The sequence below is a fragment of the Lonchura striata genome, chromosome 3, assembly GCF_046129695.1.
Source record: "Lonchura striata isolate bLonStr1 chromosome 3, bLonStr1.mat, whole genome shotgun sequence".
Classification (NCBI taxonomy): Eukaryota; Metazoa; Chordata; class Aves; order Passeriformes; family Estrildidae; genus Lonchura; species Lonchura striata.
The window spans coordinates 43,627,334-43,693,054 of NC_134605.1; the positions used below are offsets into that span (position 1 = coordinate 43,627,334).

At 41.6% G+C, this 65,721-nt stretch overlaps 1 protein-coding gene across 1 annotated transcript; it reads right to left on the bottom strand.

Annotated features, from left to right (window-relative positions):
* Nucleotides 1-3,217: 3,217 nt before the first annotated feature.
* Nucleotides 3,218-37,260, bottom strand: EGLN1 (egl-9 family hypoxia inducible factor 1). The gene is made up of 5 exons (XM_021527127.2): nucleotides 36,216-37,260; nucleotides 11,409-11,528; nucleotides 9,111-9,247; nucleotides 7,702-7,769; nucleotides 3,218-5,912 (listed from the first exon to the last, which is right to left on the bottom strand). Exons 1-5 carry the CDS (start codon nucleotides 37,128-37,130, stop codon nucleotides 5,848-5,850), a joined length of 1,305 nt encoding a protein of 434 aa, XP_021382802.1. The 5' UTR covers nucleotides 37,131-37,260; the 3' UTR covers nucleotides 3,218-5,847.
* Nucleotides 37,261-65,721: the final 28,461 nt, after the last annotated feature.

A 65,721-nucleotide genomic window follows, 5' to 3' on the forward strand; every position in this document is an offset into this window, starting at 1 on the left:
TTGTCAGATCTAGGGGTGGTGGCATTTAGTTTGTTTCTATAGAGGTTAGTTGATTCACTCCTATCTTACTTCATGAAAACAATTCTCAGGATTCCAACAGCCATTAATCCAGCCCCAAAATTCTAGTCTCCTTCTGTTCCTTAGAGCTGCCACCATGTCTTCTGCTATAATGCAATCTTTTTAAACAGATTTATAAAGCTTGCTTACATTCAGTAACGTAAGCAAGACACATTTACAACCAAAATGACTTGGCTTCAGATAGTTTTGAGAGGTTTTTATTCTTGGCTTTTTGGTTGACCCTTCCTTTCTTTAGGTAGCAAAATACGACTCACAACCCAACATGATACTCAGGCATTAGGCTTTTCATTTGTGAGGAGTCAAATCTCTACACTTTAGTTATGATGGCTGCATCTTTTTGCTTTTAAATAAAATAAAATAGATCAGCCCTTGAAACAAACCCAGGAAAGGAACTGGTTTCACCCTTGTAAACCATATTGACACAGACAGACAAGCCTACAAGGAGCACTGGATATTCAGAATATTCAGAGGTGAAATTTTACTTCCTGTCTCCAACAGTATTTTAAAGAAATAATGGGTTTCAGTTCAGACACTGCCCTGAAGCATGTGCCTTTTATGACAGCTTGCCTGGGTGTGATCCTGGTTAAGTTGTTAGCCCATCTCTTTGTTTTACATCCCTTCCACTCTGATCTATGCCCTGCAAACTTTTAGCCATATGGAAAGGACAGTACTAGGCTTAGAGGCTAAATGAGCCAGTCGCCACTTCCAGCATTTATCGCCACATTATATACAAAGGTAGTTACAATAATTTCTCCAGAAGACCCCATAAACCATTACCATTAGGAGTTTAATCCCAAGCTGCATATTTAATAACAGGAAAGTCCAACAACTTACTTTTGGAATACAGACAAGGAAACCAGTTCCTACTTTCAAGTTATGAATTTCACATCTTCAGAGATAAAAATATGCTTGTTTGCAACACACATGCATGATGGATGGGGTGCATCAACTTTTCTGAGACAAACATATTGTGCATTCTTTTGCCCCACACTTCATATTCCTTTCAAAGCAGACACCTATAGTATATTTTAAATTGGACTGTCCCATATTCCTCATACCCACCCAACATGTTGTATCTTGGTCTCATGTACCAGTCTCTTCACATCCTACTTCACCATTTCTGTTCAGCTCATTACTTCCTCCTCCCTCTCCTGCTGAAGAGTTGAGACTATCCCCTATGGGCTGGCAAGTTACATCTCATGTGTCCCTTCTACTTTTAGAGCCAACTCATTTGGGAGCTGTGAGTTTGGGATTCTTTTTTCATATTTCAGGAAAGGAATAAATGCTCTGTATATTCACTCAACTTCAAAACCATCAAGAAAACCTTGATGAAACTCAGTAAGCGGTAGTAAAAGTCAACAAAAGTTCTCTGGAACTGGTTTTGTCTGGTAGGAGAGAGGACCTTGAAACCTGCTTCTGTCAGCTGCAATCCACCCCTAACAGACAGGGTCAAGCAACTCGGATGCAGCAGATGTTTCAGCATGAACACAGCTCCTGTACAAAAAGACTTCAGTACATGTGCAGCAATTACTTACATTCAAGCTTTACATGTAAAAAAAGAAAAAAAAAAAAAAGCTGACAATGGGAGACCCAGAGTTCCATAATTTGACCCCCATCCCCTCCAAACAGCAGGTGAGATCCAAATCCAGCTAAGACCCATGAATTTCTTCAAAGTCTTTGCTGTTCAGTACTCATAAATTCCTACTAAGTATTTGCAAGAGCATGCAGCTATCTGCATGCCTGCAGGCAAGGTACAAATGTGAGACTCCTGAAGTTTTGTGACTTTGAATTTGCTCTTGTCACTTGGCTTTCTCCTCTCTTCTTCAAAGCATTCAGCATACACAAAAATCACACTTTTCAGTCTGGCCATACTTACCAGTATGATGGAGATGTGATTTTTCCACTCCTGACCTTGAAGTGGTCAGCAAAGCCAGATGTTTTACATATTATACAGGCTGTCAGCTCTCAAATCTGCAAATGTTTTTTCTGAGAAACACCAAAGAGAAACACCTCATTTTCCTTAGTGCAGTGTTTGAATTTACTATGCAAAACAATCCCCCTGCATATTGTGCTCAACAATGTGGTAATTTAAAAAACAAAACAAAACTCAAACCAGGTCTACACAGGATGGTTGCAAGAAAGGCTTCTTCCTTGTTCAATGTAAAACTAGGATGGGGAAGATGTACTTTCATGAAAACTTGTAAGAAGTTATACAGCACTGAACATGGAAAAAGCTTCAAAGCACTTTACCGTCAGTTCGGTGCTGGTACACTTGTGTTTCAACCTAAAATATGCCAAGAACCATCACCTTTGAGCAGAAATGAGCACAACTGGCACTCAAGTGCTGTGAAAGGTGCACTAATGCTGGAAACTCATTTAAAGTTGCAGGAAGCTCTTTCTGAACTAGCTGAAGACAGACAAACAACATGCAGGGGGCTTCACAAAAGCTACAGTGATGTCAGAAGCACAGCCAGACACAGTTTCCTTGATAACCACACAGTCACTACAAAGCTTGCCAAAAGAGCAGGAATATTGTGTGCCATCTCTTACAGTTTTGTACCTGCAGACTCTACCATTCTTCCGGCCTCTCTCAAGGGCCCATAATTCATCGGAAGCCATCTAAAACTGGGGACATCCCATTAAACCTTACAAATCCTGTTTGAATGTGACTCATTCTGTACCTCACATACCTGTCAGAAGTGGTGAAAAAACTAGAGCTGACTCTGCATCATAACCACTCTTCAGAAAGCCTAAAAAGGGTCCTGTTCTTGAGGGAGGAAATAATCAGGAAAATGGTGACCACACCCAGGTAACTGTAGGTAATCTACAGAAAAAAAAATCCCAGATCCTTCTCCAGAGCAGAAACAGCTCTGGTTAAAAAAAAAAAAAAACCAACCAGAAAACACCAAACCAAAACACACCACCAAAAATGAAAACCAAAAAAACCCACAAAAAACACAGGAACAACAACAACAACGAAAAAGCCCCAAATACAAACAAATATCCCAATCAAACACCCACAACAAAGCAACCAAAATTCCACATATCCCCTTTATCAGGAGGCATTCATAACTTAGTTGCTACAGAGTAGTTTTAAAAGTTACAAAGATTACAAATAACCACATAGTTTTCAAGAACCTTTATACATCATCTTTTTTAATTAGATTAGCTTTACAAGCAACTTGAGGAGCTCTTTCATAATGAACACTGCTTTTGAAATTACACAACTTTATAGGCAACCTGTAAATGAATCCTGAATTTCTTTGCCTGCTATAGATAAAGGTCTCATATTTCACAGCCAGCTAACATCATGAATAAAAATAGCATTATGAAGCTTTATTTTTAACCAGGACTAGACACATACAGATCATAAGACAGTTTAAAAAATAGTTTTAAAACAAGGACCTGCTTGGTGATGCTCAAGACTGAATATTCAACCGACATGAAATGAACAGTTTCTAAAGGACATGGAAGAAATGGCTGACCTGATTTGTTGACCCTGTTGTAATGACTTACATGGAGTGAAAAATTAAGCACTTTTTAAACCTGTCTGGCAAGCACAAACCTACAATGTGATTAGAATTTGATACGCTGTTTAACTGCAGCGGTTTGAATTACAGAGGGACTGAAATGACTTTAAAGGCTTATGCTTACATTTCTAAAACAAAACCAAACCTCTGTTAAAGGAGAACTAATGAAGATGAAGTCGAAGAGGTGACTTTTTTGCTTGTTTCACTGGTAGCCTAAAAGCACTGCAGACCAGACAGTAATGAAGATTTGCACTCCTTGGCCAGGTTGGCAGAGGCACTTACAGTAAAGGTATCCTGTCTGTTTTACTGGGAAAAAAAGAGGAAAGAGGAAGAGAACTGTACAGGGCAAGAACTTACTAAAAAAAGGAAAAGTGAAGTCAAAACAAAACTGGGATTTCTGTTGGTTCTCCTAAATTATATACCAATACTGAATTTTTCTCCCCTTCTGTCAGTTTGTTACTAAACAATTAGATTTTTCATGTTTTACATGAACAATAGTAATGTTTTTAATAAAAAATTACTGAGCTTTCCATAGAAAGGGTCTTTAATTGAATACAAACTATACAGATGCTAAAATTGTCACAAGTTGTAATATATACAGAAATATTTCTGTACACTCACATTGTTTTGGTTAAGTAAGGAAATAAGGGACAGAGAGAAAACTGCAGTGGGTAAGGTGAACAACCCCCAAACTCCTGTAAATGTGAATGCTGTCTTTGATAAGTTTGCTTTGTTTTCTCAAGCTTTTAAAGCTCAGGGAAAAAAAGGAAAGAAGAAAAAAAAATCTGTGTCCAAAACATCCATTTCTTAAAAATAAGAAGATCACAGTTTCTGCACATCTCACTTTTATTCTGTGATATCCCATCTTCTGGATAAAATAAAAACAATGTAAAAGAAAGCAAATGTTTCCTTACTAAATATATACCTCAGTATTGATCAAAAGGCCTTTTTTGGGGAAATCTTTCAGCAACAGTGAAAATTTAAAGATGTATTATTGCACAAGGAGCCTACAGAGTGATGCACTTCAGCTTCAGTGTGCTGACTACCTCCTTGATACTATATAATAGATCAAGGTGTCAACTTACAGTCTGCATGGGACACCAACATTTGAAAAAGAAATTTTAAAAAGTGAATTTTAGATATTCTATTAACTTATATACAAAGGAAAGGGGGGTGGCAAGTATCTTTTAGAAAAGGGAGAAAGCTCAAAAGTTTCTGTCAAGTAAGTAAGGAGGTTCTGGGTACCTCTAATAGCCTAGGAAAGCCCTTGTATATTCTTGTAACTTGATGGCATTTACTAGGTCCCCAAAGCCAATGACAACAACCGATAGTGTCACGTTCACTTAGTGCCAGTCACTTAAAAAATAAAAAAAACCAACTAAACATCCCCCCCTCCAAAAATAAAAAGAAAGAAACCAAGAAAAAAGAAGAGACAGAAACTTCCCCTCCGTGGATTCAACATACAAAACCACAAACTGAATGTTACTAATAGCAAGATACTGATTTGCTTTTGTTAATAAGGTTCAAGAGAACATAGTCAAAAAAAAAAAATACAGCAGCAATCTTTAAAGTTAAGATTAGTGTGAGATATGATATAAAACAATCAGATTTTTAGCTGGTAATTAAAGTGCTCCTTTTCTGAATTAAGTTGTAAAAAAAAATTAAAGTGATTATCAGTTACTGGCAACCCTTACATTAAATTAGGTCTTTCATGGCAGAGGAGAACAGTATGAACAGTTTTACAAAAATAGATCCATGTTCTATTGGAGAATACTGTAATTTTTTTCCTTTTTATCAGTTTTTCTTTTTTTTTTTTTAAGACTCAATTTTGATAAACTGTACCTGGTCATACAAAAATTACCCAAAATTCAAACTTTTACCATATAAAAAAAGGGAGAGATGAAATGGATTCAGCTGGATGACAGGTCTGGCAAAATATAAGGATGGACAAATTCTATGTAGGGCACTTATTTATGTCCAGATGCATATGGTGTTTCTTACTGATTGCTTATCTTCTTCACATAAGCAGTCACAGGCCTGGAGTCACAATCACATAGTACAATGCTTCAGCAGTCAAAGAACCTTCTTTTTGATGCAACATTGAAACACTGTTTGCTTCCATATTAAGATGTTGGTTTGTTGTTGATTTTCCTTTATCTTGTTATTCACATTCAAAAGTTAATAGATAGCATCAAGATTTATCAGGGCGAACAGCAAGGGGAGTTGCTAAATCAAAGGCTTATAAAACATCTTTCCCAACTGAGTCAGAAGGTTTATTAAGTTCAACCCTCACACCTTTTTCACCTGCAGAAATATGAAAAGGAAAATGGTATTTTTCAGCATTTATTGAAGTACAGTCTAACAGTCTATATCACTTTCCAGAATAAAGTTTTACTTTATCAAAACACAATATCCCATAAGCAAGAAAAACTCATAATATTCTGCATGGCTTTATTTAGACTGACACTTATCCAAAAAAATGAATAGGTTTCTATTTTATGACATTTTTTTCTGTAATTTCATGTATTCTTGTCAGCAGAAAATAAATTGCATCTGGCACAATTCTTGCTGCAGATACAGAGCAAAGAATGCAATTATAATTGTAAATGAAAACTGAAACCACAACAACATGGTAATTTAAACCCATTACAGAGAAAGCCAATACTGAAGGAGGAAGAACTTATTCACAGAAAGGGTGATTAAACATTAGAAGAAGCTGCACAAGGAGGTGGTGGAGTCATCATCTCTGGCAGCACCATCTCAGTGCCATTTGTGTCTCATGTCTACTTGCTAGGGTGGTGTTCAGTCATAGGCTGGATTTGATGACCTCAGAGGTCCTATCCAACCTAACTGGTCCTGTGATTCTGTGAAATATAAACAACCCAGCCTTCCTTCCTTAAATGCCTGCAGTTCAGGGGGACCCTGGAAAGGGAGGCGGGCAGAAGGGGGAGCACTTTCCCTTCAGGCTTGAGCACCCCCCAACCATTTCTTCACAGTCCCTTTGAAAGGGCAGCAGCTGAAGCAGTGCAGAGGCAACAAAACAGCTCTGATCCAGCAAGGCTGACTCCAGGAGCTGCAGAGTTGCACACCTGTGACATGAAGGCCAGCTCAGAGACAGACAGGCTTCCCGTGGAGGCCCAGCAGGCTGACTGGGAGGTCAACTGTTCCTTGCCAGGCATGTGCCACCAAGCAGCGGGACAGCCTGCCCAGCTGGAGCTAAGGGGCTTCCTTTGAAAGCCAGGCAGGAGCTGCACTGCTCCTGCCACTCCCAAAATGCATGGTCACTGAGAGCACCAAGAGGGGCTGGACTGAACTGGATGCAGCTCTGGGCTGTTTAGGAGCTCCAGACAGCAATGAATGAAGTCTCAGCTGGAAATGACTGGCACACATATTCAACATCATTGGTTTCAGAGCTCTTGACAAAGCCGTGTTCATGTGTGTGTGCACTTGTTCTACACCTGATTTTGGTTTATTTTTAAACTGTTGTAACAAACAAAAAAGTGCAATTACAAGCATGACAGAAGTCCTAGGCCATTTCTCTTTATAATGCTAATTTGAACAGGAAAATTAGATCAACTTCCTCTTGGGGAAGAAGCCAGAGAAGGAAAACAGATGCTAGATGGGTGAAATTGGAAATGAAGGAAGTCCATTCTTTGATTACAGATTTTAATTTTAGGCTTCTGTTTTTCCAATATAAAAATTCTAGTCAAGTGAAGTTGTATTCACTTGTTGAATCCCTATATTCGATCAAAAGTATTTCAATAGCTCTCAGTTCTGCAGTGCCTTACAGTCTTTGGTGTATTTATCCTCCACATATATTAGGGAGACAAGAGTAGCGAGAAACTGTATTCCCCACATAAAAATACTGAGCAGCCTCAGGTCTCAGAGGAAGTATAAGCAGGACAGGCATTGACCTGGATTTCATTAATCACTGCCCAGGAGTTCAATCCCTGGGTCACCTCCCCTGTAAAACCTAACTTGAGTTATGCCACTTTCTCCATCTTTTTGTGTAGAGTGGTCCAAGGAGATAAGGCTAGACTTCCCTACTCTTCCACAAAAAAAAAAAAAAAAAACTATATTAGGAAGAGCTTACCTGTTAGATATTTCACTTTAGCTCGTGCTCTTTCATCTGCATCAAAATACCACACTGTTATTGCGTACCTAGGGAAACAGAAGAAAAAAGAACTCCTGAACTATGAAGCAAAATACCATTGAAACACTTGACATGAAACACAACCTAAATTAGATGATACTTCCACAGTCTGACAGAGGAAAGTTTTCATAAAGCAAGCAGTGGGTTTGGGTTCTTTTCCTACTAGTAGCTATTATCTGAAAAGTCACTGAAAGGGTGACACTGATGCTCTAAGTTTACATTCTTTTCCTCTGTGAGTTGCTATTTATGGCTCTTGTCCAGAATAAAGTCTCTGCCCACACCACCTTGCCCTGTGACCTCATCTTTTACTAGGTCAAGTTCATCACTGAGTCACACTGCAGCATCATCTTTTTTTGGATATTTGCCACAAGGGACAATTAATTACCCCTTCTTACATGGCTCCTATGGTTTTCCACCGCCCGTAGAGGATTTAAATACAAAATGCCAGCTATTGAGAAAAGACTTTAAGGAGCTTTAGTAAATGGCATTTCACCATGACTCTTCTGGGAGTAGAATGCCGTACAGCTTCTGGAAAAGCTGCAAGAGGATATGCTGAAGGTAGTTTCAAGTTACTTCTTGCAAATGTAGTTGTGTTATCTCACAGCTCCAGTCAATGTTCAATGCTTTGGCCATCCATCTAAACATGTTAAAATATGAGCAACAGGAAGTCTGGATCAAATTATTTTCTGATTATCACTATCTGTAAATGTCACTTATCATAGGGGGTGGGGGGGGGCAGTCAATGTGGGTACCTTTAGCATCAACCACTACCCTGCACTGAAGGACAAAAGAGAGATCAACTTCCCCCTGTGTGTTGGACTGGGAACAATTCCTCTAATACTCCATAAAAATATTTGTGTATTGGTGGTTGTTTCGGTTCCACAGCCCTCACCTAATTCCCAAATTAGAATATGGTAGCTTAGCCTGAAAATTACTATTTTCTGACAGCTCTTCCCCCAACAAGAGAGAACATTAAACTGAAGTACCCAGTTAATCTTCCAGTTACACACTGGGGTGGTAAGGACAAAGGCAAGTCAGAAGGGTGTAAAGCCACTACAGAGAAATAATGAAGATGACATCCTTTAGCTAAGCTGGGGCCTGCTTATGGTTCAATGTGCTCCCACCGAGTTCTGCCAAGCACACACTCAGAAACTTCCCACCTACACATCAGGAGGTTTTCTCCAAAATAAGAGATCAGGCAACACTACAAACTCAGCAACACAGTGGAAGCCTTATCATCCATTAGCAGAAACCACTCTCCTTTTTGTCAGGTCATAATTCACAGTGTGACTAATTTCTCATTTCTTGCTAAGATAGGCACCATGCAGTAGAGAGTCCATCACTCCTACCTTGTAGCAAATGCTGGCTGTACTTCATGAGGGTTGCGGCGATCAGACCAGAAGAATAGCAGTCTATCAAATTTGGGTTCAATATCAGCAAATTGGGCTTTACCTTCTGGAAATATCCGAAGGATGCCTCCACTTACCTACAAATGAAATATTTTCAAACAATGCTTGAGAGCCATGTCTCATTGTATTTAAAAATTCTGAATATCACATTTGAAAATATTTCAGACATTTGGAACTGAAACAAAACCCTTTATCAGGAGCTATAGAAATTATGAATCTTTTATGTCAATACATTTCATTTAACAAAATGTTTAACACATTTTTCACAGAGTGATTTCAGAATGCTAAGTGCATTCATGTTTAAGTAAAAGCTGTGGGCCAGATGGGGGAATTGATACATAACTACTAGCAAAACAAAAACGGACAAGACTGACTGATATTACACAGGTGGCTAAAAACACCCTGATATAGATGGGAGAAATATTTTATTTCACATCTAAGTTCCACCTTTCCCCATTAAAGAGATCATTTCATTTAACTGTGGCACAAGTTTATGTGTAATTAAAATAAGGAAAAACTAGGAAACTTCAAACTAAAGCTTCAATCTGTACTACTCATGGTCAATTTAGATCTCTTCGAGGTTTTGTAAACAGTTGAACCTACCTGTGTATGTCTAGAAATAAGCACAAGTAGGTAGGGTTAAATATATTTAAGTCACATTAACTTCTTCCTACTGATGGTGTTGATGTTGTTGAATCTAACTATAGATGGCTATCATAGACCTTTGTGCCATAACAGACATAACAATGCAAGTACTAACAAGGCAATTTGATATAAATGACAGGGGCACAGGAGCATCTGTGATCTAAGTCAGAAAAAAAAGTGACAATTTAGATCCATTTCTTCTTCTAAAGAACGTTTGAGATTCTTTTTTCAATAAACAATATATTTGGTAGTACAATAATTTGCAATTTAAAATAGTTTTTGAAGGAAATAAATGCCTTTGTTCATAAATTAAATATCCAGCTAATAAATTTTTCACAATTATTGTGAAAATGCAATTTGCTGGACTTCTACACTCTGGTATGTATTCTTTTTTCCCCCAAGAGAGAAACCATAAATCAACTAAAAATGCCCCAAAGCTGCACTTTAAAATGCTTAGTACAATCAGTACATTTACATGCAAAGATGCTATCATGGCAAAAAAAAAATTATTTTCTAATTGTAGGATTCCATTTGATGAGTCAAAGAGCACATCAGAAAGCCTGAAGTGCATTCATCTGACTCAGCTTTCTGATCTACCAATTTTATGCAAGTATGTTGTAAGGGAAAAAAGAAAAGTAACAAAACTCATCTGCAATTTGTGTTGTCTGTATCTGGTGCATGCAATGCACCGAATCTGAGTGCTCCTACATACTCTTCCACATGCTACTCTCTTAGCATGATGAAGCATCAGTAGTTTTGTTTCTTTTCCCCATACACTTTGAAAATAAACTTCTCCATCATTAATGGCAGAGAAATCAAAGAATTAGGAAAGCTGTGTTTGCATTACTCTTTCATGCTCCCAATGCTGCCATTTAGCTACATCTGTTCTTGAAACCTACCTAGTCCCATTGAATCGCTAGGAAAATCCTTATTAAAAATTCACTTTATCATAGCCACTAGTAGTAAATTCTTAGACTACTTGAACTGTGGTATAAATCAGTTCTACAACCTGTACCTACAGTGATACAAGACTGTACTGATGTAGCAATGACTGTAACACTTGGCTTATCTGAAAATGCTTCCAAGCTATATATTCTTTCTTTTTATAAGCATACTCAAAAAAGCAACCTAGTTCCACAAACAGCAAACTCAAGATTCAACAGGAATATAAGGAAAAATTAATTTAAGAATATATGAAGTTGCCTTTAATTTCTCTTTGTGTACAGGGAGGCATTTACTACTTTCCTTCAATTTTACTGTCAAGAAGGTCCTGCTAACATCATGCAAAACCTTGAAAATAAATGCTTCATCTCCATCTGCTCTCACTAAAAACAGAATTAGGAGGCAAAGGACAACCACAGTTAACACAAGGACACAAGGTAAAATCACAACTAAGGCACAGAAATAAGGGCATGAACAAAAACCTCAAGCAAAAGTGCAGTAACAAGTGTGTGTGTGTATGTATATGTATGTATATATATATATTATATATATTTATTATATATAAATAAATATATATACACATATATGTGTATATATATACAGGTATATATATGGGCATAAAAAACATTTTAGAATGAAATTATTGCATACCTTGGCATCCCAGTCCTTATTAAGATAGTATATACATGTAACACATCTTCCATCTCCATTTGGATTATCAACGTGGAGCACATATCCAGTTCCGTTGCCTGGATAACAAGCCACCATAGCCTGGAGTCAAAGAATCAAATACAAGAATTATTTTTATCTCTGTGTGTGGGAAAAGTCTACATTTAATCTACATTACTTCTTAAGTAATTAATACATAAGCAATAGAAAAATTAAACCAGAAATAATGTGCAAAGAAATTTTTTAGCTGTGTTTTCTTTCTAGATAAAAACTGGTTTAGAACACAAACAGACATTGACAACAAAGGCATGACAGACACTGAGAGGAACACTTAATTATGGCATGAAAGGTGGGGCTACCCTCATGTTGTGACTAATCATTCACTTCCCTCCCCTGAATGACATGGAAGAGAGGAAGAATGTATTGTGTGTAATTTAATAGCTTCTCCTTGTGATAAGAAATCTTCCAGACTCAAGTTCAGACAGCTATCTTTTCATCTTTTTTTTCACCCTGTGTTTCCAATGCAAAGAATTCCTTCTCAAAAAATGTTGTCAAACTTCTATTTTTAGGAGACTTTTAGACAAAACCAGTAGCCCATGTTACTCCATCACTCCAAGAGCATTCCTGGGCTTGTGCTTTGTCCTGTACATAGGAGGTCTTTGAACCTTTGTTGAAACAAACCTACATGTACAACAAAAACATCCTTTTTAGTCAAGAAGTGAGAAATGGAAACGAGACACTGAGCAGTAATCTGCAATAACCTTCTGACATCAAACGACTCCCAGTACAGAAGTGTATTAAACTTCCCATGCTGCACTTTGCTCAGCTGACTTGAAAGACCCCTGGAAGGCGATTTCTGAGTCTTCAGACACGCGGATGTGCGTGTGAAACAAACTGGCCATTGCTCCCAGATGGCCTTATTAGCTTGCTTAGCTATCAGAGCACACGGCTGGTTTACTGCACAGCACATCCCTGTATCTCTATGCCTTTGCTAGAAATAATAATTTCACTTTTTTGAAAGAGATCAGAACAAAGTTTTCCAAGTCAAGTTACCCACTGTCACCACAGTACTCAGATGTCTGCAGTGATAATATCCTACCTGCAAGAAATCACAGCATGAATTTTAAAAAAAAAGAAAAAACAAACAAACCAAAAACCAACCAAAAGGTGAGTTTCTACCAACAAACCAACATACTGCTAATCTCAATGACTGCCTGCTGTATGAAAAAAAAGAGAAAAAGAAAAAAATTATATAAACAAACATTCCTATCCAGATTCAGCCTGGTTAAGTCAGAACTCTAAGTCAGACCCTTGCACTGCAAACTCTTTCACCTCTAATGTAATACTCAAAAAATATTTTCCTAATAGTGATTTTTTTTGCTTTATACTGGTAATTTTAATTTCCTTCCCCACTTTTATATTGTACAAATAAAGCTTTCCAGAGTTTGTATTACTTGCAAGCATTAAGGAATACATTCAGTGCAGGTAGCTGGATAAACTGCTTTGTGCAAATCGAGAAACAATTTAAAGTACTTGCAGTTCAATCCATAAAATATTTGCATATCACATATAAGCAGAATGGATTTTGCAATAGCAGCAACCTTTTAAAAATCTTTATTTCCATATATACTCTACTAATGGAGACAGCAGTTTTTAGTAGCTATGTCTACAAAAAATCAGAACACATTATTTGCCAAGTTGTAAGCCAAATTTAGGATTCTTTAAAGAATCTTAAAAATAAAGCCCAACTTCATTCACATCATTTGGAAGTAACTACACTGCATGAAAGGTACTTTAAAATATAAAATCAAAATATACTTCTCATTTTCATTAGGCACTTCAGTTTCTCAGCCTCTTTACTGTAATCATGATGCTTTTATCATTACAGGCCTCGTGTTATGAAAATGTTACACATATCAAGAATGTGATCTAATTTGGCAAAGTTGTGACTTACCAGTTTTGCTTCAGGAAGATAAACCCACAGAAATCAAAACAGTGAGTTAAAGATACCAAATAATGTAATAGGGTTCTGTAATTTCCTTTCTTACAGAAAAAAAAGGGAAGAAAACAAAAGCTGGGCTGGAAGAGGAAGATATTTGGTTTCCACTGAAAGCCAAAACTCTTGACAAAAAAGTCCCATGTACCACATAAATTGTACCGAGCTCTCATGGAACATGAACAGTGCTGAAAGCAGATCCAAGTCCAACTCTAGCACAGCATTCCTAATAGGAGGAAAGTTTTAATTTAAGGGGCTTTGCTGAGACATATCATGCAAATTAAACCCTGACACTAACTGTTGCCCACCATCTGTGTGAAAACAGCTACTAAAACTCTCTCAGAATAAGGAGAACTTTGAGATCAAGCAGCTAGAGCAATGCCAATTCTCACTTTAATCATGAGGAATTAGACTCCAAGGCAACAAAACAGTATTTCACTCCACACTGCTTACAAAAGAGGACCAGCAACACTTTTTGGAATGTCTGGGGAAACACCATCTTCACATAAAGAGCAGCCATATTCATTTCATACAATCATTTGAGTCTAAAATACTTTCAGTGTTTAAAAAGACCTCTTGTTTTTCACTTCGGAGTCTGAAACTTCTCCTATCATCAACTCCAAGTGACGAGAAACAGTTTTGCAGTGATAACTTATCTAATATGTATTTGTTATAACACTGAGAATGACTCAGCCCCTAACAGCAAATTGGAAAGCAAAATAGCAACTCGGTTGCTGTAGCATAATATACATTGCCTCTGCTGTGTCCTCAGTTAACCCATGATAAGGAATGGTACAAAATGTAACAATTTATCAGACATGGGAAATATATTGCTTTGTGCAACACTATGAAGCGAGTTCATGCCAAACTGTCATGTAGCGCAAGATTACCCACATGGACAGGACAAAGAAGTGATCCACATAAATAACAAAGCCTTTGATGTTGTTTTAACATTTTACAGTATAAATAAGCAAGTAAAGACATGTATATCAAGAACTGAGAAAAACTGGTGTCTGTGGCAATTTTTTCCCCAAACACTGTTAGTGGCAGTCAGTACAGCCAGGCATTTGAGACCTGAAAGTCCAAGATTCCCTAACATTTTGAGCTATGAACAATAAAGTTGCTAGCTTTCCAAAACAAAGAGCCATCTGCCTCGTCAGCTGTCCCATGAATGTAATCAGTTAATTCAACTCAAGGTATTACTTGTAGTTTCTTAACAGAAAAGGAGCCTCTTCCTTTGTCCTTCTTGGGCATTATTATTTCTAAGCATTCAGTAAACTTACTTTCTGCAAAAAATGTATTTAAGTCATACACTGGATTTGTTCACTCACAGGATTCCTGTGCCAAAACTTTTAATATTAACTGTCTTTAACCCAAGAGCATTCTGTTTTAGGCTGAGCACTCGTGTCTAGCACATGAGCACTGTCCTAAGATAACCCCTGGAATTCATGAGTAATCAAGAAAGCATGAAAGTGCCCTCCCCACACTGATACCTGCTCAACTTGTGTCTATCCAGTCTGAAATACTCACACACTAAAGCTCATGTTGATCCCTATTTGCATACAGATGTTCTGTGTGCAAATGTTTTAAGTCCAGAAAATAAGGCCATCAGCAACAGTAAGTTAACAGAAGAACTAATTGAAACCACAGATTTTTTTCTAAGAATAGGCATCCTTAGTGTGTCAGGCATTACTCTAATTAACAATAAAATGCACAAAGGTAGCATCAGAGAGAATAAACTATAGTCCATACAGTTTTTTTACTATGTAAAGACACATCAGCTAAGACTCAGCCCTGGGAGGCACAGCACAACAGTGCAGCTGAAAACATGATTTCATTTGGGACTAATCTCAGCCTCCTTTCACACAGAAGCATGACAGCCTCTTCCATCTATAAAGAAGGAAGACTTTATAAAGTAAACTAACTGAAGCTTTTTCTTCTATCCTCCTCCATTCTTCTCATTGCTGGATGCCTGAAAGCTTAGGTAATGCTCCTTAAAAAAAAAAAAAAAAAAAAAAAAAAGGAAACATCAAAGCGAACTCTTAGGAAAGAGAGGAGAATACCAGTAACATGATAACAGAGAATTCTATAAGGGGGGAAGACCCCCCCAAACCCACAAACATATAATGGAGAGGTTGTGTGTTCTACCAATTTATTAAATAAATAATTAATATTTAAACTTTATTGTTAAACTCAGATTAAAACTGCATCAGTCAAGATGTCATTTTTGCTGTTGCTGAAGGAACTGCAAATCTCAGCGAGCAAAACAAGATGTCTAAATGCAAGACCGATGACTTCCTACCAAAATTTATCAGATGTGCTCACAAAAACTTCACTGGAAATCCTTGGCATTGGACATCTGACAGATTATTCAAAGAAAAAAAAGAAAAAAACTCACACACCACTGCATTGAATAATCAAAGAAAAACAAAATAAAATTTAAAAATGACCCAAGCCTGTTTGGTCTGTGATGTATTTCTATTTAAAAAATTTATTCATCCCTGACAAACAAGAGTCCTGAGGAAATACATTTCATTTTAAGCACACATCAGGCTATGATTTTTTACAAGATGGACAAAGTAATAGTCAAATCCAAGGAACAAAAGACTGGTTTAGTATCACCTTCATTGAGCAGTATCAAGATTACTGACTTACACATGCTAGCATGGTACAACTTGGCTTGGATTCATAAGTGCCCTGGTTTAGGGCAAATTTGGGAGAGAAATCCTTCACAAGCACAGAAAGAAATTTGCAACAGAAAGAAAATTTCAACAGGAAGAAACTCCTGTCAGCCTCACCCAAAGCAGAGCAATCTAAAAAATGGTAAAATAAATCTGAGACACAGCTAATCTAAGTATTTCTATACTAACTTCCACATTAGTAAAATTTCCTGCTGTTATCCTCCATGGTTTAGTAAGCAAGGCTAGAGACTCACGTTTTCACTCATGTCAACAATGTGAAACTAGAAAAGCTGGAGAGAAATACCAGGCCCTGAAAAGATTTCTTCTTAAAAATTCATGCCTTGTAGTCATCATCAACTGGAGAACATGCAAGGGAAAAGTAAACTGCTACTTAGCAGCTTAAAAATTAATCAAGGCATTACACATCCTCAAGAGAAGAGAGGAATCTCTAAGTTAGAAACTAAAATAAAGAAAAAACTGACATGTTGCAGCAGCTTTGAATCACCGATCTTCAAGCCCTTTCTCCTAATATTAAATTACCACTACAGGCATTCGATTTGTCCATTAGCAAAGGAGTTAGGAACCATTATTTTCTTTTGCATTTTTCTCTACAGATACAGTAAACACCCAGCTGCAGAGTGAAGGAAAGAAAACCCCAAATACCAAAACAGAAACCAACAATTCCCCACCACCCAAACTAATAAACCAAATAGCATACACCTGCTATTTTGTGCCATCTTTCTTTAAATAAGAGTAATCTGCTCTTTCAGGATAAAAAACAAGAAGCTGAAGGCAAGGATGACAAACACAGGTCACCCTCTCTTGTATCTTGCCAGGTTTTAACAGCAAAGTTGGAAAGCTTGGCAAAGTGAAGGCAAACTGAACTAAGAACAGAGATGAAAAATTAACTTAGGAAGGGAGAGAGGAAAAACTGAGAGTTGACATAGCTGCTTACACTATTAATAGAATCAGCACACAGCTATGTACATGGATTACATCTTCCATGACCTTCTAGGGAGTTCAGTAACCTGACCTACCTCCCTCCTTCCCAGGCTTTTCAATGCAATGGCCAACACAAGATTTCTACTTGCTTTGGACAGAACCACATTTCATAAGCATACAAAATCAAGCAACATAACATACCATACCATCAAAGGTTTGGCACAATATATTAATACCTTTATACCTTGCTTATTTCTAACTTGTCAATCAGATGCTGATTTCTCAGACCAAATTTCAGAAAAAGCCTTGCCAGCCAGCAGTTAATTCCTCTTCAAGTCATGGCCTTATTCCTGTCATTTGCCTGCTCACCCACATTCACTTCAAACATCCTAAGGAAGTGACACAAGCCAGAAGGCAGCAGTTTTCATGCTGGTTCAGTGGCCACATTCAGCTGAGCTCTATAGGGCCAGCAGAGCCACATGAAGTTTGGATCCAAACAGCTTGTAAAAACCAGCTCAGGTAGCAACATCTAGTTTGGTACTCTCCCTTTACCATTCAATTCTAATTGCGCTCAACAGCAACACAAACTTCAACAACACAAACTTCATTTTCAAGTCTCATTCCTTTAACCCATGCATGCCCATAGGCTCCAAGAAATGCTCTTCAGTTCCTGAAATGCTGAAGAAATGTGCATACAAGTCTAGATGATTCATCAGTTCTTACACATGGCACAGGAAAAAACACAGAGCTGCAGTGGCTGAAGTCGGATATTCAGGAAATTACTGTGCACGTGGGATGTGCTTAGGCTTTGATGAATACATCTAACAAATAAGAAATAGGATAGAGAAGCTCTTATGAAACTATCAAGCAAGAAGCATTGGCCAGGGAGAAACAGTATTGATTCTCAACATGGAGACAGAAAGTAGAAGGCACGTTCCTTGCACGAAGGCTTTGACTGAGCCCTGAGGAGAGCACAGCAACTGGGGAAACACATCTCCAAAGGTGAACCCAGGAGCAACTGAAACCAGTGCTAAAGACAGACACAACAGGAAGATCTAAAACACTTCCCAGCTGATGTTCTGCAGCTCTCAACCCTACTAAACTGAGATAAAAGCGCTTAAACATTAATGAGCTTTTCTGCTCTCCTATATCTCAGCTTGTAAACCTGCAAGTCTCAAATCTCCAAAAGCAAAGAGAGGACAGTGAACTTACAAATGGCAAGGAAAAAGATTGTACTTCTGTAACACAACACAGTGGCATTTTCCAGGCTGCTAGCCAGGTTTGGTGGGACATATCTGTTCTCAAAATTGCGCCAGTTTAACAAAAAGGTGCTGGTTTAAAATTGAGTCAGTGAAAGCACTGCAAATACACCTGCAGTCCTTCAATCTTATGAAGCCCTAGTTTCCATTAACTTAGTCTGTTTATCACAAAAATAAAATGGGAGTTCAAATCTAAAGAAGTACACAGAGCTGTGCACTGAAAATAGAGTAATAGTAAAAAAAGAATAAAGTTTATCTAACATCTCTGAATACACACAATGTCTTCAAATCTAAACCACCTGCATTCCATAAAGAAAAAAAAAAAAGTAAAAAAAAAAAATTTTCTATAAGCACATCCAAGACATGTCAGTGCTTCAAAGCAGTATTAGCTCTCTCCCCTAAGGTTCAACATAACACAATCTGATAGTTTTGATATCAAAGTCCACTGAAAACTTAAAAAAAAAAGTCAACAACAAAGAACACATGAACAAAGAAATCTCCTACATATACTTAATTCAGGTTTCCCAAAGAAAGTAGATGAAAGCACCGTCACCAGAGACAGAAAGTTCTCTCTTCTTAAAAGCCGAGGAGCAAACACAACACTTGGCTTTGCAGCTAGGAAGGGTCTAAAGCATACTTTGATTTGTGTCAGTCTAAATCTATCTACAGTATGATTAAATAAGTTGACCAATACATTTCAAATTCAAACAATTGAATAATGTTAAATATGTTTGTAGAATTGGCAGGCCTCCATGGCTAACTCCTCATTCCCTTCAAGAGAAGCAGACTCATGACTCACTGTTTTGGCACTGTATAAAAATTTGATGGAGAAGTAAGTCAGTCAACACAGATTTTAAGAGTCTGTTTTTAATTTAACACCATAATTGCTTTGAAATTAATAAAACCATTTAGAAAATAAGTACTTTGAAACTTTTTTCTCCAAGATGGGGCAAAGCTTTCTGCTCTGCAAAAGACTACTCAACTTCCTAGTTTCATCACTACCCATTCAAGAAGGGCACAGAGCAGCAACATCTTTAGGAACTAAAAATAACATTAAAGCAAATTACAACAGTGCACTAAAACAGTATGAAGTTAAGTCTCATTCAGCTACATCACTTAAAATGTATTCTGACAGCACTTTGTGCACACCAGATTTCCAGAGCCAACCACATGACATCAGCAGGCACACCAATGTCACACACAAAAAAGCATGGCTACCTATTTTTAGGTTATTAGTATTATCAATGGATTTTTTTTCTTTTTTTAAAATAAAGCATATACATTAGCCCAAACATTAAGCCTGGGGACTTCTTAGCACCAGGAGAGGCTGGGAAAGAAGAAACACTAAAGATTAAGGGTGGGCAAGAGGTGGTTGCTTTTGGTTTTCTTTTAAAACCAAACCTTACTGTATTATCTGTGAAAGTAAATGGCTGAGAAATTTGCCATTTGAAGAATGTCACTCATCATCTCTGTGTTTCTTTCTTCAAAACTATACATACTGAGAAGCCTAGAATATCCTTCCCCTAGAAGATAAACCATACACAATCATTTTGCTAACTGCTAGGAGGGAGATTCATTTCTTACTTTAAACTGCAATTTTGTTTCTGTTTTAGGGAACAAAATAGCCACATAACCAAAATTTAGGCTGTAGGAAAGGTATCTTTATATAAATTTGAACATTGTGCAACTGCATGGGAACAGGATTGTGGGTTTAGTGTTGTGTTTAGTCAGATACTTGGAAATATTTGCAGTGCAAGTTCCTAAAGTTTAGTCAATGTTCATGTAGATGCAGTAAAATTTCCAAATCTAGGCCTCAGGTACCACCTCTAGATTTTACCCATAGAAAAATTTACCATCATAAACAGTAAGCCAAGGAGAATGATTTTAAAACACCTTTTAAGGCTATTTTCAAGGAGACATACATGACTCAGCATGCCCAAACTTCACATTATATGCTATAGCATTCACTACTACTATTAGAGTCCAGATAATCCTTTGTAATTATTTATATATTACATAAAAAGAAGTAACTATACACTGAAATGCTATTAGTCTTTTATTTATGGACAGATTTATATTAGTACTGCACAGAAGTCTGACTAAGGTTTAAAGCCAAACAGTAATGAGTAGCCTGTAATATGCTTTCAAGCCACCTACAATTTGAATGCAAGAAATGCTGACACTGCCCAGGCTACTTTTTATGGGCTTTCACACATAAACTGTCTCCCTCCAAGTTTTTCTTTACAATCCCACCACAGTCCTGTAATAGGGCCTCTTTTCCAGCTGGTATAAACAACACTTAGAGGTTTTGTTGTTTTAACCAGATCACCCAGTGTATCCAGTTCAAATGTATATAGACAATAAGCAAATCTTCTGGCATTCCAGCTGTCTCAGTTCCCACCAGTCTTGGGCAAAGCCTCGAGGAACAGCTGAAGCCATGCAGCACTACAGGCTGAACATAAACACCAGGAGCAGGACTGCTGATGTTGGCATGCCAAGTCAGAAAAGTGACTCCCCAACCCACCCCTTCTCTGTATGTCCCCGCAGAGCCAGCCGTGTCATTTCAGGTTAAGGAGGCATTCTGCTGCACACAGGGAGGCTGCACTGGCTCAGTGGAACTCTTGGAGGAGAGTGGCTCAGGAATGCAATGTATTTGCTCTAGGAGCATGTGGCCTTGTGAGCACAAGAAAGATCTGAACGTACCCAACTCTGATTCCAGGGAGGAAAAAACACCTGAGGAAACTGTCTGTGCTTGTCTGGATGATACAAAAGCCCCACTGTCTTCTGAAATGCCAGTTCAACTGACCATATAGTGACTTTATGTTCATGGCATCAACAAGGTCATTTCTAGGTTAGGACCTCCTGCAGAGCTCCTTGGTGCTGCTTCAACAGGTTTTTTTCCCAGTCTCCCCATCAATCATAACCACTGGCCACGGAGACCAGTGTGATGGAAAAACACATCACTCTCATGCCTTGGAAAAAATAGAACATGCTGCATTATCAACTATAAATTGGTTAAAACAGACCCATCTGGTTTGTTCCAAGTCTGTTTATACATGGCATTAGGAAGCTGCTATGAAGAAAACCAACCCAATGAAAAAAGCTACCTCTTTGCATCTTTGCCACTATTTCAACAACAAAAATTGTATTTATTAGTATTTACATATATATATATATATATATAAAATAATTATTCACCCTTCTTAAAAGGCAAGTAGGCTTCTCCACAGATCAGTCCTTTCCTGTGAACAACAACTAAAAAGCCTGTTAATGTTAAATGACACGACTCCTGTCAATCAAATTGGTTATGACTGACTGTAACTCAACAAGTATTGTGGTTAGATGTTACATGCTGACCTCAAACTCCAAATTTCCCACTCTAAAAATCAGAAAGTGACAGAATACAAACTCCACACAAAGTGGTGATGTAAGCAAAAAAGCCATGGTATACAAAACCTGACAGTAACAAGAAAGCTTCCCTTTAACAACTTGTCACTGAAACTTTTTCCCCCATACCATCCAAGGCATTCAGAAGAACACAGAAGCAGGACCTCTCCCCTCAAATGCTCGCACTGAAAGTCAAATATATCAACATCAGCTGTGTTAGCATGCAGCGAGCACACACATACTCTTAAACCTTCTTATAAGCACTGTATTTAGTAAGAAAGAGAAATACACTATTTCACACCCCATATAGAAATAATGGATTTCAAGACAGGATATGCACACATCCTTTTTTTTTGTGTTTCTGCAGAAGGGTTTATCTGTATGTCCCTAAAAACCCAATCAGCAGAAACTTTCCTGGTAAACCAAAGGACAGCTAGGTCTTTGCAATCTACAGTACTCACTGGGGAATGATTGTGGGGATTAGCAACAGTAGCCTAGATCAGAGGTGTCACGTCAGACCAAGAGGACTGTTCCACAGCACATATTTATGCAACCTACATGCAAGATCTGCAGAGCTTAAGTAAAGCCTGTTCCCAGTTTAACGTTGTGCCAATTAAAGAAAAGAAGAAAAAAAAAGAGGCAAGTGCATAATGAATGACAAAGTGTTTGCCTCAGTCTGCAAATGACCCAAAACAACTCATACCCAAGGTATGAATTCATCATCAACTCAAGCAACAGCAGTGGAAATTACTGATGGACAGAATGTACAGTGAAATGAAAGGAAAAGGAAGAAAATAGACAGCGGGAGGACATGGACAAAAGTCTGCATTATTGAAAAGGCGAAAGTAACACCAAGTATCACAAGAACTGAGCAAGAAGCAGAACAGCAGCCAATTCTAAAAATCTTAGATTCCAGATTTCTATATAGTCAACTTCCCGTTCAAGTCAGCAAGCAATAATTTCAGATTACAGGATTGGCAGAAATAGTCTTTCAGGCAGAGACTGTATTTTAAAATAAATTGTCTACATAATTGTTGAAAATAAACAACACATGTCCTAAAACTTGTATCTAGTATTGCACACTAACACTGGGTAGCAGTTTCTAAACAGGAGACTGCGGTTAAAGAAATTATCTGTGGGCAGCCAACTGATTTACTAATTTCTACGACGTGTAGTAAAGGGCCCTGTATCTTTATACTAAAGACACTGCAGATCCCAAAACTTTTTTTGTATTCTCTCCAAGCCACACTTGTTTGGAGATTGGCAACCAAGAAGAGGAAAGCTGATTCTGAAGCCAGAGAAAGGCTGTAGGGAAAAACAGGGAGGAAGAGGAGGAGTGGGCAAGGACCTGTGGACAGTGGATGCACTTGCCACCCTGTGCTGCAGTAACGAAGGGAGCAACCTCCACAGCATGGGTTTTAATTGCAATTACCCTGCTACTAACCCCATGAAATCAAGCTGCAAGCACTAACGAGTGAGATACCTCAGCAGGCCTCAGCTGTAATTGTTTTTGGGTGTCTTCCAGCCCCTTAATGAACCACACCACAAAACATCTTGGACATTGGAGGTTACTCTCAGCAGAGATTTGCAACCAAAGATAAGAAAAAAGCTGCTGCTCCATGCACAGCACCGTGCTAATATCCACCCACTGCATGCAGAAGGCTGCTCACATCACTTGTACTCCAGATAAAATGTTTACGTGAAGTGGCCTTACAAAAAGCTACTTCCCTCTCTGAATGCCTGCTCTGCCCTCAAGCCTATTGATCAATTTATCCCCCCCACTTGCAGCACATACAAATCAGCAAAAAGATCAATATATTTTATTTCCAGGATCAATAAAAGCAATGTGATATAGCTACCATGAAGATAACTGAGAGTTACTCCAGAAAACAAGAATTTACTTCCTCTGTAAAGACAACCCTTAATTAAGGATTCCCAAACCAAAATAACTATTCCTTAAAAATGAAGGCTAGATGATGAAAAAAAAGTGTAACAGATCTTCCAAAGGAAAAAAAATTCTCAAAGGGACTACATCTTCCTATCACTGGCAAATTCTGTTCCCTACTGAGCCCCTGAAGAATTCCATCACTCTCTCCAGAAAGCTGCTCCCAAAGGGAAGGGGTGGGGGGGGGCAGGGAGGAAGGCGGGGGGGGTGCATTGGAATTTTTGCTCTTCAAAGGCAAGTTTTCTCTGGGGTTTTAATATGGAGCTATTCTAAGTTGAATTGCAGAACTCAAAGTCTCAATGGTGAGGAAGCATCATTTATTACTAGCTTTGTCTTTCAGTGGGTGTGTTCCTTCAAAGTAGCAGGATGTGAGTGTAGAAAGAGTAAAAGACACAGTGAAAACTAGAAATCTACAAAATTCATGTTGCTATATGAGACAATTAAACTGAAAATAAAGCTAGCTGATAGTATCTTCATCTACATTTCATGTCCTGCAGTGGAATATTATTTTCCATGTTTGCAAGGTCCTTTATAAAGCTATAGGACTAAACAGGTAAAAATAATGTATGTTTATCTTATTACCTCTTACAATATAATTTTGGCATAGCCTTGGCTCATGAGTGAGACAACTCCCATTTTCTATTTTCACTAAGGAAAATGACAAAGTAAGGACTCCAGTATAGGAACTCCTGTGTTGTTCTTGAGTCTGTGCCAGGTGTTAGGAGGCCTTCAAAAGCCATTACATGTCATTTTGTCCAAGCTACAGAAGAGATATAATGCAAATTTACTCAACCCATTAATTTTAATGCAAACATTTAACATTTTTTAATATAAAGCACTTGAACCATGGATCTTACTTCCAAGGCATTTTCTAATAATGGAACAGGCAAAGGAAAGACCAATAAAATAGTAAATTCCAGTTGCAACTTCACTACAGTAAACCAACGTCCTTTTAGTGACAAATGAGGTGTTACCAGAAGGATTCCCAGAGGACCTGTACTATTTCTGTATGACCTGGGAAACAGGGCTGAGGGAGCAGAGGAATGGTGTTTACCTGCAATACCTAAATATGCTGTAGTCCCTCCCAGCTCTGGCTGCAGAAGGGCACAGTGGAGGTGTGTAAAACAATACCAACTGCCTAAACAAGAAAATGGGAAGTGAAATTCAGGAAAGTGTGAAGAAGTACCCCTTAGGGGGAAAAAATGCTTTCTTATACAGTGATGTCTTCTAAATTGGATACTATCACTTCAGAAAAAAAAAAAATCAGTAAATACAGGCTGTTCTCCCAAGAACTTCATGTCAGCACAGCAGAGGAAGCAACTAAAGTGTCATAAATCACTGAACAAGGAAAGGCAACAGAGAATTCATCATCCTTGCCAGCATACAAAATCAGGATATATTTGTACATTAAATACTGTGCTTCTGCTTGCCTTACCTTGATCAACATAACCAGAAAAGCCTGCACAGAAGTGCAGCAGGAATAACTAGAATAATGAAACAGTACCCATTGGATAAACACAAAAAAGACTACAATTCTTCAATTTAGGAAAAATATGCATGGAAGCAAATGCCAGACTTTTTAAAAGACTATGACAAGTAAAACTACTGGGAAGTGAGTTTTCACAATACAGTCTAGGAGACACTAAAATCACCATCAGTGGGTTTTAAACAAAGGGAAGTTCCTTTTCCATCTAATCAAACTGCAGAACTCGCTGTTACAGGATGTTGCAGAGGCCAAAAGTACAAATGGCTTTTAAAACAAGATTACAAAAATTGATGGCAAATGTGTCCATCCATCTGCACGTATTACAGGCAGCAGTCTAGATACAACCTCTGTCTCAGAGCTCCTGGATTGCCAGAGGTAGGTGGTATATGAGAACATCATTTTATATACACTTTGAAGCTTTATATACAGAGTAATTACTGATTATTTACAACAACTACATAATAGTATAAACATAGATGGCAAATACTTGTGTGAAACAGACATTTGATAAGGGAGAACTCCCACTCAGCAAACACAAGAAGGCAGCCTGCTGAACCTAAACCAAAATAGGCAGAATGCAAAAAGTGTAAGATTTGAGCAGAGTGGGTCTTCAGCATCTGAACAATATGAACAAATGGCTTTAAATTTTACTATAAATCTTACTTTATAGTAAGACTGGGTTGTCCTCAAAACCACTTAGCTTTAACCTACAATTCATGGCCTAGCATCTAGTTCATACAGAAGGTCACTCCAGATGAACACAACTCCATCTGGCTTCAATTTACCACTAGATATATGGTAGGGATGGCCAAGCTGACACCTCCCGAGAGGCACACGGCTCCTATCTCTCTAACACAGTCCTCGAGGAGGACAGGCCATTGACCGAGAGGCACACGGCTCTTATCTCTCTAACACAGTCCTCGAGGAGGACAGGCCATTGACGGGGTGCCTGGAACCGCTGTACCTGGCAGGGAGCAGCAACTGAGGCAAGCCTCGTCCTCTGCACCCTGCCGGGGCAGCCAGCCTCTCCCAGCACCTGCTCCTCCTCCTCCCTCCCCCCCTACTGCAACAGGAAAGGAACACACCACTGCAGAACAAGGTCCCCAGGGGAGCACAGGCAGGATGGAAGTGGGCAGGAGCAGCAAGTTTGTGCGGGGAATACAGACGAAAGAAAATTACTAGAAAGTAGATGGAAGAAGTAAGGATTGTAACTTGAGAGCTGCAGGTTTTTTATTTATTCAACAGCCTGGCAAAATACATAAGCCTGACTCTTATGAGTTCAAATGTTCCCTACCCACACTTTTCTTTTTAACATGGAGTGGGTGGAATTTTTCATAAGTAAAATAAAACTGAAATGTGCCAAAAATAATATTTGGTCAGATGTTTGTTACAAATAAAAAAAAAGTAAAAATATGTGAAATATTAAAAGTAAGAGCACTTTTGGTAGTTTGTGGCTTTGAAACACCATATTTCATTTTTATGTCTGTCTTGCACAAAAAGGATAACTATGCAGCTGCACTATGCCCTCTCAGTATAGAAGTGGACTCAAGATCATATGCAACTTTAAAATAATTTTGGAGAGAAAGTATGAATTCCCTACAGGTAATTGACTTTCATTTCTTAAATGTTTGCTTAAACCAGTCTTGTGGACTGTACACATGCTTTGTACTAGTAAGCTTTGCTAGGAAAGGCCTGTGCTATGAGCACATGCACATGTGAATGGAGAAGCAGGCAACTTGGGAGAAAACAGGAAAGAGGCAGCAGCACAAACGCAGTAAAAGTGACCACCTGGATGACCAAAAGGGATCCACGGCAGGAATATTTCAAACAGTTACATTACTGGCATATTTGACCACAATGATCCTTTAGGGAGCAAATGACATTAGCAGGAAGACAGACTCCTGGTAACTTCATTCAGAGATGCAACAACTGAATGAGACTTATACTGATAGTGCCATTGCTGAAAAAATATTTTAAGAGATTGCAAAATTTGGCTTCTTTTGTATCTTTTCCATTTTAAACTGCAGTATTTTTTTTAATGGGAGTGCTGAGGTTGGCAGTCACCTCTGGAGATCACATGGTCCAGCCTACTGCTGAGAGGTGGGTCACTCACAGCAGGCTGGGTGACCAGTGATCAGGTTTTGAGTATCTCCAAGGATGAACACTCCACAACCTCTGTAGGAACCTGCTTCTTGGTTCATCACAATGGAAAAAGCATTTATTTCATTTCAATGGAATTTCTTGCATCTCAGCTCACCCACTGCCTTGCCACTGAGCACTGCTGCCAAAATTCTGGCTCCCTCTCCTTCCCTCCTCCTCTCAAGCATCTGTACACACTGGTATGGCCCCCCCACACCTCCTCCTCTGCCACATAAACAGCCCCACTCTCTCAGCATCTCCCTGTATGACCTGAAAGACCAAATCCACCACGATGAACAATGCTACTGCCTGGCTGATGCACTGTCATAGAGCAGCTAAAGCACACACAAATAAGGTTAAGCCAAACAGAGGTATAATTCAGCCAGCATCTATTTCACTGGGCATCATCCAGTATGCCAGCTGAAAAGGAGTCAGTTTAAGATGCCCTTATCAACTGGCCACAGTCTCCTTTCTCACAGCAGTAAGGCTGCATGCCAGCTGCCTGAACAACAATGGAGCAACCACTGAAACTGGAAGGGCCCAATGCCTTCAGCAGAGAACAGACCACACACTGTTCTAATACAGCAGAAGCTGTTGAAAGATCTTGGCATCCAGGGCAAGGTTTAGCTACTTGAACAGATGCTTGAACAGGACGGAGAGCAGCAACAAAAGAGATATGTTATTAACCAGTGACAAACTACTTTGGAAACCTTACACATGTTGCATCCCTGGACTTTTTCACAATACAGAGAACTTAAACATATGAGGATTGCTACCTCAAAGTTGGGATAAATTTTTAATCCATAGCAATTTAAATTCCATATTATCACAACCGTCAGGCTAAACGACTATTGAAACTTTTTTATTTCATTTGACTGGTAACTTCAAGACTGTTATAAACTATATAAATGCAGCTGTCCGACTTACTCAAGGAGGAAGATAACAGACCCTGGCAAACCAAAAGGGCAGCAAACCACAGAAAGACTATGCCCAGCAGAGAATCCTATAGCCTCTGCTACCTCACCAAGAATTTCAAGCCATCAATGGAATAAATTGATGTGAATTGATAATACAAGCTCTTCCTGGAAGTGGATTTAAAATATCTTCATACAAAAAGACAAATTAAACAAAACAAACAAAACCCAGGAAAAATAAACCAAATCAAACAAATACAAATAAGGCCCTAATGTCTTCAGCATTTAGTGCATTTTTTAACTTGACAGTCAATGTGATTCCTCCACCCTGCTACGACCAAAAAAAAAAAAAAACCACCTCTCTCACTGCATTCACCTTTGTATCATTTTCAACATCATGTTTGTTTTTGCTGAAACAAAGCAAGGCAGTCTCAGACTCTGCTCTCACCACAACACTTTGAGGTGACACAGCAGCATCTCCTCGAAGTTGTACATAATTTCTACATTGCAGAATGCCTTCATGATAAAACTATGTGCTCTAAGCTGGTCTGAGCCTAAATTAATGTGCAAAATTAATCCTTGAGTATTAAATAACCTTTCTCTTTAGACCGCATTAGTTACCCTACAGGTATGGACTTCATCTCTTTTCAGAGCACTACACACACAACATATTGATAACAACCCTACCTCCACACAAAACCTCTGCACAGACATGCAGGCACGCACACTTCTACCCGATTCCTATTTATAACACCATGTGCTAACAGAAATACTCTTAAGCAGTTTTAAGTTAAATACCAAAGAACAAGAAAGTCTTCAAGTGTAAGCAGCTGTTACGTGCATAAAAGCATTGCTCTATTTTTGACAGACGCTGCCCTGGAACAGTGAGTGGATTTTGACCTGAAGCTTACGACTGCCACTTACCAGCTAATTCTGGCACAAGCCTGCACTGGAAATATGCCTGACCACCCATCTTAACCAACAACCTTCAGAAACTAAAAAGAGTTTACAAGGATTTAATCAGCAGCAAATTACTTTTTCAAAATTCCTCAAAGACTAGCGTTAGTGCTCCTTCTGAAGAGTCTAAGGAAGTCACAAATGCAGAAGACAAAAAGGATATAATAAATAATGATTATTTCACTCAGTAGTAACTGCAAAGTCAAATAACTCTACTGTTTTATTCATTAAAAATACTGCTTTCAAAATACTGTTTTCTTAGTGAAGTGTAAAAAACATGCCAATGAATAAAGAACTTGAATTTATATAATCTGAGTATGCTGATTTCCAAAAAACACTTGTACAGTCCTTGCATTGTCTGCAGTCACTCCCCCACTGAAAAGTAACAAAATACAGCAGCACAAGAGCTAGGGAGCCCCACGAGTGTCCTGCTGAAGACTTCACTAACCAATCCACTCACACCAGTCCCAAAATTAATTTTAGAACTGAAAAAAGTGCTGTCTTTGTACAAGAGCTCTCTAAGGAGTCTAAAGACAAACTATTCTGGATAGGCAAGAAGAAATTTTTGCTTGATATAGAGTATCTGTTTCCCTTTTAAAAAAAAGTTTCCTTTCTGCTGCAGGAGAAAGCCTTCCTTTAAATTGCAAGTACACTATGTACATACCTAGACATACAAACATATGTACTAGCAGAACAGTACAGAACAACACAGAAGCAACCAGAAAGACAGCATCCTGCAAAATTCCAATAGCAACCTAGCCTGTTTTAGCCATGAGCCATCAGATATGAATCAAGACAGGCTATCCAACTGAATTACAAATCAAATGAACATGGTAAATATCACAGAAGAAAATAATATGCTGTAAATTTATTTTTTCAGGAAATAGCTAGCAGCCTAATCAGAAATTAAGCACCATTTAGACAAAAAGGAAAACATCTCTCAACAACCAGTCAAGGTTACTGATACAACTAACCCAGGGATCTGAGAACTGCCGTTCAGACAGTCCTATGACTTGGCAGGACATCACCTGCAAAGCATTTCAGTCCAAGAGGCCACAGGGAAGGGAAGACAGCTCTTCCTCTCAAGCTGTACAGCTATGATGAGAAGCATCCCACTTAATTTTTAGGCAGTATTAAATGAGCCCAATCCTTGCAGAAGAGACAGCATAGAACATCAAAGAAGCAACATAGTCAAAAAATCATTAATATCACTGGCAGGAAAAAATTAATTATCCATAGTGTACCAAAATCACTGATGAGTACAAACTATAATGCCACAGGTTCCTTATCTCCAGAACAGTAACAACTACAAAATGTGAACTCTAGTTACAGTCAAAAATGGCTTGGAAAAGCAAGAAAAACAAGCACTAGAGCTGGCATAAGGGGATGGGGCTGAGCAGGGACCCTCCTCAACAGCAGCAAACAGAAGCAAGCTGCAGCACACTGTTCATGGCAGATGACATGAATCCAGCTCTCTTGAAACAGAGGTCAAGAACATCTTTGATGCTAATAAAACTCTAGAATAAGGGATAGGAACAGCCAATAAGCTTAAGAGAAGATTGATTTTGAAGCTAGGAGTGTGTGAAAATCAGTTTTCATTTGGAGAAGATACATGTTCCACTGTACATGTTATGTGGGATCACCTGGTGGGTAGATGAGCAAAGTTTCTGTATAAAATTGTTGTAAGAAAGATTCTTGGAGGACAGAAGTATGTGTTTCTGATGGCAAGAACTGAGCCTCACACTGAGCACGTAAGAGCAAAAAAAGAAAGAAAAAAATTACATAGCTAGTGAAGATTTCTTAAACTATGTTTAAATTTTCAAGGGCAAAATTTGGGAGAATCAGACTCAAGTGCTAAACTAAGGCTGTAGTTTGGCAAACACTTTAAACTGGCATAAATTTACATTGCTGCTGAAAGAAAGTCTCACCATCTGCCAGTCCTCTGTGCCAGCACAAACATCCGAACACTGAACCAGGAGCACTTCTTTTGCCAGTTTATTTTTCAGATGGATCAGTTCCCCAAAACCAGTTCACAGGATGGCCATGTAAATACTTGTGCTGGCAAAGAAGAATGAATACTCCTCCAGCACTGCCAGCCCAGAATGTTCATTGAACTACAGCCTAACACACAAGGGTGTGGAGAAGTCCTAGCAGTCACAGGTGGTGCACCCCACCCTTGGAATTCATACCACACTTCAAAGTTGCGGTCACCACACAGCTGCCCCTCAGAAACCAGCACATCTAATTTTCTCTAGTAGGAGAACCTGTCAGAATCTCAGCAATTCTAAAGTTGGCTGTGAACAAGAGTATTTTCTGGATGCTGCTATGCTTCTCCATCAAATGATCATTTGCAGGAATAACCCCAGTCACTCCCCTGATCATCTGCTTCATCTGGGACCCAAAAGGCTTGTACATGAGGAATAGCAAATCAAAACTATAGTCCTCACATGTCAGGGCTCTACTCTAACAGGGATTTAAGAATGGTGTGTGGGCTGTTGTGTATCCACGGATCACCACACAATCCTTCGAAGACAGCAAACTCATCTACAAGAAAACAACATCACCAACAGAAGCTGCTGTCAGGGAAACAACCAACAGATAAGGACAAGCACTGGTCATATTCTGTATCAAGGTGAAGCAACACAAGCGAGTACTGGAGACGGAGAGACCTACCCACATTTTCCCACAATTCAGTGGCAAATTCCAAGCTGTACATGAGGTCATTCACTAGGAACCAATCAGATCAGTAAGTTTTCTACCAAGAAATAAATTCAAGGTGTGATAGTGAAATGATCTCCAGAATGATACAGGAGGATCAATGTAATCACACATGACACAGGCAAACTGAAGGAAAGCCTCCCACTTTACAGACATTCCTAATCCCAGATCTCCAGTCACAGCTCTTGGGTCCTTCAACAAGAGGAGGACTTACCCCAGCTGCACACCTGCCCCTGTGATCCCTCTCCTTTCTTCTACCAGAGTTTTGGTATCATCATCACTTTCCAGTACCTGCTTGGTTGCCAAGTTCTTATTCCCTCTTATTTTTCATTTGTCTTCTTATTGCCACACATGCTTAAAGTTATATTTTGTAGAATAAGATATAGTGGAAAGAACACCCATAAATCTTAATTTTCCTTGGTAACATTAATCCAACATGTTTGTAGAAAAGCTGCAAGTGTCAAGAGTAGAGAGCCTCTTCTGTCCAGTTTATAAAAAAGCTAACCGCAGGGTATGAGAAACCCACTCACTCTTGGAGAATTACTTTCTAAAGAAGCATTACTAACTTTGAAAGAATCTAATTTAATAGGGCACAGTCGGACTAGTCTGAACCCAGAGTCCCCTAGGTCTTCAGAAAACTCCAGGATCTCCAGAGTAAGAGATTAGCAATTGCCAGAAAATGCAGAAAAGAAAGTTTGCATGATATGTAACAAGTAAAACAATTTTTTAAGCTACAGGTGGCTGAGAAGCAGTGGGTTGCCACTAGCCTACTACTAGAGAGAGGAGAGCATTAAAATGCAGCAATATGAACAGGATTAGTCTCCTGACAGGTTTCTAGAAGTAGGAATGAAAGAAAAACTAAAGGGATGCAAGACGGCCTGTCAAACTGTCTATTTTAATGTCCTTCTAACAAAAGGCAGAGGGTAGGGCTTAAGAGAGGGCTGGTACTGGGTGTAATGGTGAGCAGAAAGCAGAATAGCTGATGGATCACGTGTCTGGTTATATGATTACTAGGAACCCAGTCCACAACTGGGAAGTCGCAGTATTACTCCAGGACCAGTAAAGGATGTATGCCTCAGATCAGCAGAGTCCACAACAGGGGAAAGAGAAAGCTAACAAAAAAAAATCATAAACCTGCTGCTACCCTTAACCCCTTCTTCATGCTCCATATGGGAAAGGAGGAAAAAACATCTCACCTGGGTGAGATTTAGGATGATTTCTTTCCCCGATTTTGATGAGCAGGCTTTTACCTCCACTAGTCATGTAAGAACAGGACAGGCAAGAAACAGAAATACATGCATGTACAAATGTGGCAACTGATAAGATCAAGGAAAAAAAAGAGAATTTATGAAAAGATGAAAGAAGTAAAAACTAGAAAATAACAGGAAGTAGGAGAAAGACAAGAGCTCAAATATGCAAGTATGTGCCACTGTCTGCTAAAGAAAAGAAGGAAGCAGAGTCTGGAAAGAAAGAACAAAAGCAAGGAATGCAGTAAGTCAGGACTTCCAAGATGAGTAAATAGTTAGCCACTCTAAAACAAAATTAGTTAGCCATTCTCTTATACTTGCTGCTGTCTCCACACATCTCAAAGTTACCTGGCTAGTTTATAACTAGTGCTGTATAGATATCTTTCAGGCTGGAGAGTAATTTGCTGACACTCAGGAATAGGTAGAACCACATCAGTTTATGTATACCAGTTCTAGGTGGCCCTGGTAACCTAGAGAAAGCATCTATCAGAGACTTTAAAATATAAAATCTCAAGTCACAACCAACATTTTACCTTATTTCATGTTCTTTGCCTTAATGGACTGGCCCTGGTGAATGTAAATGTTTGAATTAGATCCTATTAACACAACATAGATTTTCACTGACAGGCAGGTTTACAAGACAAGAGATTCAGGGTATATATACCCCAGATCCATTTCTTCTTGCTTTTTCATACACTGCTTCTAGACAGTTGACGGGCATTTCAACAGACATTTGCCAAAGAAGTGAGAGGGCAGGTTCAATGCCAACACCACCCATGGGTTACAAGTTATATGGTTACAATACAAGTTATTTGAAGTGATACTCTGGGTATCGTCTCCTTCTGTTTACTCAACTCTGAGATAAATCTTTGAGAGTGAATGACAGTTTTCATTCTGCTTTTACTGGCATTTTAGAGGACTGAGCTTTCCTGCACACTAAAAGCACTGATTTTTGCAGGGAAATAAGCAAGGGAAAATGAGAAGACAAGGTAATGCATTTCTGTGCCACCAAGGAATAAAGCATTGTGCTTTTACTGATCTGATCCCTGCACCTGTTCTGATCCCCCATACAGAGGGCTTTCTAAAACCAAGCAGGAACATAAAATACAGTAGTTCAGGAATTACAGGCCTGACTGAGGATTACAACTCCAAAAGCCTTGGCATCTATTCTTTACAGAAGCATACCACTGTTCATAAAAACAGAGTAAGTATTCCTTTCTGCTGGATAAAACTGAAATCCAGCAAAACCACTGATATTTTTAGAGTGCAAGTTGAAGAGCCTTGAAGAGCTTTAACACTGCCTGAAAGAGAAATTGGCTTAGAAAAATCCTGCAGGAATCTATGAGGACTCTATACCACGTTCCCATTTAAATGTTTTAGCACAGTACTGGTTCAACTGAAGAAATGCAAGGACAGCATTAAGAAAAAAAAAAAAAATCCCACCCTTTTTTCTTTATCACGGGAGTTTCCCGTGCCCTGAACAAATCCAGGGCTGTTTTTTGCCCTCCAGTTTCTCCCTTCCTCCCTCCCTCCCGCAGCTTCCTACCAGCTGAGATTCTGCAGCTGCAGCAACAACAGTCCATCTGTGACAGTGCAACCACCTCGGCAGGATGACTCCTACCATTTCACTCGCTTCCTTATGCTTTAACAGAGGTAGCAAAGTCTGAAGGGGCTTTACCCCTCTTCTTTTTTTTTATTAAACTGAAAAGATACTGATGAATATTCATTACTAGCTCTCTACCAAGGGCATGAATTTTATTTAAAGGACTGGAAGGGAATCACAAATTAGGCTAATACAATGGGAGATTTTTACTTAGTTCTCTGGTCTTGAAATAGAGCTATAGAGTAAGATTTTTGTGGAAAAGTGACTTAATGAGAGTAAAATAAAAACACTGCCCAAAGCCGCCCTGCTCAATGGCTGTGATTCCACTGCCTGCCACAACACCATTTGCCAGAGTGCCTCGCTGTAATTCACGGGTTTATTGTGCCACCGGTGCACTCACTCACTGTTGCCGGTCTCCTGACCACATTTTTAAGTTCTGCACCTGGCAGGCCACATCCTGAGCCAAGGTTTACCAAAACCCAGCACATTCATGAGAGCCCAAAAACACTATGCACTAGTGGATCCAGGCTCAGCCAGCACCGCTGCCGGGACACCTCGCAGCCAGCCCCCTGCTTCCCACAACCCGTCAGATCACTGTTACCCCGTTTTTCGGGAGACCACGAAAGAACTCCCATTTCAATACTCATCACCTAGCGGATAGACTTCTGGGTCAAGGGGACAGCAGCCCACCCGCCGAGGCTGCGGCCCAAACCCGCTGGGGCTAGGGGTCCCGCCACGACCGGGCGTGAGAACAGAATTGTTAGGGTTGGAAATGACCTCTGGAGATCATCCAGTCCAACCCTCCTGCCCAGGCAGGGTCACCTCGAGCAGGTGACACAGGAAGGCGTCCAGGCGAGTTTTGAATGCTTCCAGATAAGAGACTTCACGACTTCCCCGGGCAGCCTGTTCCAGTGCTCTGCCACCCTACACGTAAAGAAGTTCTTCTTGTCAAGAAGTTCTTCTTCTTGTGCTTTAGTTTACGGCCACCGCTACTTGTCCTGTCACTGGGCAACACTGAAGAGTCTGGCACCGTGTTTTTAACATCAACCTCTGAGATATTTACATACATTAATGAGATCCCCTCTATCCTCTTTTCACTAGACTAAAAGGGCTCAGCTCCCGCAGTCTCTCTTCATGATAGAGATGCTCCAAACCCCTAATCATCTTTGTGACCCTCTAGAGAAAGGCAGCAGCTTCATTCTGATCTTGAGGAGCTCAGAACTGGACACGACTCGGAAGCACGAGTCGGCTCCGGGGAGCGGAGCGGCAGCGGGCGCACACACGCACAGCACAGCCCCACACAGGCACCCGCACGGACAGACAGACAGCCGGACGGACGTGCGCACACGCACGCAGCCCCCCGGACAGCCGCACACGTGCGCGCACACACGCCCGCAGCCGGGAAGCGCCGGCTCCGCGGCTCCGCGGCCCCGCTCCCGCCGCCACAACCCCCTGGCAGCAGGAGCAGGGGAGGCCGGGCATCGGGGGTCCCAGCTCCCGCCCTCCCGCACTCACTTTCGTCCTGCCGTTGATTTTGTAGTTGCCCAGCTTTCCATTACAGTGTCGGATGAGATCGTCCATGCTGTTCATGAGGAGCCGAATGGTCTGGCAGCCCGGCTCCTTGCCCTCCACCCAGGTGATCTTGTCGCCGCGAATGTCCTTGGAAGAGTCGCTCTTCTGGCTGACCAGCTGCCCGTCGGTGAAGCGGCCGGTGTGGTGGAGGGCCCGCACCTCCTCGGCCACCAGCCCGCCCAGCTCCTTGCCGAGGAAGTCGTCCACCACGCAGATGCCGTGCTTGTTCATGCAGGGCACGATGTACTCCAGCGCCAGCCGCTGCGGCACCAGCGACTTGGTCTGCCCGTTGGGGCGCAGCGCGGCCCCAGCGGGCCCCGCCTGCACGCCGCCCGGGTACAGGTTCGACTTGTCCCGGTACAGCAGCACTGCATCCCCGGAGGGCGACGGGGACGGGGCCGCGGCCGGTGCCTCCGCCTCGCCGCCGGCAGCTGCGGCGGCGGCGGCGACGTGATTGTTGGTCAGCGGGGCGGCCTCGGCGGGGGCCTCCGGGGACGGCGGCGCTGCGCCCTTCCCGACCCCCGCCCGGCTGCCGCTGCCCGCCGCGGCCCCGCCGTGGGCGCGGGGCGGCGGGGGGTGCCCGCCGTGGGGCTCGGTAGCGCCCCCTGCCGCGCCAGCCGCCGCAGCGCCGCCGCCGCGGCAGATGAGCTTGTGCTTCTTCCAGTCCTGGCGCTGGTGCTCCTTGCTGCAGTAGAAGGAGCTGCGGCAGCGCCCGCACCGCAGCAGGTTCTCCATCTTCCCGCACAGCTCGCAGTACTGCCGGTCCCGCTCGCTACTGCTGCTACTACTGCTGCCGCTGCTGCTGCCGCTCTCGCCCTGGCCGCCCTGACCGGCGCCTCCACCGCTGTCATTCGCCATGGCGCTGGTGGTGCCGCCGCAGCCCCGCTCCGCCGGGTCGTGTTATGTAAGGAGGCGGGCGGGAGCGGCGCTAACGCGGGCCCCCGCCCGGCCGCGCGGGGAGGGAGCGCTTACTGCATCATGGCCGCCCGGCTCCGGCTCCGCCGCGGCCCCCGCCGCCCTCCACCTCCGCCGGCCCGCGGCCTCCTCCGGCGCGCGGGGGCCCGCGCCGCCCTCCCTGCGCCGCTAACGCTGCCTAGCGCCGCCTCATCGCCGCCCCACCGGCGGCGGAACGGCCGAGGGGCAGCGGCGTGGCGCGGTGCGGGGCTGCCTTCCGCTCCCCGCCGGCCTCTCTGCCCGGTGCAGCGCGGGCCGGCGCGGCCGCCGCCTCTCCCCACCGCGCCTCCGCCGCTCTGCCGGGGCGAGGAGGAGGAGGCGCCACTCCAGAGGCCCGCTGTGCACGTACGCCACTTCCAGCCCGCCAGCGCCGCCGGCGCGTCAGGCGGGCGTGGCCGGGCGGGCGGGGCCGGCTCGGAGCCGGCCGCGTCCTCCGCGCCGCTGCGTGAGGGGCCGAGAGCACCGCTACCGTCGTGGGCCGCGGACGGGCCGCGGGGCCGCAGGGCTCCTGGGGGGATGGCGCCCTTCCCCCCGCCGTGGCGAGTGCGGCCTTCCCGGCGGGGACAGCGGGGAAGCCGCTGGGCGGTGTCACTGCTCTGGGCTGCCGGGGCCGCCCCGTCGTCGCCGGGCAGGTCGCTAGTCTGAGGGTGGCCCGTGACCCCAGTAGCGAGCTGCCCCTGTGGGGTGTGGGCCTGCCGCAGGTGAGGCGGGGGCACCGAGGAGCGGCGGGTGACGTGGAAGCTGGGCACGGCGGCTCGAGTGACAGGCAGGGTGGCGGCCGCGGCACCTGGCTAGAGTGGGTTTTGTCACTCCCGTAGGCCCCAAAATATTCCTGCCGGGTAGCTGGTGGAGCGGGAGAGACGTGCTGTCTCCTACATAAATTAACACGTGGCTTGTGTCCCGCCTAACGGAGTAGTAGTGAAGGCTGGAGCTAGGCTAATTAAGAAATGAAAAGGCAAAAAGCAGGAAGAACAAGCTAGGTGATGTAGCTGCCAAAACAAGGTGAGACCGGGAGCTGGGGCCTGTGCTGTGATGAACATGGCAAAGTCCCTGACAGGCAAAAGGAAACTCGTTTGGCAGAGCAGTGCTGGTGGAGGGACAAAGGTCTCGGCTCAGTCACGTCAGTTGTCAGAAGCCACATGGGCATCTGGACTCCTCTGAGGTGACGTTTAAGCTTCCACTGATCCAATTAATCATGGCTTTGCTTGCTTGTGGTATGGTTTAGGAAAGTGGAGTTTCCTGCAGTACAGCCCAACACGGTGGTCGGTGCTTCAGAGCCGTGTGGTGAGGCAGAGCAATGATTCCTCCTGGACTGGATGTTCTGCCCATCTCCTCAGAGAAAGCATTTGGTGAACTGACAGCAAATAGCTGCTCTGTGGGCTGGGCTGGTGAGACACGATGCATGCTATTGGTCTGCACTGTAAGTTAAGAAAATCCTTTCTAAAGCCCAAGAAGGGTAAAATACATGACCCAATATTACAGATTTTGAGGTAGAAAGGTGAAATGAACACAGAGGCTGCCACAGGACTTCATGTGACATTGGATAAGTGATTTGTTCTCTGCCACTGTAAAAGAGGAATACTAATGCTTTTGATTCTCGCAGGCTTTTGTGAGGTTTTACACTGCAATACACTTGTATTATAGTGACATGACTTTATGTATGCAATTAAAATGGTTTAGTGTTTATCTCTGCTACAGAACTGGATGTAGGATTGATTGGCATGGCAAGAAGACTTGGAGGAATGTTTGGCACTAAGTGTACTATATGAAGAATGCAGCAGAAACAAAGTGTACCAAGGCTACAAGTGCCTTGTGGTGCGTACATGAAAAATGAGAAGGAAAACCGGGGTGAATTATTAGAAAGGCTAAAGGAGTACTGAGAGGACAAGGTCATGAAAGCCCAGTGGATAAAATTTCAAGGTGAATATGACTAGTGAGCTCCAAGGGAGAATTAAAAAGAACCACACAACCAAAGGAAAAGAAAAGATGGCAAATTAACTGGAAACTATGGCAACTAAAAACAAAATTCCAGATTAGTAATTTCTTTGTGGTGAGGGCTGAAAGAAGTGGATTAAAGCCAAGTTTTAAATCTAGTGCATGAAGTGGACAGATTTTTAATGTATGTTTAATGAGAGTTTTTCCTTCAACTATAGGTATATGAGGTATGTCAAAAATACTTGGTTTAGGCATTCCTCTAGCATGCTTTAAGATGAGATTAATTCATCTGATTTCCTTGGACTTGCAGCATTGTTAAACTGGGCTAAATGAGAAGAGAGTTAAGGCTGTTCTTTTCAAAAACTTGAGAAATGCAAACAGTGGTATTCTGCCAGATAGAAACTGAAGAGTTAAAGATCTTTTGCATTTGTTGTGTACTCCTTCAGCAAACACAAGGCAGATGAAAGTCACAGACTTGAAACTCAATCATCCAACCATGAAACAACTCGGAAAAAGACCGAGGCACAAATATGGTGCCTGGCTAAAATCTAATGATAGTTATTAATTTACAGGCTAATTTGGCTTCAGAAGTCTTATGTTCTTTCCCTCTCTTTTCCACATGTTTTTTTGGGATACAATTAAAGGTCTTAGTTTTCACATTTGCTAATGTGCAAAGCTACTTCAGGTTGTCTCGACATCATACTGTCTCACAGCACGGTCAACATGGTCAACAGAAATACCAAGTTCAATAAAATCCATTTTTGGGAGTATGAAGGATTTGCCTTATTATTGCAGCACTACACCAGTGACACAAAACTTAATGAAGGTTGTTTTACAGTGACAAAGCTGTGTTGAGGAGCAGTGGTGGTAAGGAAACTCAGGAAGACAATGAGTATTTATATTACAATAGTGTCTGCAACATGCTAGAAATATTTTCCTAGCATAGAAGACTCTATTCATTGCCAGAGAGCTTGTGCCTTAAAAGTGTAAGGACAAAGCACAACAAAAAGCAACATATGGTATACTAAGTAACATGATCAATATGCTGGTTGCCAGAACAGAGGAGGAAGGGACTTCCTAATTTCTTGTCCGTGTCAGTGAATGTTGGAAAAGAGCTTTACTGCTGACTAAGTAATGATGAGACATACTGCTTTGCAGAGGCAGTGAAAAGTCTTTAAAATTAAATACCAGTCATGATGAGGATGTTATGGGATAAACTTAGTGCAAGGTCATAGTTTTTTATCACCATTTAGATCTGATATGTTTATTAGAAAGGGGAAAAAGGTTGGTCAATGAATAACTTTTCTGTTTTTATTAAGTGGTAATAATAGCTGCATTTACACCATGCTTTAGATAGCTTGTGTACTGCAGCACTGAGATTATATAAGCAACCAAAAAAGAATCTTTGAAGCCTGGGGAGAAGGGGAATGCAGAGTGACAAGATTATAGAAGGTTACAAAGTCAGTTTAGAAACAGAGTTTAAATGAAAAGTAATCTCATGTTGAGGTAGTTTTGCTGTGAATAGGATAAAAAGTGCTTGGAGACCAGGCTAAGTTTTTCATTGGTGCCAGAAGGCCTTTTGGAAGCTACATGTGCTTCTGAGGTCAGTGGTAGCATCAGGCATCAGTGAGACAGATGCATGTCCACAACAGCATCATAATTAAAAGTCAGAACCTGGGGGCTTGTAGCATTTGCTGTCCTCCACCCAGACCACTCCACCATGTTCTTCAGCCTGACTGCTGCTATTCCACTTAAACCATTATTCACTGGTCTCAACAGTGCCATTTTTCAAGCTTGCTTTTCATACTAGCAAGTGAACTGTAACAGGTTTGCAGATTTTCCAAATTAAAGGAGAGAGCTGCTTGTCTGAGTTGGATTCTCTGTTAAACTCACTTCCTTTCTAATCAGGACAAAGTGTACAGAGTACATCCACAAGGCTATGGAAGTGCTCCTTTGTTGAATGCACGCTCTTTTCCTGAGGTACTCAAAGGGTTAGCATGGTTTATTCATCTCCCAGATACCTCCCCTGGCCCCTGTTTCTGCAAAGCAAGGAAAGGATCACCCAGTAGACGTGATCTGAAAGGTGTGGGGTTATTGCCTGGTGGGACTAGTGCCAGCCATTACAGAGAAGTACATGACCAAACACAGGGTCCCCTCAAATCATTTGGGCAGCATAACTGAGGGGGTCTCAGAACTTTTCCAGATCCAGGCTTTGATATGCCAGGAACTTGGTGTTTTCCACAGTATGAAGTGGCATAGGGTGCCGGGGAATAACGCAACTCCACAATAGGGCACTTGGGCCAACAGAGAATTTGGCTTAAAGCTCTGAAAATAATCTGCAGTACCCTGTACCATCTTTCATTCTGCTTAGTGCTTGTTGATGCCATTGTAGAGTTTCCTTAAAACTTTTTGCTGAAATTAAAGTACCAGAACAAGTTGGTTGTTTATCACTGAATATCATAATGATCTAATGTTTAAAAGTAAACAACTTTCACTGTATGTGTTTATAAGTGTTGGACTAAATTACAAGGAGTATTCTCAATTACTTTATGTAAATTTGTGTTTAATGCTGTCTTTAATATTATGCGATTCCTCCAGGCTGTTTAACTAAAATTGATTTTGCTGTCCCTGGATCTGTCTGAAATTATATACAGTTTAATATCTGGGAATATAGCCCATTTTTTTACACCAAAAATATGGTTAGGGTTGATCCAGAGATATTTATACATATTAAAATTTTTGTCTACTGTAATAATTTTATTAATGTTTAAGGAAAATTAACTATGCTAGTGAAATAACAATGGGGTTCTTTTCTTTTTAACTGAAAATTTTGCTTCCAGATGTCTGTATCTGTAAAGCTATGGAAATGCAGAATATCTTAGAAAATGCTCAAGACCAACTCATTCCAGTTTTGTCCTCATTTTAAACTTTGTACCATGGAAAGTTCAAAAGCTTTTTTTTCACATTGTTTGTGATATTTCTCCAGAGGGAGTATTTCTGGCTCTGGTTAGAAAAGAACTCCCTGTCTTACTAAAGATTGACAATTATGTACATTTTTTTGGCCTCTAACTTAAGCAAGCCAGCAGGCCCTCAGGGTGCTCAAAGTCCAGTTATGAACAGAAAATTACTTTTAAAGAACATTTTTTAAACCCATTTGAAATTCACTCACTGATACAGCAATAAGCAGTTTTGGGGGCAAAAAAAAAAGAGAGAGATTCCTGTTTTATCTGTATATAGGTCAAATTTATCTGAACTGCTCCAGAAATTATTCTTGATTTTTCTACACACAGGTGTTCCAGAGTGAGAACAGAGGACTCCAACATAAAGCCCAGTGCTTCATAGCACCACAATCACAAAAAGACCTGTTCATTCTGCATCTGATATCTGCTTCCTGCCTCTCTGTCATCATGATTCAGCATGGTGACATGCTGAAAGATCATTAAGGTGGAAACAATGCCGAGCAGTGTTAGGATGATGTGACCTGCCACGATTATTTTGTGTGTACCTGATTTATTGCACATCATATTTTCTCTTTCCTCGTCTTTCGGCTGCCAGACACGTAGTTCGTACTTTTGCCAGTGCCTGGTCTTGTACTTGGAAAAGAGAACAGGGATGCCCTGGGGTGTAGGCAGGGACAGTTTGCCCTCTGCCCCTTGGTTTGGGAAGCTTGAGAATACCTCAGCTCATGCCTTGCAATATACCATGATATTTAATGAGTTACAAAATCTCCACCTTTTTTTTTTTCTTTTTTTCTGATTACCCATGAGCAGTTACCCAGAGCTCAAGAGAGGAACTCAAGAAGTGTTCCTTAAAACTATGAAGACAAATTTGCTAAAAACTTGGACATTTTATCTTTGGATATGCAGTTGATGCAGTATCTTTTCCCTTTCTCCACATCACTAGCACAATTTCTGATACCCCTAAACTCTTTTTCTTAGGGAGGCAGTTGTACAAGTAGGGGAGATTCCAAGAAAACGGTGAACTTAAGAGATTTGCTGCTATGAGAGACGTGTCTCAGTAATTTAAGTGAGGAAGGAAAAGATAATAATGAGAGAGGTTTTGAGCTGATAAGACGGACTAGGTGGTATTCCTAAATAACAGTGGTTTGATTTTTGTTCTTTTTTTTTTTGATTAGGCAGTTTAATGAGAAGAATGGGGACAGGTTTCATTTTGTTTGTTTTTTGTGTGAGCAGTGGTGTCCTCCCTCTTTTCTTGAACAATTGGGACACAATATTATAGCTCATGTTTTGTTAAAACTATCGAAGTAGCACATCTGTCCCAAAGAGCTCACCTTTGCCAGGCCTGGCTACAGATGCACAAAGACAAAAGCAATCTAAGCTTGAACTCCAAAGAACCACTGCAATCCAGGTGGACTCACTGGTACTGTGTTTTCTGTCACTAGCCATTCTTCCTTCTGCCAGGACAGTGCCTGTGTTCCCTTGCCCCCCTCTGATGCATAACATGATTCAATGTCCTATTGCTCTCCTGCCGCTGCACCCTTCAGTGTCTATCACATCCCAAGGGCTTTGTGATGTCTATTCTTGCATTTCCATTCTTCCCAAAGACACAGTGCCCTTACTCTATGCCTTTCTTGTTTGCTTTCAGTGCTCCTCTTGTGCCTTTCTTCAACACTTTCTTCAGTTGTGGTTCATTTAAGACACAGTGTGGAGTTGATGCCACCAGAAAGGGTGGTTCTGCTCCCTCCAGAGCCTTTCTCCTTGGCTTCACTCTTGTCAAGCCCTTTGGTGAGTCAGCTCAAGAGAGTAGTTTTCTGTTGGATTAACAAGTTGGATCAGCTTACCAAGCGGTTTGATGTGGTGTAAGAGAGGGTGTGGGACCAGCAGGGCAAGGATCTGGGAGGGAAAAGCAGGACCACCCAAGTCAGAATAGTAAACTGACTCGGTCATATAATGTAATTTCACTCTTATTTACTTCACATTGTGTAACTTGACCCATTTCTACTTTCTCTCTTCTCTGATTGAAGAGAAGCTTTTCATTTTGAAACTATTGAGGGGATCAGCAGATCCAAAGTGCAGGGTATTTTGTACCAAGACAGGATAATGGCTAGCATCACTTGATACTGCTATCTAAGGGTGCAAGGAGAGATGTTTCAGGCTATTTGTGGCGCGAACAACATGTCAGTGACTCCAATCTTGTACGTTTTTGTTTGTTTCTTTGTTTTTATTTTCAGGTTTTAGTAGTTGAAAAGTTCTGGCTGTTGATGATAATAGTTATTGATATTTTAGAACTGAACTCATATGTTCAGTTCTAAACATATGAGATATTGATGGATGCTCATTATGATGGTGTTCTCTGTCTTATTCTGCTTATGTTAACAAGCACAACCCTCTGTGCAAATACTCTTTGACTAATACCAGAGTATTAGGTATTAGTATAAGATATTTAATGTTTTAAAGCACATCCCAAGCAACTTATACCAAGGACAGGTACTTACTAAACCAGGAATGCTAGTAGTGGATATACAATAATTTAAATTCCCATATTACCAAAATGGTTGTCTTCTCCCTGCATGATCTAAACTGATACTATTCATTTCATCTCTTTCAATGGGCATTCAGATGGCACAATGCTGTTCATGAATCCACTGAATCATAATGTTGGAGTTGTACATTGGAGAGCTTTTAAAAAGCAGTAGTGAAAGATTAAGTCTTGGAAAATTAAGCTTACAAGGATTTTGTGCAAGTGCACAGCTGGATTTGTATTATTAACATCCTTGTTTTGTGTTCAGAGTGATAGTGTCTGCTACAAGCTGTAATTAGTGCTGGGTTGTGATTGAGTCTTGCTATCATTCTGCATCAGCTTGTCACTGTTTGAGTCACCTGAACCTGTTCCTTGCTCATCCAGTCAGCTAATTAGTGACTTAGAGAAAAGGTGGCATTTTATTGGTACTAAAAGAAATGGCCTTTCATTTTTATGCAGAAGCAAAAAACAGGTCAAGAAGCAACTTGTTCCTTCTTCATCCACTTACAGTGCAAGGGAAGATGATAACATTTATCTTGTCAGGAGGTGGATTTCACTTTTTTTTCCTTTCCTGTTGCATTAGGCTTATATATTCTCCCTGGAATTATTCTCTTTTTTGTTGTTGTTTCGGGTGTATATTGGTGTTTGTTCATTTGTTTATATCAGGGTGTATGTGTGTACCCTCAGATTGTCCGTAATGCTGGGACCATGTTCCATGTTTTCATTAAAAAGCAGATTCCTAAGGAAGATTTCTCCTTTAGATTAGAGCTTCCTCACTGTGTGATTGACTTCTGACTGGAGGGGAAAGGCAGACAATAGATGTAGACTCTATCCTCATCAATTTACCAAATTGTTCAAATGGCTGTTGAAATTTGTGTAGGAGGCAACACTCCTCCCTTTGTGCAAACACATCTTCCAATAAAAGCCATGTGCTGTGGGCAGAAGTAGTCAAAGGCTTGCTGCCTTTTTATTATTTTTTTTTTAATAAACAGCAGCTTATCAGTTTCAGAGGCTGAACATGGCTATCTCATATAAGCACACAGAATGTGTTTGTGGATATGCCCCCCTGTGAAGCCAGCCTGACTCCTACCTTATTTTAGCTGCAGCTATAGCCATTCATTTATCCACTATTTTAAAGCATATTCTGTATTTGACTTGTGGCATAAGTAAAAAAAATGCTGAATCATATCTTTGTGGAGCAACATCCAGCAGTGCATTTGTTAATGGAACCTTATTTTTGAATTAAAAATATCAGCCTCAATCTTTTAAGGAAAAACCACAGCACAAAGCTAAAAACAGTTTTTCTTCTCTGTTGTCTTAAGATAGCTCTGAATCACAGACCTAGGACAAAAATCAATTGAGAATATGAGTTCATGGTAGAGAATTTGCCCCAAGCTTGTCAGGAAGAAAAGTTTTCAGAGGTTCATAAATGTCAATGTATAACATCAAACGCATGCCTGGTGCACTACATACTGTACTGCAAAGGTTTAGTGATTGTTAGATGCTGGGCAAAGCTCTAAAGCAAGATGGAAACTCATTTCCCTTTGAAAGCCTTCAGAGCAGCTAGATGTGAGCTCTTCCAGAAAACTCTCTGGAAACTTTCATCTAGCCTCAGTGCTCTATAAATAGAGGAGGTCTTCATCCCTGAGGAGATTTTGCAATGTCATGTGGGGGAGTGCTGAGCTCCAATGGAGGCAGAGGAAGCAGAGTTGTGGAGCACTGTGGTGGAACCAGAAAGGGGAACAGGATCTCCTTCATTGTGCGATGAGGTGTGAGGACAGGTTGAGAGGAGAATAATTAAGATATAAGGCTCTTCCCAAAAATGAGTGTGGAAGAAGAAATTCCCTTAGATGCTGTACAGAAACAACTGCCAGCAGTGTGGAAAATGAAGCCACAGTGACCGTCAGCTACAAATGACAAAAAAAGATACCTGCCTCAATCAGCCAAGAAACACTCCTGAAGGAGGGGATCTTTCCCTCCCCACCACAAATGGAGAAATGTTTTCACTGGGACCAGTGAAGACAGCAATACATCCTGTAAGAAATTCTGTAGTTTACTACATAGAAATTACTCAATTTTTTGATGGACTGTCATGAGTGTGATAATATATATGACAATCACAAACATAACTCTGGACTAAGTCCCAAGGGCAAGACACTTGGAATTCTGTTTCTGAAAAATATGTAAATATAGAAGGAAACCAGGTGACTGTTACAGAAGCCAGAAGTGCCTGACCTAACACTCTCCCTTTTCATTAAAGTAGGTCCCTTGATTGTGATGGCAGATTAAAAAACACTGTCTTCCAAAACTTAGCTGCACTGTATTTTCCAAGATTTAACTACAGTTAAATTGGGTTTGGGTAAAGTTTCATGTATTATTTTCAAAAGAAATAACTTTAAAAAATGGGATTGAGAAAGGAAAATTTCGCTCTGACTTCTGATAGCTCAGCCTCATGGCAATATTGAAGTCTTGTATACTATACATTTGGAAGAGGCATACTCCATTACTTGTTTGGTTACAAGAGGCTTGATTTTGGCTAAGCTCAGTAATTTGGAGTGAACAAGGCTAATTTTGGAGGCAATATTCTGTCTACAAAAGAGTGAAAAAATGAAAGCAAACTATTTTCCTGCTTACAGATTGCATATTGAACACTGGTCTATAGATAAGTTATTTTTTGATCTTGAAGACCTTTGATATGCAATCTTTAAATGTTTTTCTTCCTACCAGCAGATTTTCAGAGTTAAGAGAAACCTTTATTTTGTTGATATAAAAACAATATGGAAATAATAATAATAATATAGGAAAACTGAGCCACTGCCCTACAAGGCTAATCATTCCTCTGCCTTCCTGAAAGTATCATCCAGCTACAATTTGTTTAAAAAACTTACAGTTCCTTCATCTCTTTAATGGTGAGGGAGGAGTGTTTTCTGTACCAGAACAGTGCTTACTTCTTTCAGTGTGCTGAGGTTTTATGGTGGAATTTTAAGACCAGCCCTTAGATGGGCTAGAATGTACGATACAAAGTGCTAATTGTAAGCTAAATTACAAGGAGAAAAACCTCACAAAACCAAAACTGATGACAAATCACTTGGTTGTGCTTGGCTTCCAAGTAATCGGGACAAAATGTACAAATGGGAGGGGATTATCTAACAGTGTCATGCATCAGCTCCCAAAAACTTCCCTTTGCTTTTTTATAGCAGTGAGCAAAGTCATTCTCACATATCCTAGCCTGCTGCAACTGAATAGTCTACTGCAATCTCAAAGGCCACAATGGAAAGAGTTTCTTAATGTAAACAAGCCTGTTCACACACACCAGTGGGAAGTAGTCACTCCAATGTTTGTGTAATCCCTCTCAGCAGCTTCTCAGACACCTTGAAGTCGTGGACCCATAGCTGAGACGTGTTGTGTGGTTTTAAGAACATTTTGTTAACATTTTGCTAACTACTGAAATACATTGTTCATAAATTGGTCTGGCTGCTTGCTGTGTTGCTGTGAGAGTGTCAGAGAGAAGGGAGAGACTAGAACTTGTTTTCAAGTGGTTTATTGACTATTAAACTCATAGCTAGAATAAAAGCAGCAGCAAATAACCTGATCTTTGTGTTACAACAGTGCACAGTCTCACCTTCTCCCTTTTTGCATCGTATTTCCTATCTAGGTCACTGTGCAGTGTAAGGCTGTTGATTCACCAGATAATGTTTCCACACATTGCCCCAGACATGGTGATGACGGGCAGGTTTTCAGACTGTTTATGCAAATCACTAGTATCTTGAGCCTACTCCTGACACAAATTTTGCTTTCCTCCTTGCTGGTTTGGTGCCTGGTATGGCTTGCCCAACCTTATGGATGGCATTGACTATACTGGCATCTAAACAGCTTTGTAGATAAAGCCATCTTGCTGTCAGCCTGTTAAACACAGATTCTGTCACTGCCCTGCAACTGCTGTGTAATTAAATGGTTCTGCTAGGCATACTCTGGCTTAATGAGTTTTATGAGTCATGGTGGCAAAGAGAGAGGAGAATCCCCATAAACAAGAATGGGCACAAACACCCTCTTGATAATTATCTTGTTTAGAGAGTAAGGTTCTTGTTGTACACAGAAGTCAACACTAGGTCTCTTTGGATCCCTTGTCAGAGAATCTCACACTGATGCCTGCTAAGGTACCCGGAGAAAGTGATTTTGCAGTCTGAATTACATAAAACAGTACTTCAGGTACTTGCAAGAAAGTGGTTTGTTTGTGGCATCTTGATTTGAGAGTGCTTGAGAAGGAAGGAAGGAAGAGGTGAGAACTTGCAAATTCTGTGCTCTCATAAGCTCAACCCCAAACCCATCTACACCACAGGACACATACTACATCTAGGAGAAGAGCATTGCTAGGCCCCAGTAGTCAAGATCTGAGTTAAAGCATCACCAAAACTATGTCTCACTAGCTGCAAACAACTAGGGGCATAAAAACTGCTGGTGTGAGAAGGCAGCTCAGCAGCATCATGTGCTTGTGTGCTGAGGCAGAGGGAACGCACCCTGCATGGCCAGGACCTTCCATACACTGTTGTTCTGGGAGAGAGGGACTGTGCCCCTGGCAGTGTATGCAGTGTAGTGTGGCCCTGCTTGACCCAGTTGGACCTCAGTGGAGCATATAGGGATGAAAAAGTGTTGGGCACATCTGGAGTTCCTCTGACCAGATTCACCCTCTTTGTGTAGCTTGCACTGAATACAAACCGAAGTAATCTCCTGGGTTCATGGGGTGGATCAGCACAGAGGTGCCCAAGTCAGTGTGTGAACTCCAGGTCTGCTGGCTGAGGTGATTACCACTCAGCCAGCTCTCAGGCACACACACCCCGCCAGCTTTCCTTGACCTATTTACTAGCACTGAACTAGATACAGGCAGACCTTGTGCTTCAGCTGCCTGAGCTAGCACAACTCACTTTAATTCCAGAGGACCAGGCAAAGCATACAAACAGTTTTGCTGACAAATCTGGGAGGGTGTGGTGGTTAGGAGGAGATTGGTAACAGCCAGAGTGGGATTGGGCTGCGGTACTGACACTTCAACAACAGCTGGAAGAAGACTTGAGTCTCCAGCCTGGCTGGGTCCATATGGCTGCAGACAGGCTATAACTGCACAAGCAGGGCTTTGAGTAAAGCTGTTCCTTCCCTTCCTTTCCCCATGCTGCCCCAGGGGTTGCTGCAACTGCCCCAGCAACCTGCCTGCCCCTCCTGAGGGTCTCCTTATCTCACCTGAGCCTGGTGTTCTCATGCAGGCACTGCTTGTGCTGAGCCGGCTTGTGTCCAATGCTTGCAGCAGCACACAACACAAATGACAAGGCTCTGTGCTGTTCCCCAGAGGAGACAAGGATCTCTGCTGCAGCCCCTCTGCTTAGCTTGTCCTTTCACCTTAAGCTCTTCAGCTGTCTGGGTCCTGTTGCAAATGCTGAACTGACCCTTAATAACCCTGAGAAGGGATGGAGGCTTAAATCTGATGAAAGATTAGAGTATCTTAGCAGGGTATATGCTTAACTAAGGGTCCTGGGTCTGTAACTAAAGTCTAAAATGCCCCCAGGCAGCTGGCTACACCCCTGGTGGTGCCAGGACTTGCTAAGCAGCTGCCTGTGTGAGCTGCTGGGTCCCTGTTCAGTCAGATCTGCTGCTGTCTGTTCAAGATCAGGACACCAACTTTGGTGGGCATCAAAGGTGGCACATGAAATACTTTGCAAAACCCTGCAAACCTGACACAGATGTCTGACATGCAGAGTGGAATTCACACAGCCTGTTACTCCAGACACAGACAATTTCTTGCTTCTTACCTTTTCAGTCCTCCGGGCACTTTTTGAGGTAGCCACCAAAGCACATGCTTGAGGTGCTGGCAGAAGAGAGGCTTGTGCTAGCAGGAAACATAGTCTGTATATGAAAAGCATGAGAGGTCTGGCATACAGCAGTTCCAGTTTGTACATCCTAAAAAAAAAAAAAAAAAAATTAAAAAAAAACAGTAAATAAAGCTGTCTGCTTGTTTTGGCTCTGGTGATTGGAGATTGAAACTAGGTAGTGTGAATTAGTATAATTTAATTTTCATTAATGTCTTTTATAAGCTCTAAAGTTCTGCATCTCATATGACTTACAATCTTTATGGGCTTCATTTTTGATCTCTTTTTAGATGTTTGTATATCCATGCTATTTTTAGTCTTGCAGACTATTTTTTAGTAATAGCTATGTGATACATTCTTTTTTTTTAGCCAGCCTGGTAGCCCAAACCATGCCAGACTCTCCTTTTATACTCTGATTGCTGCAACATCCTTTCTCTGGTTGTGAGACATACACTCATTGACCCTGCAGCTGTAAACACGTTGACAGGGCTGCTACAAAAGTTGTTTTCTTTGCTTGCTGTTTTGTCACCCCTTTCCACTGATCTCCTTACCTCAGTAAGAGAAGAATTCAACCCAACTTATACAAGTCCATTTATATTGTGGCTGATGGTATTTCTCTGTATGTATAGATGGGCTTCTTTGCTGTGCACAATGGGTGGAATGACTTTGCGTGCCATACGTGGGGAAATACTGTAAAGCTGCTCTCTACAAGCACAGATTTAGTTTCATTGATTTTAAACCATAAAACACACCTGCTTGTCGTTGCTTTAAGAACCTTCCAAGCCTATCTCCATTCTTTCCAGCACAAAATACAAGGTGAAATACCACCTTCAAGGTGATGCTGTATTTCCCCCTGATTAGATTTTTGCCCCTGCAACTTTTCTCTCTTTATCATTCTCTCTTTCACTTCCAGGAGATACCTCAGGAAACATCTGCTTCCCAGAAGTTCCTTAGACCATCTGCAGTCAAACTGGCAATAGCAAATCTGCAGGTGTCCCACTGCCCCTTGGGCTGGCCAGGCAGTGATACTGTAGGGCTACTGCACTTCTAAGTGGGGGTGACATAAAGTGCTATCACATCCTGCTCAAGTTCTTTGCATGCTGCAAACAAGATTAACTTGGATCTTAGAAATGAAAATAGACATATACAGGCTATAAGTTCATGCAGATGTTTATAGGGATTGCTTAGGAAATAAATATCCCAACTGCGCTAAAAATAATTAAAGAAAATAATCTAGATTAATTTGGTGAATTCTGTTCTCTTACTGTCACACAGAATTTATCTTGCATCAATCTATTTTGTTTTAAGATAGTTGTTTCTTTCTTCCCCAACCATATCCTAATATATGCATTATACAAAATAAAATAGTTTGGACATTTTAGCTTGTCTATGCTAGAAAAGGGTACTGTTACAACAATGCAGAAGTAACCATTTACACCTCTTGTGCAGACAGCATAAAGACATAATAGAACAGCAACTCCCAAGTAAAAACTGGAAGAAATTAAGTGGTATAAGTCACCTCTCTATCATCCAAAGAAGGGATTTTGCCAGCATAAATGAGTTTGGTTACAAAACCTCACAGTTCTTACTGCAATTATTATACTAGGAAAACTTGTAGATCCAGACTGCCTACAAAAACATGACTGCAGCGGCCACCAATATCCCAAGGACTTGTAACACTGAAGTCAGTCCAGTTGTAACTCTTGATTTCACTGAAAGTTATTCCAAGAATGATTTTGTCCCACTGGACTGGATTCCCTTTCATAACAGGAGCATAAAATGCTCTTCTAGTACAATCACATATTCCAGGAAATATGTAAAAAGGAAAATTTTTTCTATGGTGGGAGGAGGGGCCATGCCGTGAAGATGAATCATTTCTGTATTGGAATTCTTCCACTCCAGTAAATATCCAACCTCCCACCAGCATGCTGCCCTCCTTATTTTGCTGGCTTGTGAGATTTTTACAGCTCCAAGTGGCCTCTTTTTCCCTCCTCGATAGCACAACTTGGCTTCACAGCCAACACAATAGCTAACCAGATTTTTTTTAGCTAGATAAATATATCTATGTGAAGGCATTGTGTGGCATGTGTGAATCCAAGTGCAGCCAAGGTGCGAGCTGGGCAGCACACAGCCCAGGGCTGAGGCAACTCTGTGCCAGGCAAGAGGAGCTCTGCCCCTCCCAGCACATAAGCAGGGGGAGCTTTCAGCATGTAGGGCACAGCCATGTAAATCCCTCTCAGTTACACGATTTCCCAGCCCCACATTTTAGCGTCCATCCAGTGCTCAGGTGCCTTGTGCTGGGTGTGCTGGGTTAGCTGCAAATGTTTGGGTGCCTGGCCCCATACTCAGCCTGTGCTCTTCTCCTTTATCTGGGCTCTCCTATCTGCTCTGCTATGTTACGGCTTTTCTAAGCCTGGCAGAGAAATAAAAGCACCATCTTGCCTCCACCAGGAGAAATGAAGCTGTTTCTGGGCTTTGAGGCAGCAAGACATGAGGAATGCTAACTTAAGTTGGCTGTCACTGGTGGCAAAGTAAACAGCTGGAATGGTGGTGGCTTTCCTAGGTATTTTAGAGCAGAGCTTGGGAAGCTGAAACGGAAGGATACAAAGTACTGCCCTGTTCCCATCTCTGCTATTTCCACCTCCTGTGATGGTGTTATGACAGCATATCCAACTCTCCAATATCTTCTGTCAGCTCCCTGTAACAGTTTGACCATTTCTATGTTCTCTTGAGTAGTAAGAGCCAGTCCCAGTCCTGACCTTTTATCCTTGGAGTGGCAAAAGTCAGCTTTGCCAGTTCAGTGGGGAAGCCAAGAGAAATGTCTTTGGCCAGTCAGACCCAACTAGGTGCCCTGAAGTACAACATTCCCTGGGTCTGCTCTACCAAGCACCACACAAGGGGTTGACATGTTTTGGTACCTTCACTTATGATCAACACAGACCTGTTTCATTTTCTATTGCAGCAGTCTAGGAAAGTGCAGATAGTCAGTGAAAATTCATTTAAAACTCATTTAATTCAGGCCTTTTCACTGGTCTATCAGCAGTTTTGCATGCAGCCAAGTGACACTCAGACACTATAGGTGATATGGCCTGCCTATGCAGTTTCAGCTTTGACTGTTATTGCTGTTTCTCCTTATGTTTGGGATGCTTTTTAGACATGGTGCTTCATTGCCAGGGTGTGTGTAGCTCCATAGGATCAATAGTGAGCAAAGCCTGTTTCACAGGCTGGCTTCTAGCAGGTGTTTACATGTGGTCGGCTCAGATCTGACTTTGCACTGAATGTGACTCAGAGCATGCCCCTCACTGCACTGGGCATGTGCATCTGGGCAAAGCAGGTGCAAGCCACTGTGTCCTGGGTTTCCTGGCCATTCATATGTGCAAATGGCCCTCCTCGGGCACCAGGGGATGTGTCACTTGAGGTGTTTTACCTCCCTGAAGAATCATACCTTGGGCTTCCTTTCACTCCCATGCTTGGGTAAGGGGAGTTTGCTTTAACATGGTCAGCTTGAAAACTTCAAGTGGTTTAAGAGTTGCTTCACATGCAGCTCAGCTGTCACAGCTCAGCAGTAGCTGCCTTGAGGGGAAGGGGAGAGTGGGAATTGAAGCACAGACACCCTACAGCTCTGTCTGTGTGGCTCTGCCTTTGGCTGTTTTTGTAAAACACTGCAAAGTTTATGCATTTCATTATCTACCCTGTGCACATATTCCTGATTTGTTAAAAGCCTGCCGGTTATTCCCCTTCATCTGTTGTATGCAACTGCAGTTTATCCTAATTTGGGTTTGGAAAAAATCTTGTCAGTCAAATTACACTAGTAGAAGGTGAAAGTAAGCAAGGAGGAAACAAGAACAACTGCATATATTCCATGTGGATAGATTACTTTCTTTAACCGTAGAACAACTATGGATGTTTTTCTTATTAAAAAAAAAAATAAGGCAAAAAAGCCCCAACCACCAACCAAGCCCCAGCCTCTGGTTAATTACCAGTTTCAGCTACACCAGACATACCCAGCTATATGCATGTAGCTGAGTGATGCCCTCCCAGAGCAGGGCACATTCCAGGGTCTTGGCTCTTTGGGATTAACTGTCTCTTTCATCAGCTTGGCTTAGACTACTGTTGCTGTTGATCCTGCAATGCAAATCTTTCTGAGAAAGACTCTCAGGCTATTGATTACAAAACACCGCCATTTTGACAACCACTGCACAGGATCCAGCCCTTGGTGTTTTAGGCTGTTTTTTCCAGAGATGGAACTGTATTATTGATCCCAGTGAAATATGAAAATATGCATGCTTTGCCCTGTGCAGTGTTGAATATCTAGTGAAGCAAAATGAAAATTATTTATGCCACTTGGGGGAAGGGGCTCTGCCAGTATGTGGGTGAATCTACTTTGTCTAACATCCTATCTAACTTTAGCGGCTGAGAGCAGCAGCAGGAGAATTACAACACTTCTCCTTGTGAAACATCATGCTAGAAGCAGAAGGGTGTAGATTTGTCCACACCTCATTTTAGGTGTCTAAATGAAGCACCAGTGTCAGGAGCAAAGTTGTCCTGGGCACTTCCTCAGAGAGAGACGTGGTTAAGATTTTAGGAGGGATAAATTGCTTTCTGCAGGCACCTCCCTCTCTCTTGACCACAGAAGACCACAGAAAATTGCACTGCTCGCCTCCTCACTGGCTGCAGTGAGGGAGCAGCATGGCAGAAACACTGCCTGAAGGAAAGATACTGGTACTTGTTTGGGGCTTCTCTTAAGGAAGGGAAGAGGGAAATGCAAACTGATTGGCTCAGGATTCCTCTGGCACGGGGACAGCCACCGCCAGCTGTAGTCAGCATGGACAGCAGATCCTGTTATCTCCTGCCCGGAGGTGTGCTCCAGAGGAAGGTTGTGCTAGGACAGTCCCCATGAGGTGAGAACCTGTGATGCCAACCCCAAAGCTCTGCTGATTTACAGTAGGATGCAAATAGCCCTCAGAGGTTTAACACTAGTGAAAGGTCAGTCAGACTGGGACATCAGGGCCAACATACAAAGGAGTGGGTGAAATAGCTAGTTTTCTGTCTATGTGCAGGAGCTCTCCACTAAAGATAGACTGCTGAACTCTTTATTGTGACATTTGTCTGTCCCATCTGCATGGCAACAGGTTTACCTCTGAATGCTATCACCAGTAGAGTAGGTACTGGGCAATTTTGAGAAGCCTTGGGCCCAGGCCAGGATTGTACTGTAGTAAGAGAAATTTAAAACAACCCTATCCCATATTCCCTGCCTTCATCAAGCTTGCTTACAGTGTGTTTCCTCTTAATGCTGTATGTGAAAACTGGCAAGATCCTCTTCTCAAAACCCAGGGGACTCCTGGATTCCAGCAGAGCTGACATTCACATGAGCTGCAACTATGGGCAAGTTCTGTGCACCTTCTTGATGCCAGCATGTGCAAAAGAAAAGTCAGCGTTAACCTTCTCAGCAGACCCTGCTTTCCTGGGGTGCAGGGGACATCCTGCAGGTACCCACTCCTTCATCTGGCTGCAGAAAGCCCCTGCCAGCAAGGAGGGAGAGCAGAGGTGGGATGGCTCCAAGCAGTATTTGGAAAAGTTCCAGTTCTTACAAGGCCAGTACAATGCTGAGTAAAAAAGGTGGGTGGTTTAGTAAACCTGGCATGGCCAGCAATGACAAAGTGACAAAGGGCATTTTCCTCGTGGTCAGCCTCGAGGTTGGGAAAGAGGGGCAGGTTTAGCTGCATGTCAGAACAGGTGGTGAAAGCGTGCATCGCTATGATCACACAGAAAGCCGGACCCCAAGATCAATGGCTTTGGGGGGGTCTAAGGTGCTCCAGATGAGCAATTACAATGATACAATTGACAGAGCTTAGTCCTGTTACCTGACCCTCACTCTCCTCTGTCCCTTCTTCTAAAAAGGAGGTTTTACAGTCCAAAAATAGGAAAGAGCACTTCTGTGTTGTTCATTTGCACCTGACTGTCCAACACGGTTAACATGCTGCTTTTAAAGTAATTGAAAGATAAGATAACGTTAAACCTTTCAAAATACACATTTATTTCCCCCTATGGAGAAAGGCCCTATGGATCTGTAGCAGTAACATAGATAACCAACAACAGCTGTGTGCCTCCCCTTCCTTCTCCTCCCTCCAGGAGCCTGTGTGCTCCTGTCTTTCCACTGCAGTAGTGCGTGTGTTTTGGACAGAGCAGGTGCCAGCTCAGGCAGGTCCCCACAGACACTTGTGCTGCCACAGCCAAGAGCAGGGCACGCTGCAGTGCTGGGGCAGAAACACTGCGCAGGGGCTCAGTAACCTGCCTGCCTCAGAGCCTGCTCCTTTCCTGTCGCCGTGTTGGAGGAAGCACCTGCGCTGGAGGAATGAGCTGTTTAACTGCTGCCGAAGATCAAAATGAAGAACACCTCTGGAAAACTGGCAGCTGGAGAAATAGGGTTTTGTATTTTGAAAAACACTGTGAGAAAAGGGAGTGACTGTCCCTGAGGGCTGGGAGACAGAGGTTCAAAGATTTGCCTTTCAAGTCTGTGCAACCAGTGAGATGCCTGCTTGTGTAAGACCAGAGTTGAGGGAGTTCCTGGGACACCACCAGCAACTGCTGTGAGGACAGGAGCAGGAACAGAGATTGATTTCTTGGAGCACTGGCCTGGGTCACTGCAGGCAGCCATGTAGTAGAGTTCTTTGGAAACTGAAGAGATCTCATACTGAAACCAGCAACATTTGCTGCTGTCTTCCTCTATGGGCAGCCTTTTTGGTCATGCCTCTGGTAACTAGGAACTTTCCTCTCATTTTAAGACTTGGTCTATTGATGACCAGCTTGCAGTCAAATATTTTTGAGTCAGATTGTCCTTCAAGTTGGACAGTTTTACTTTTTCCCTCCTGTTCCCCCACACTGTTTATAGTGAGAAATCATAAGCTCTCTCATTCTTTGCTTTGCTGAAGTTCTTCCAATGTCTTATAGAACAGGCTGTTTATTCCCTGTAATGATCCTGGATATGTCTTCACAGCACCTGTTCCAGTTTGAGAGCTTTCTGAAAAGAAATCTAACTGGAATAATATACAATATTCCAGATTAAGTTTCTCTAGTGTCTTTTACACAATACTATTAGAATAATTTCTACTGCTTTTCTGTCTGATTTTTATTACACCATTTGACTCTATTTGTATAATTTAATTTCTGAGAGATTTCTGCCTGTGATATCCATAACTTTTGGAGTACAAGCAACACCCTCCAGCTGTCTCCTGTTGGCAGATTTCATCACAGATCAGTCATGTTTCACAACACCCCTGGCTTGTTGGGTTTTAGTTTTTTGTTTTTGTATTTTTGGGGTGTTTTTTGTGTGTGGTTTTTTTTTTAAATATCTAAACTGTCAGTAAAAATATTGAAAGTCCTAAGACTGGTACTTGTGGATATTCTCATCCCAGCATAGCACTGTCCAACACAACTTGTATTCTTCCCTTAAGGCAGTTCCTCACTGCTTTACAGTTTGCTGACTAATCTCCATCTTCTCTAGTTTGCCTTTTAATCACCAAAGTTGTGGCACTGAATCAAATGCTTTGCTGAGGTCCAATAGTTGAGACAATGTTACCTCTGCGTAAAGAGGGATTGAGTTAATCACATCTAAGAAAGGTAATTGCTTTGTTTGGCATGATGTAGTTTTAAAAGACTCATCTTGCATCTTATCCTGTTTCCCAGCTACTCATTACATACAATTTGTAGTTATTCATTCTCTAAATTTGTTCTAAAGCTCTTGATATGCAGCTGGTGGATAATCTGGTGAGGACATGCTTTATACACTTTCTTATAAATCCAATGCAGGATTTTTGTGTGGCAGATTTAATATGCTGTATCTACTTGTGCTTTCATCAGCTTTTAATGTGGTCTGGTTTTAACTCTTATTAGGTGAGCGCTTGCTCATGAAGGTGTAGGCAGATTCACTGACCTTGTTTGGGACTGTCCATACAGGCTTTATGTGTTTTCATGCATTTTATGCTTAAGTTCTCAGGTTGTGCACCGTGTGAATGCTTTGTGCCTTCAGGCTCTTGGGAGAATGGGTTGTAAAATTTGTAAAGAATTGCTTGGCTGACTGTAGAATATAAAATTAGTATTTGAAAAGGGAGAGCAAAACAGCCAGGGTAAATGCAGGTTCTCCTTGGAGTCACTCAAGTTTTTTGACAGCTGCAGTGTTGCAGGAGCAACTCAATGTCATGGGAACACGGGAATTTGTTTTCATCAGAGAGCTGCTTTCCCTGCCAAGCTGGCAGCAGCTACAGATGAAGCCTTAACAGGGAAACACTTTCATACTGCCTGTGCTAGGAGAGGAGTTCTCCATGAATAAGTGACAGAATGGTAACCTTCACCTTCTGATCTTCTTCCATCTTCTCACTGCCCTTGTTGTGTTTTGAGGAGTTTATTTGTTTGTTTGTTTGTTTGTTTGTTTTCTGCTTACCAAGATGCTGGATGGCAGTAAACACAGGGATGCCTACAGATTTGCACATTGCAAGGGCAGAATTCAAAAGGTGAAAAAAAACAAGTATTGTGTAATGCTCAGTTTTCCAGGTCAACAAAGCTAAGATTTCCTCCAAACCTCAAGCTGTTTCCTACCACCATTCTGAGGACCATCCCCACAGCCTGCTCTGAGGTGTGGGATATTCTGGAAGAAGTTAGTTTTTAGCTTTGATCCTGAATCAATCCTCTGTCATTTATGGGCCAGATGTCTCTATGAGTTAGGTGATCCACTGTGTTTTGTCCACCACAGGGAGGGGAAAGAGATTCCTTGAGGTTAAGTGTGTAACTTAACAACCCTAGAGGGACACAGCCCAAGATAAGAGTCAGAGGGGACTCCGATGGCCAGCCCAGTGATAGTGTTTGTTTTTGCAAGTGTTAGAGGGTGTGTTCCCTGGACATGTGAAGAAACAGCAAAGAAAATACCTGTTTGTAAGGGTGAAAGGGAGGTCAGTGAGATGAACATTACAATTATTTGCTAGTATGGGCCTCCTCAATGTTCTCTCTATACAGCAGGATATAGGCACTAATGAGCTGGAAAAAGATAGCCTCGACCTGTGGATTTAGAAATACACTGAAACACTCTCTGCTTTTTAAATTCTATTTCAAAATTCTTGCAAACAGACTAAAATTTCTCTGCCATTGATACTTCTGGGATGGTCAAAGCACAGTAATTCATGTTTTGAAGTGCGCTGTCTACTTGTACTTGAGATATTGCTGTCATATATCTGGTTTAATCCACTTCTCATGCTGCCAGGTACATACGGCAGATGTCTGTCATCACCGACCCGTTTTGTCCCAGACCAGTCCCCGGAAGATGTTCAAGCTGCTGACTTGCAATGTTGCTGTTTAGTCATTATTGGGTTTCCTCCTGTTCCTCAGGGTCACTGTCTCTTCTTTCCTCTTCATGTTGAAACAGGGCTTGTTGAAGGACCTGGTTATCAGGCACTCTCAAAACATGGCCAAGGTCAGTCTGTTTTCTCCACTGTACTGTTTGTACAGCTGTGGGTAATCACGCAGGCTCTGAAATCTCAGCATTCCTTTGGCTCTCTGGCTGCTTTATGATCATTGTCCCCCCGCAGGCATCCGTGTTGAAGCACTTTGATTTCTGGGGAATAGACATGTTCTTCCAAGACTTCAGCTTGTACAGGTGTATGTGTAATGTATATTTAATAATAGTGGCTCAAAAGGGCTTATAGGGAAGCTTAGCATTGATACTGATTACTTCCATATGGGATGTATTCTTGTCATGGGAACAAAGGAAGTATTTCACCCATTTTTATATCATATTCTTGGACCAGTGAGTAGAGATATGCACATCATCTATAGGTATCCTCAAAAGACCTGTGCTCCAAGCCTACCCTAATTTGTTCATTACCCTTACATAGCCTGTGATAAATTTAGAAACCACTAATAGAGGTGTTTAAAAGTAATTAGGATTGATGTTTCAATTATTACAGTTTTATAAACAAGTATTGATTCTCTGGGATTTGTTGGAATAGGTGAATTTTCCTGGAGGACAGAAAATAAAAACTTCATGCTGACTTTTTAAAGTTGATTTTTTAAAATACAAATGCATATAAAACTTTTATTAATTTGCACTCTGGGGCCTTCACACTGTGACTGAACTATAAAATGTTCAATCTGTAATGAGTACAATTTTAATATTATTTCAGTTTTCCAGGTCAGAGCTGATCATACAGCACAGCACTCAGGAATAGCTAGGCCTGAATTTTGGAAACACCTGCAGAAGTAACAGCCTGTGACCAAGTCACAGCTTTTGTGTATGTATGAACATTTCTGTGAGGAGATTTTTCAGTCCTCAGTGTCTTCATGGTCATCACCCGTGACACAAAATGACATTGTTAGACTACTATATTTTTCTCCAGCTCGTTTTGAAAGGACAAAGGTCTGTAACATAAGTGTACTTCCTCTACTCATCTTGAATTCTTTGTTTTGATGCAGCTGGGTCAAAGCCCTCCCCTGAGACCAAGCATAAAAATTTTGATTTCTGTGCCTGGACCAACACAGATTTACCTTTCTGCAGAGTATAAGACTCACAAGCCCTCTGTGGCATAGGGGCAGCAGACAAAGCCTATTAATATGATGCCAAAGCATTGTTCCAGAGCACCTGGGTATAAAAAGGCAGAATTAACTCTGTGTTAGCATTTAAACAACCTGGTGAAACCTGTCAGTATTGCTCAGTGTGACCTACTTGAGCAAAAGAAACTTGGATGAAAGCAGCCACTAGCTGTGGGAAGGTAAAAAGCTATGTAGAAAAGTAGATGGAAGACCACCAACACACTCTGAAGCAAAGGCTTCTTCAATACAAGTCTGCAACTGGCACCCCCTGTTCTTGACCCCTCATAATATGGCTAGCTTAACTAGTGCCAGTTCAAAGGGCAAATGGCTATTCTCTGACCAAACTGGTCATGTATCAGTCTCCTTTCCCTTCCTCATCAGGTCTGGAAGGTCCCATGTACCAGGCAGAATTCTTTTCCCCATTCCCTATCAGCCTCACAGTTCCTGGACCCTGGGCTCCCTTCTTTGCTAGCCTTGAAGGTCCCAGGCACCCCGGTTGTGATGACACCATCACAAAACAAGGAGGTGTGACAGAACACAGAGCACTGTCTATAAAATCAAGCAGTTATGACACCACAGTGGGACTTGGACCACAGTTGCCACTGGACAGCAAAACTCAGGGGTCAGGGATACTTCCACCATCATCTGCTTCCCCCGAGTTCTGAGTGATTAATATTTTTCCACATGCTTTTATTCCATATTATGATTATTATATTGATACTACAAGCCAAGTATTAAGATTTGACCCATTCTGCAGAGCAGCCAGGTGATAAAGAACTGTAAGCCAACCTGTGATACAAATTTCGTGCTAAGCTACCTAGAAAATTATGATATGCTGATTCTAATTATAAAAATCCTGTTCAGTTCTGGTCACAGAATTTTATGCTATGCCAATCATAAAATTCTGTTTAAAGAAATAGAGTTTTGATTATAATTATGACTTTGTGTCATCATCCTTCCATGCCATAGTGGTGGGTGACAAAACTGCTTTCATATAAAATCTATTCTGGCCCAACTGGGAACAAAGCACTTAGAAGAAGCTGCATACAAATACCTTGTGCAGATATTTTTTCATCAAGGGAAAATATTTATTCTGGTGTAAGTATATCAAATAGCTAATTCTCCAGTCTAATAAAAAGCAACAGATATCTCTTCAGCTCTGCATTGTTGAAGGAGTCTACTAAGTGGAGTGGCCAGTCACAGAAAAAACAGTCTGATGAAGTCACAGAAGGTCCCTGAGACCAGCAGTACCAACAGAGCCTATGCTCAGGGGGCACTTAATCTCCATTTCCCCCTATAATCACCATAGACTCTCCTCATGCACCAGCTGCTAATGTTAGTTTTACAAAAGCCAGAGGGTTTTGCACTGGAGCATGTAGGAGGTGTTTCGTTTGTTTCTTTATCCTGCAGAACAAGGGGAGCTTCTTGTTGGGGTTTGGAGTCTGTCGCTGGGAGTGGTTAATGTGAGGTGTGCAGCTTATGCAGGGAAGGTTCCCCTAACCTGTCATTTCTTGTGTGGGTGTGTTTTGCCCTGGAGCAACCTTAACTGCTTTTTTAACAGAACTTTTTGGTGGGAATAGTTAGGAAAGCATTTCTCTAACAACCTAAGCATTGCTGTGTTTTTTTGGCTCTACCTCTAACGCAGCATAAAATATTCTGTACATTGGGAATTCTCCAGACTTGATAGTCATCTCAGTGGCACCCAATTTAAAGATAATTATTCCTGATTTACATAGGCATGAATAAGGCCTTTCCATATATAATATAGTATATTGCCTGTCTCAGATGTAGACATAAAGGCCATTCTCAGATTCCTTCTCATAGAGAGTTAAGTGCAGATGAATCAGATTAACTCCTTTGCCAAGAGCCATTACTTCCAAACTGCAGCATTGGAGAGGACCAAGAGGGTGAAGGAGAATATGTATTTGGCACTGCAGTGCAGGGGCTGCAGGGGGTCCTGAGGGCTGTAGGAACTGAAAAGCATCCGAGATTCTTTAAGGTTCACATGGTTCAGACGAGAGACCTAGGCATGCATACCAAAAACAAACAAACCAAAAACAACCCAAGCAAATTCTGCTGTTATGTAATTTGATTTACCTTTTCTGATGAGAGCCATACCCTCAGGTTCTCTCACTTTTCTGACTCGCAAAGCTAAAGGAAACATTTTAGGGTTTTTTTTTGTTTGCAGCTCTTACTCCACCAGCATCTTTTCCAAAACTAGAACACATTATAGCTTTAGCTCTTACATTTTCTCTGCTCTGCCTCCATGCTATGGAAGAAAAGCCCAGCATTTAATGATCAAGCCAATCTGGAGCAGTTAGAAATACAAAGAAAGGATCATATCATTTCAGTTAGACTTTGCAAGGGGCTGAGACACAGAGCAGGGTATGGGAGAGATGAAGGAGAAAGGTTAATTTCTGCATTTCACTTCTACTACATTAAGGGTGTTGGTGTTGATGCAAAATAAAGATATTCTCACCTTGAATTCCTCCAAAGCAATTCTTTTATGTGGTTGCCTCAGTAGAATGAAATCATTATGAAATAGCCAGCACACCCATCCAGACATAAGCCAGGCACTAACTGTTCATGTTTAGAAACAAACTTTCCCCATGGGTACATTATTCACAGCCGGTCACTTGCCAGTTTTCCCTTGGAAGTTATAAACTAAACATTAGGAGTAAAGGCGATGCATAGTTTAATATCTTTTTTTTTTTTTCTCCAGATGGATGTTGCAACAAATCTGTGGGTTCTCTCTATCCTTTTTTCCACTCACTCGTTTACAAGTCAGTTAAATCAATGGTTCATTCCTAAAGTCTTCCTGCTGATCCACTCAAAGGCTGCACCATGGTGTATTAGCACTTGGATCCTGAAATCTCAAATTCTACCAGCAGTAAAATATTCACAGCTTTCCAACTTTATTCCAGGAAATGAGGAAATCATCCTCCTGATCCATCCTGCCACTGCTGTGGGCATCTCTGTTGCCTGAGAAACATAACAGGTTGTTGTTATAACAGCTAGAGACCAGCTGACCTCCCCGCTTCCTTTCATCAACCAGCTGCGAAACTCCTCGGTCATGGAACAGTCTCAAATTGACCACCTGACCCCAGTTTATGCAACTCCCCTGTGGCCGTTTCATAAGCTTTTTGTCACTTCACTTCACTCAATTGTTTGTGGAAAGCATTCGCAGTTACCCTGGCTAATGGGAACGTTTCGGTGTGACAGCTTGCCCCGTGGCTAAGCCCTGCATCTCCAAGGCAACCTCACAGTCTTGCTCTAAGAGTACTATGCTATGTCATGAAATAAAATGAAACCTAAAAGGATATGCCAGGACAATTCCAGCTCTAACTATCCATAGTGCTATTCTGCTTTAGCAGAAGTTTTAGGAAACATTCCCAGGCTGGTTATTTAAACGTGGGAGGGCACCACAAAGATAGCATTTGTCTCTAAAGCTATACGAGGCATACAGGGGCATGAAGAGCTACACCATGAACTCTGCCAGGGATCTCAGGGATCTTAAACAGTTTCCACAGAGTTGCATCAAAATTATTGAGGGCAGAAAGAAATTGTAATTTCATGTGCCTGACAAATCACCTGGGTCCTACCTCTGCACAGCTCCATTACTTGAAGCTCTAGGTGTTGAAGCAGCCTCATTAGTGTGGTTCTTGAGCTGAGCCCACCACACTCCTCTGTCTGCCCTTCACAGAGTTCAGCTGAGTCAGTGTTAAACTTGGACTTTTACAGAAAAGGAAGGACTCCTTTCCTGCTCCCTTGAGTGCCATGTTGAGGTGGTGTTTGCTGATAGTACTGCAGAGGACCAGAAGCCTCACTGAAGGACATTGTGTAGGAGTGTTGCTGAAGCAGATCATTGCCCAAAGCAGCAGAGTTCAGGGATAAAATGAATGGACAAGTTCCAACTCCCTACAGTTGTTTTACAGAGTTGTTTTCCCCACTCAGAAAGGCGCAGATCCTGTCTGGTCTATGCACTTGTGCAGTGTTCTCACAGCCCTGAGTCTTGGAAAACACTTCTTTCCTATGTGAAAGCTGAGTTACCAACCTTGTCTTAGGCTCAAGAGCGCAGTCGTGTGCAATCCATATACAACATTTTAGATCTTAAGTCTCTGAGAAAACCTTGTTAGTTTGTTGTTAGCTTGTTTGGGGGTTTTGCCCTAACCTAAATCCTCACAACTCCTTTCTCCTACCAATTCCTCCTTCAAAATGTTGTTATTCCACCTTCACACTTGTGGAGGTGCAGATGCCATTCTCTTCAGGCATAAAGAACACAAAACTGTAAGGGGAAGGGAAAAGGTTTAAATACCAGCTAGAAGAAAATGAAAAATTCTGCAGCTAACCTGTTACCAAAGTGGTTTAATGCTGCTACATTTAAGTGGATTGTTTCAGAAGAAAAACCCCAACCAGTTGTTTTTCACAACAGCATCCTGTTGAAGTCAAACAAGTTGAATATATCAGTGCACGTGCAAAGTGTCACTAAGTCCAACAAAAATCGGCTGAAGACCTGACCTTCACTCCCTACAATTGGCTGAAAATTCTCCACTGCTGGGAAGCATTCAGAAGCAGGCACTATTTCCACTCTCCTGCGACATTGATATAACCAAAACAACTCTGCTTTTTGTCCAAAGAGCTGCCAA

Excerpts from the sequence above, each read along its gene's own strand:
- EGLN1 (XM_021527127.2), bottom strand. The coding sequence starts at position 37,130 with ATGGCGAATGACAGCGGTGGAGGCGCCGGTCAGGGCGGCCAGGGCGAG. Across the intron at positions 11,529-36,215 it reads AAATCAACGGCAGGACGAAA|GCTATGGTGGCTTGTTATCC; the intron begins GTGAGTGCGGGA and ends CTTTGACTCCAG. Across the intron at positions 7,770-9,110 it reads CAGCCAGCATTTGCTACAAG|GTACGCAATAACAGTGTGGT; the intron begins GTAGGAGTGATG and ends CTGTTTCCCTAG.